At 43.8% G+C, this 72089-nt stretch overlaps 1 protein-coding gene, 1 long non-coding RNA gene and 1 pseudogene across 21 annotated transcripts in view; 1 reads left to right on the top strand and 2 right to left on the bottom strand.

Annotated features, from left to right (window-relative positions):
• The window catches only part of LOC141409279 (uncharacterized), a 15655-nt gene extending 13320 nt beyond the window's left edge, over positions 1 to 2335 (bottom strand). Inside the window, exon 1 of the long non-coding RNA XR_012428937.1 lies at positions 2244 to 2335. This is a non-coding gene — a long non-coding RNA (uncharacterized lncRNA). The remainder of the gene's footprint in view (positions 1 to 2243) is intronic.
• An 11847-nt stretch (positions 2336 to 14182) lies between these two features.
• HEATR3 (HEAT repeat containing 3) lies at positions 14183 to 61366 on the bottom strand. Of its 20 annotated transcripts, none has more exons than XM_074027207.1 (15): positions 61089 to 61366; positions 60374 to 60990; positions 58140 to 58227; positions 56709 to 56821; positions 54277 to 54386; positions 50995 to 51135; positions 47555 to 47832; positions 41932 to 42022; positions 41667 to 41824; positions 41306 to 41388; positions 39615 to 39751; positions 26667 to 26755; positions 20470 to 20613; positions 18127 to 18303; positions 14183 to 16157 (listed from the first exon to the last, which is right to left on the bottom strand). In XM_074027207.1, the coding sequence occupies exons 3-15, from the start codon at positions 58185 to 58187 to the stop codon at positions 16092 to 16094; spliced, it is 1635 nt and encodes a 544-aa protein (XP_073883308.1). In that variant the 5' UTR covers positions 58188 to 58227; positions 60374 to 60990; positions 61089 to 61366; the 3' UTR covers positions 14183 to 16091. The 20 variants fall into 20 exon arrangements, 15 of the variants coding, with proteins under 15 accessions (XP_073883308.1, XP_073883306.1, XP_045237322.1 ...); XM_074027205.1 differs by having other exon boundaries at positions 14183 to 15617; XM_045381387.3 differs by having other exon boundaries at positions 60818 to 60990.
• A 2567-nt stretch (positions 61367 to 63933) lies between these two features.
• Positions 63934 to 70355, top strand: LOC135968755 (actin, cytoplasmic 2-like; annotated as a pseudogene).
• Positions 70356 to 72089: the final 1734 nt, after the last annotated feature.

Here is a 72089-nt window from a genome sequence, read left to right as displayed (position 1 = left end):
CTCCTGAATGCAAAACACCCACCTGCCTCAGTCTCCCAAAGTGCTGGGACTATAGGCAGGAGACACGGCGCCTGGCCCTTTTCTGCTGCTTTGTGATGTAGTCAAAACATAATGTGCTATTGACTCTAAAATTCTTTGTTTTTGGGGGAGACCAAGGCAGGACAGACTCCGCAGGCACTGGGATTACAGGTGTGAGCCACTGCACGTGGCCTGAATTTCGTTTTTACTCTATAAATGTATCACTTACACATCCACCCCCAAAACCAAAAAGCTCCTATGACTTCCAATTTCAAGTAAAATCCCTTCTTCAGCACTTACTCCTTTACTTGGCGCTCTGCCTTCCCCATCCAGGAAACACCCTCGTCTGTTGCACCTGCCCCGTAATCCCCTTCCAGGATGTTTTGTGGTGAGCGCCTTCAACAAAAGAACAGCTACAGAATGAAATGTGTTTGGAACCACATGCACATCGTGCTTTGACTACCTCACACAGGAGCAGAAAGGCAAATTCTGTTTCCAGAAATGTGCAAAGTCAAGCCGTGAGGACCTTCTCCGAGGTAAAATGCAAAATGAAAGGGCCACGCTTTTCCCTTATTGTAATTGTGTAACCAGCCTAACAGACATTTAATCTGAGAAAAAAATTGAATAATAATATGGAGTTACCCTGGAGTTTGGGGATAGTCTAAGAGTAAGCTTTGAAAAATGTGACCAAAATGATTATAATCAGGGTTGGGGGAGCAATTTCTGTATTTATTTGGCTGACATGAAAAAAAAAAAAAACCCAGCTGAAAATCTGCAGGCTGACAAATGGACAGAACCCATTACAGAGCAAGACAAACTGAGTCAGAAAGGATAGGCTAGAGCTCTGGGAGGCCACACACCTTGTGCCAGAAATCGAAGTTGCCAAGCTTATCACTTACAAACCTTGTCATATCATGTTAGTGGAACGGTTTCAAATGGATAACCCCTGATCTGTTTTGAAACTAGCCAATATAGCTGGGTACGATGACTCACACCTGTAACCCCAGCACTTTCGGAGGCCAAGGCGGGTGGATCACTTGAGGTCAGGAGAACGAGACCCGCCTGGACAACATGGTGAAACCCCGTCTCTACTAAAAATACAAAAGTTAGCCAGGTATGGTGGTGGGCACCTATAATCTCAGCTACTTGGGGGGCTGAGGCTGGAGAATTGCTTGAACCTGGGAGGAGGAAGTTGCAGTGAGCCAAGATCGTGTTATTGCATTCCAGCCTGGGCGACAGAGCAAGACTCCATCTCAAAAAATAAATAAATAAATAAATAAATAAATAAATAAATAAATAGAAAAAAGAAAGAAACTAGCCAATATAACCAACTTAAAATATGATGAAAGTCATTTCTCTTAGGGCTAGAGAGAATATGTGAGACACAGTGAGTGGACTGTTCTTGTGATCACATCTTATTTATCTTCGGTAATTAGCAAGGGACTATGACCACAGCAATACAAGATTATTAACCTTGTTCAAAGTTCTAAAACTGGACCTGAAAAACACAACCATAATTAATGTTGAATGATTAATCAACATCTATGTGTTGATGGCTAAAAAACCTTGAGTTATAAGATATTATCTCTGTCTAGCTTTTTAAATCTTAGTTTTGTGTGTATGTGCGTGTCTGTAAGACATTACAATTTTGCCTAGCACAGTGGTGAGTCCCTGTAGTTCCAGCCACTCAGGAGGCTGAGGCGAGAGGGTTGCTTGAGTCCAGGAGTTCAAGACCACCCTGGGAAACATAGTGAAACTCCATCTCAAAAAACAAAGCAGCTATAAAATATTGCAGTTTCTCACAGGTGACACTACAGCCACGTCTGCTTGATTATTCAATCTGTTCAAGCTGGACAAGTTGTCAACGTGGCTACAAGTTCATGGCTTGGGATCCTATGAAGATCAAAAGTCATGCTCAGGCCAGGCATGGTGGCTCACACCTGGTAATCCCAGAGCTTTGGGAGGTCAAGCTGGAAGGATCACCTGAGGCCAGGAGTTAGAGGCTGCAGTGAGCTATTATTGCACCACTGCGTTCCAGTCTGGGTGACATACATAAATAAATAAGGCGGTGCACAGCCTCTGGGCCACAATAACATCCTTTTCAAGAAATATCTGGGTACTTGACTAAATAGTTGTCTTTGCCATTCATTCATTCATCCATTCATTCATTCTACCAATATTTAACACTGGGGTGCAAGGAGGCGTAAGTAAGGACTGTTACTCACAGTCCAGTGGTCCATGGGTTTGTGGGTGCGTCTTCCAGCCAATGTGTCATTGTAGCCAAATCTTTTCTCAACTGGTTGGAGTGCGAGCTCCTGGAGAAGAAACACAGAGGATGGGTAACTCAAGTGGGGAAATTGGTGTTCCTGGAGCAGAGCATCCTGGTGCCATATCCTCAGATTCCCAAGTGAAGAGAAGGAGGAAAGAACGATCAGGAAGAATCTATCTCAACACATTTCTTTCTTCTCTCTCTCTCTCTCTCTTCTTTCTTTTTGAGATGGGTCTCTCTCTGTCACCCAGGTTGGAGTGCAGTGGTGCAATTTTGGCTCACTGCAGCCTCTGCCTCCTGGGCTCAAGCAATTCTTCCTCCTCAGGCTCCCAGGCAGCTGAGACTACAGGCACACGCCACCACATCTGGTTAATTTTTTTGGTTATTTTTTTGTTTCACCATGTTGCCCTGGTGGGTCTTGTACTCCTGGGCTCAGGTGGTCCACCTACCTTGGCCTCCCAAATTGGTGGGGTTACAGATGTGAGCCACCACACCCAGCCCCTATCACGACACATTTCAAAGAGCAAAAATTACATATCCCTCCCATCACTACTTTTATTTTTATTTATTTATTTATTTTTATTTTTTTTATTTTTGAGAGACAGGGTTTCGCTCTGTCACCCAGACTAGAGTGCAGTACCATGATCTCAGCTCACTGCAGCCTTGACCTCCCAGGTTCAAGCGATTCTCTCACCTCATTCTCCAAGTAGCTGAGACTACAGGTACATGCCACCATGCCCGACTAATTTTCTTGATTTTGTTATAGAGACGAGGTCTCACTATGTTGCCCAGGCTGGTCTCAAAGTCCTGACCTCAAGCAGTTGTCCCACCTCAGCTTCCCAATGTGCTGGGATTACAGGCACGGGCTACAGCACCTGGCCCCTTCACTATTTCTTTTCTTTTTCTTTCTTTTTTTTTTTGAGACGGAGTCTCACTCTGTCACCCAGGCTAGAGTGCAATGGTGCATCTCGGCTCATTGCAACTTCCGCCTCCTGGGTGCAAGCAATTCTCCTTCCTTGGCCTCCCAAAGTGCTGGGATTACAGGCATGAGCCACTGCACCCGGCCCTCCTTCTAGCTATTTGAAACTGTAGAATATATTATTGTTAACTGTAGTCATCCTATACAGGTGTAGAACACGAAAACTTATTCCTCTTATCTAGCTGAAATTTTGTATCCTTGACAAATGTCTCCCTATCCCTCCATTCTCCCTACCCTCCCTAGCCCTAGTATCCTCTATTTTACTTTTTACTTTTATGAGATCAAATTTTTTTAGCTTCCACATATGAATATGAACATGCAGGCCGGGTGCAGTGGCTCACACCTATAACCCCAGCAATTTGGGAGGCCAAGGCGGGTGGGTCATTTGAGGTCAGAAGTTTGAGACCAGCCTGACCAACATGGTGAAACCCTGTCTGTACTAAAAATACAAAAAAAAAAAAAAAAAAAAAAAAAATTAGCCGGGTGTGGTGGCACGCACCTGTAGTCCCAGCTACTTGAGAGGCTGAGACATGGGAATCGCTTGAATCTGACAGGCAGAGGTTGCAGTGAGCCGAGATTGCACCACTGCACTCCAGTCTGGGCAGCAAAGTGAGACTCTGTCTCAAAAAAAAAAAAAAAAAAAAAAAGAATGTGAACATGCAGTGTTTATTTAACTTTCTGTTCCCTGCTTATTTCACTTAAAATAATGTCCTCCAGTTTGATCCCTGTTGCCACAAATGACAACGTGGCTGAATGGTATTCTGTTGTGTAAATATACCACATTCTTTTTATCCATTCATCTATTTTTTCCAGATGACTGGAAAAAAGTTGATATCATATCTTGGTTGACTCTATATCCTGACTATTGAGAATAGTGCTGCAATAAACAAGGGGGTGAGATGTCTTTTTTTTTTTTTGCTTTTTTTTTTTTTGAGATGGAGTTTCACTCGTTTCCCAGGCTGGAGTGCAATGGCGCGATCTCGGCTCACTGCAACCTCTGCTTCCTGGCTTCAAGGGATTCTCCTGCCTCAGCCTCCTGAGTAGCTGAGAATACAGGTGCACACCACCACGCCCGGCTAATTTTTGTATTTTTAGTAGAGATGAGATTTCACCATGTTGGCCAGGCCGACCTCAAACTCCTGACCTCAGGTGATCCACTGGCCTCGGCCTCCCAAAGTGGTGGGATTACAGGCATGAGCCACAGCACCCGGCCGAGATGTCTTTTTGGTATATTGATTTCCTTTCCTTTTAATAAATATCCAGTAGTGGGATGGCTGGATCATATGGTAGTTGTAGTTTTCGTTGTTTCAGGAACCTCCCAACTGTTCTCCTTAGTGGCAGTACTGGTTTACATTCCTACTAACACTGCATGAGTTCGCTTTTCTCCAGATCCTCACCAGCATTTATTTATTTATTTATTTAGTCTTTTTGGTAATAGCCATCCTAGCTGGGGTGAGATGACGCCTCATTATGGTTTTGATTTGCATTTCCCTGACGATTAATGATTTTGTTCATTTTTCCCCTGTATTTATTGGCCATTTGAATGTCTTCTTTTGAGATCATTTGTCCTTTTTTTTTCTTTTGAGATGGAGTTTTGCTCTTGTCACCCGAGCTAGAGTGCAATGGTGTGATCTCAGCTCACTGCAACCTCTACCTCCCAGGGTCAAGCAATTCCTCTGCCTCAGCCTCCCAACCAAGTAGCTGGGACTACAGGTGCCCACCACCACGCCAGGCTACTTTTTAGTAGAGATGGGGTTTCACCATGTTGGACAGGCTGGTCTCAAACTCCCGACCTCAGGTGATCTGCCAGCCTTAGCCTCCCAAAGTGCTGGGATTACAGGTATGAGCCTGTAAGCACCTGGCCCTTGTTTGTCCATTTTTTAGATCGGATTTTTTTTTTTTTTTTTTTGCTGTTGAGATGTTTGGGTTTCTTGTATATTCTAGATATTCAGTCTCCTGTATATTCTAGATATTCAGTCTCCTGAATATATATATATACACACACACACACACACACACATATACATATACACATATATATATATATATTTTAGGCAGAGTCTAGATTTTTCTTTCTTTAGACAGAGTCTAGTTTTTTTTAGTTTTTAAAGATGGAGTCTTGCTCTGTTGTTGTTGCCCAGGCTAGAGTGCAGTGATGTGATCTTGGCTCACTGTAACCTCCGCCTCCTGGATTCAAGCGATTCTCATGCCTCAGCCTCCTAAGTAGCTGCGACTGCAGGTACATGCCATCATACCCTGCTAATTTTTTTTTTTTTTTTTTTTGAGATGAAGTCTCACTCCATTACCCAGGCTGGAGAGCAGTGGGGGGATCTCAGCTGACTGCAACCTCCACCTCCCAGGTTCAAGCAATTCTCCTGCCTCAGCCTCCCCAGAAGTTGGGATTACAGGTGCGTACTCCATACCTGGCTAATTTTTGTATTTTTAGTAGAGATGGGGTTTCACCCTGTTGGCCAGGCTGGTCTCGAACTCCTAACCTCAGGTGATCTGCCCGTGTCAGCCTCCCAAAGTGTTGGGATTACAGGCATGAGCCACCACACCTGGCCAGGAGAATTATCTTCTATCCTAAGGCAAGAAATCTAATATAATTGCCCTATACATTGACAAGCACTACTCAAGTGTGACTAATGAATAGAACTCTTAAATACCCAGAATGTAAATTTATGAACTTGCATATCTTAGACAAACACAGAGAGACATTTCCCCCACTTCAAACAACAACTTAAATATAACCTAAAAGCTGGGCATCGTGGCTTACGCCTGTAATTTCGGCATTTTGGGAGGCTGAAGTGGGCGGATCATTTCAGGCTAGGAGTTGTAGACCAGCGGGTGCCTGTAATCCCAGCTACTTGGGAGGCTGAAGCAGAAGAATCGCTTGAACCAGGGAGGCTAAGGTTGCAGTGAGCTGAGTTCGTGCCATTGCATTCCAGCCTGGGCAACAAGAGCGAGACTCATCTCAAACAAACAAACAAACAAAAAAAGAATTCTCTTTTAATATTGTTTTAACTGTTTATAATGCATGGGTATTACCTGTTTTATTAAACACAGTTTTAAGAAAATACAAAGGAACTATACCTTCTTTCAATACAGCAATGGAAAATGTCATCTGAAATTTTCAGAACTTATTTTACCTTATTATTTAAGGTGAAAGTGACAGATCAAAAGTGAACATTTCCATATATTTCATATAGCGTTAAGGCTTTTTTGGTAGTTTATGAGAATATTTTGTCAAATTGTGAAATGCATTAAATTTATGTGCAAATTTTCATGAAAATAGTTGTGCAATATGCAGTTGTCTATTTCATTGGACGGTGTAACGTTTTAAAGATTCGAATGGGCTGGGCGCGGTGGCTCAAGCCTATAATCCCAGCACTTTGGGAGGCCGAGGCGGGCGGATCACGAAGTCAGGAGATCGAGACCAACCTGGCCAACACGGTGAAACCCCATCTCTACTAAAAATACAAAAAAAAAAAGAAATTAGCCGGGCGTGGTGGCGGGCGCCTGTAGTCCCAGCTACTCCGGAGGCTAAGGCGGGAGAATGGCGTGAACCTGGGAAGCGGAGCTTGCAGTGAGCCAAGATCGCGCCACTGCACTCCAGCATGGGCGACAGAGCGAGACTCCGTCTCAAAAAAAAAAAAAAAAAAAAAAAAAAGATTCTAAACTTAATTTCCATTTTTGTACATTCATCTTTGAAAGAAAAAAGGAGACTAGACATGGTGGCTCATGGCTGTAATCCCAGCACTTTGGGAGGCTGAGGCAGGTGGATTGCTTGAGCCCAGGAAATCGAGACCAGTCTGGACAACAAAGGGAGATCCTGTCTCTATACCTTTTTTATTTAAAATTCTTTTTAAAAAGGAAAAAAATATGAAGGTGATTATTTGAAACAGCTTTGTGAAAATCATTTCAGCTCCATGTTCTGTACCTGTTCCATTACATGTAATTTAAAATCTGATGGGCCTAAAAGCAAATCCATTATTCCTTTATTTATCTGTGTATTTTCACTGCAGCCTTGGACTCCCAGGCTTATGCAATCCTCCTATCTTGGCCTCCTGAGCAACTGGAATCACAGGTGCAAGCCACCACGCCTGGCCATTATTCCTTTAATGCAAGAACATTCATTCAAAAATATCTTCATTTCAGGCCAGGTGTGGTGGCTTATGCCTGTACTCCCAGCACTTTGGGAGGCCAAGGTGGGCAGATCACCTGAGGTCAGGAGTTTGAGACCAGCCTGGCCAACATGGAGAAACCCTATCTCTACTAAAAATATAAAAATTATCCAGGTGTGGTAGTGGGCGCCTGTAATCCCAGCTACTTGGGAGGTTGAGGCATGAGAATCACTTGAACCTGGGAAGCAGAGGTTGCAGTGAGCTGAGATTTTCCCGTTGTACACCAGCCTGGGCAACAAGAGTGAAATTCCATCTTAAAACAAAACAGAAAAACGTCATTTCTTATTATTTTACTTGAATAATTATCTTTGTTAAATAAACTTGCAATATTTGTCCCCACAAATGAGAGTAGAAAAGTGTTTTTCCTGGTTTTGCTCTTTTTTTTTTTTTTTTTTTTCTTGAGAGGAGGTCTCACTATGTTGCCCAGGCTGGTGTCAAACTCCTGAGCTCAAGGAACCTGTCTGCCTCAGCCTCCCAAAGTGCTGGGATTAGAGGCGTGACCACTGCATCTGGCCCTGGTTTTACTCTTACTAAATGGAAGTAATTGAAGATAGTAGATTCTTTATTCAAAAAGAATGTGTTATTTTCATGGGCAAGCATACATTGCTGAAAATGTAACAATTTTAGGGCAATTGTGTTCTCACAATTAGGACTCCTATATAAGAGTAGGAGGGATAAAAATACATTTAAGCAAAACTCTTGAAACCACTTGTTTATAATTTCTCACTCTGCATAGAAAAAAATGACTCAAGTTAATTCTGTTCACTAAAAGAAGAAAATGCTCAATTAAGTGGACCAAAATAGTCCCAATTAAAGATATACATTTCTCTGATGAGCAAAAATTGAGAATCTTCCACAATATGAAGACATAACTTTTTTTGTTCTTAGATAAATTAATACGTACTTTTAACTCACAGAAGGGACAAGATAAAAAGAGCATTAGGCCAGGCGCAGTGGCTCACGCCTGTAATCCCAGCACTTTGGGAGGCTGAGGCGGGTGGATCACTTGAGGTCAGGAGTTCGAGACCAGCCTGGCCAACATGGTGAAACCCCATCTCTACTAAAAAATACAAAAATTAGCTGGGTGCGGTGGTGTGTGCCTGTAATCCCAGCTGCTCTGGAGGCTGAGGCAGGAGAATCACTTGGACCCCAGAGGCGGAGGATGTAGTGAGCTGATATCATGCCACAGCACTCCAACCTGGGTGACAGAGTGAGACTCTATCTCAAAAAAAAAAAAAAAAAAAAAAAAAAAAAAAAAAAAGAAAGATAAAAAGAGCATTAAAACTAAGACCTTGTTAGACACAGTGGCTCATGCCTGTACTCCCAGCACTTGGGAGGTGGAGTGGGAGGATCACTTGAGCCCCAGAATTTGAGACCAGCCTGGGCAACATAGTAAGACCCTGTCTCTACAAAAATAAAAAAAATGAGCTGGGTATGGTGTCACGTGCCTGTGGTCCCAGCTACTTGGGAGGCTGATGTCAGAGGATTGCCTGAGTCCAGAAGGTCGAGGCTGCAGTGGTCCATGTTCATGCCACTGCACTCTAGCCTGGACAACAGAACAAGACCGTGTAAGATTTTGAAGCTCTTGATTGTGTGTGTGTGTGTGTGTGTGTGTGTGTGTGTGTAAACCAACAGAAGCAGTAGGCAGTCTTTGAGGTTTGGGAGAAAAGAACCCAAAAACTTCCTTAAAAAGGAAATAAAGATTTTGTAGGAAAATGCTTTCTCACCTCAAACTACAGGAGTGTTCTACCCAACTTACGTCTTTTTCCCATCTCAATAGACCACTATTCAGTCGATTCCCCAAGTGGGAAACCCAAGCATCAGCTTAGCATTTTCCGTTGCTCCATCCTCCAAATCCTCTGCATCACCAGTTCATCCATTTATGCAGGAGGAGGACATTAGCAATTGTGACTCCTTCATTCAGCTGCGGCTGTCTGTTTTCTCCTTCATACATTTCTCTGAAGACTGCTTTGATTTCACCAGCTCCATCTCCTCCCCTCTCACACTCCCCCAACTCCCTCCAACCTGACGTCTGACCTGGTCACCATGGAAATATCCCCTGCTAAGCTCCCCAGTGATATCATGCCTCGAAACCAACAGATATCCCTCATCCCTCCTCGCATCTCTCAACTGCATCCATGCTCATGGCCCCTTCTTCCTTCTGAAGCCGCTCCCTTCTTTTTAAATTTTTTTTTCTTGGGATAGGGTCTCACTCTCTTGCCCAGGCTGGAATGCAATGGCACAATCTCAGCTCATTGCAATCTCTGCCTCCCATGTTCAAGCAATTTTCGTGCCTCAGCCTCCCAAGTAGCTGGGACTGCAGATGTGTGCCACTACACCAGGCTAATTTTTTGTATTTTTGGTAAAGACGGGATTTCACCATGTTGGCCAGACTGGTCTTGAACTTCTAGCCTCAAGTGATCCACTACCATGGCCTCCCAAAGTGCTGGAATTACAGGCCTGAGCCACTGCACCTGGCCACTCCGTTACTTCTTGACTGCACTCTTCTGTTTTTTTTTTTTTTTTCTTTTTTTTCTTTTAGAATGTATAAAATGAGGCCAGGAGCCGTGGCTCACATCTGTAATCCCAGCACTTTGGGAGGCAGAGGCAGGAGGACCACTTGAGGTCGGGAGCTCAAGACCAGCCTGGCAAACATGGTGAAACCCCATCTCTACTAAAAATATAAAAATTAGCCAGGCATGGTGTCATGTGCCTATAGTCCCAGCTACTTTGGAGGCTGAGGCAGGAGAATCGCTTGAACCTGGGAGGCAGAGGTGGCAGTGAGCCGAGATCGTGCCATTGCACTCCAGCCTCGGGGACAAGAGAGAAACTCTGTATCAATCAACCAATTGATCAATCATTCAATCAATCAAATGTATAAAATGTAGAGGCGGGGTCTTGCTTTGTTGCCCAGGCTGGTCTCAAACTCCTGGCTTCAAGTGGTCCTCCTACCTAGGCCTCCCAAAGTGCTAGGGCTACTGGTGTGAGTCACTGTGCTCAGCCTTCTGGTTTCTTCTACGTCTCAGAAGACTCCTTCTGGCCGGGTGCGGTGGCTCAAGCCTGTAATCCCAGCACTTTGGAAGGCCGAGACGGGCAGATCACGAGGTCAGGAGATCAAGACCATCCTGGCTAACATGGTGAAACCCCGTCTCTACTAAAAAATACAAAAAACTAGCCAGGCGAGGTGGCGGGCGCCTGTAGTCCCAGCTACTCGGGAGGCTGAGGCAGGAGAATGGCGTGAACCTGGGAGGCGGAGCTTGCAGTGAGCTGAGATCCGGCCACTGCTCTCCAGCCTGGGCAACAGAGCGAGACTCCGCCTCAAAAAAAAAAAAGAAGACTCCTTCTGTGTTTCTTTTCAGGTTCATTCTCCAACCAGGCCAGCACTTACTAGATTTCTTCACAACTTTGTCTCAATCCTCCTTATTTTCTCTTTCTAGCTCTTTCTAGACCAGTAGTTCTCAAAGTGTGTTCCACGGATCGTTTTCGGGGGGGTTCATGAGGTCAATACTATTTTCACAATACTAAATGTGACTTGCCTTTTTTTGCTATAGTGGCACATTGGGGCTGTGGACACTAAAGTGATGGGATGAAACTGCTGGTGTCTAGTATGAATCAGGGCATGGGCACCAAACTGTACTAATTATCACTGCATTCTCCCCAGTCACGCACTTATAGGAAAAAGCAAGCAAGCTGCACCCAAGACTGTACTTGATGAATTAGTAAAAAAAAAAAATTCATAGTTATTAAATTTTGACCCCAGTATGTATTTTTTCATATAGATATCCGTTATTCTAGCACCATTTATTGAAGACTATTGTTTCTCCATCAAGTTAACTGGGCACCTTAGTGGAAAATCAATTGATCATATAATTATGGGCCTATTTCTGGACTCAATTTTGTTCCATTGATCTGTATGTCTTTACTTATGCTAAAACCATACTGATTTGATTGCTTTAGCTTTATACACAGTAAGTTTAAAATCAGGTCGCATGACGCATATGCACAGCCAAACACACCCAGGCCGGCTCCCATTTTTTTTTTTTTAAGACGGAGTCTCGCTCTATTGCCCAGGCTGGAGTGCAGTGGCGCGATCTCTGCTCACTGCAAGCTCCACCCCTCGGGATTCATGCCATTCTCCTGCCTCATCCTCCAGAGTAGCTGGGACTACAGGCGCCCGCCACCACGCCCAGCTAATTTTTTTGTTTTTAGTAAAGATGGGGTTTCACAGTGTTTGCCAGGATGGTCTCGATCTCCTGACCTCGTGATCCGCCTGCCTCGGCCTCCCAAAGTGCTGGGATTACAGGCATGAGCCACCGCGCCCGCCCCCACCCCTTTTTTTTTTTGAGACAGAGTCTCGCTCTTGCCGCCCAGACTGGAGTGCAGTGGAGCGATCTGAATTTACTGTAACCTCTGCCTCCTGGGTTCAAGCAATTGTCCTGCTTCAGCCTCTGAGCAGCTGGGACTACAGGCGCATGCCACCACGCCTGGCTAATTTTTGTATTTTTAGTAGAGACAGGATTTTGCCGTGTTGGCCAGGCTGGTCTCGAACTCCTGGGCTCTAGTGATCTGCCTATCTTGGCCTTCTAAAGTGCTGAGATTACAAGTGTGAGCTACCGCACCTGCCCCCCTCCCCCCTTTTTTTAAAGAAAGGTTTTGCACTGTTGCTCAGGATGGAATCATGATTCACTACAGCCTCAATCTCCTAGGCTCAAGCCATCCTCCTGCCTCAGCCTCCAAAGTAGCTGAGACTACAGGTGTGCACCACCACACGGCTAAATTTTTTTGTTTTTAGCAGAGACAAAGTTTCCTTATGTTGCCCAGGTTGTCCTCAAACTCCAGAGCTCAAGTGATTCACCTGTCTTGGCTTCCCAAAGTGCTGGGAGTACAGGTGTGAGCCACTATGCCTGAACAGTTGAACAGTGTATCTATATATATTTTTTTGAACAGAGCTCACTCTGTTGTCCAGGCTAAAGTGCAATGGTGCAATCTTGGCTCATTGCAACCTTCGCCTCCTGGGTTCAAGTGATTCTCATGCCTCAGTCTCCTGAGTAGCTGGGATTACAGACATGGGCCACCACACCTGGTTAATTTTTTTCTTTTTTTTTTTTTAGGTGGAGTCTTGCTGTGTTGCCCAGGCTGGAGTGCAGTGGTGCAATCTCGGCTCACTGCAACCTCCGCCTCCCAGGTTCAAGTGATTCTCCTGCCTCAGCCTCCCACATAGCTGGGATTACAGGTGCATGCTACCACACCCAGCTAGTTTTTGTATTTTTGTAGAGATGGGGTTTCTCTATGTTGGCCAGGCTGGTCTCAAGTTCCTCACCATACGTGATCTGCCCACCTCGACCTCCCAAAACGCTGGGCCCCCAGTGTGTATTTCTAACGGGCTATTCTGGGTGATTTTCAAATAAGTGTATTTTAAAGCAGACTTTTTCCCCCTATGGTCATACAGAAAAAGCTCTCCATCATACTGTGCCATGAATAATACTTGCATGCTCTATTGAGCTATTGTGTAAATAGTTAAAACTGTATGCTGTATTTATGAGTTGTTTTCCCTTCCTCTGTGTTGTTAAAGTAAAGCTGAATGGGAGAAATCCAGACCCAATTATCCATGCTTCAGAACCTAAGAGATTTTTAGGATGGCATATCTTCAGTGTCATCTCATCTTCTACTGTGTTTTAAGGATGATTCTGCATTCAGCAGCCACTTTAGAGCTTCCTTAGTAAAACAGAAAATCACACACAAAATGACGAGAAAATCACCCGCATTTATTTACTCAACAAATATTTATCAAGAGTTGACTATATACTAGGTCCTGTGCTAAATATCCTGCAGATTGTTTATAGGTCAGAAACTGTGGGGAAGAACAAACAGAATAAGAAACTTTCTTCTCCTTGAAAATAAGTATATTTTATAAATAATTGAGGCAGAGAAAACGCTAATACTTCCTTTTTGGGAAGAATCGTTCTCCAGGGAGACATGCTTGGGCCAATCATTTAGCTGAAATGATCACTAAACATACAAACATACCTTAAAATTCATGAGCAAGGACCATAATAAAGTGAGGTGTTGTATATGGTATACGATTTCCATTTTCCCACCATATACATCACTAAACGTGCAAACATACCTTAAAATTCATGCGCAAGGACCATAATAAAGTGAGGTGTTGTATATGGTATACGATTTCCGTTTTCCCACCATATATACAATTTGGGTCATTTTACTTGGTGCCATGGGCTAGGAACTCTTAGGGCTGGGAAACAATCTTGGTTTCCCAACCATCTATATCATATAGGTAAAAACTGTAAAACATATCACAGTGCAGATGAAATCTAACACTACTAGCTCATTTTATGCTGCTACGGAAGCAGTGAATTAAAATTAAGTCCTATACTGGGGATTGGGCCTTTTATCAGGGCAACTGAGATCAACTGTAAAGAAATTTTCAAATTTCCCTTCTTATCAGGCAAACGGATGGACAATGAAGCCAGTTCAGAGGCCCAGCCAAGACAATGATGCACAGGGAAGCTCCCTCGAGCTCTAGCTGTCACCTAGTACTTCGAAGACACTGAGAGGTAAATACTGCAAAGTCGTGCTGTCATTTTTTTAATGTCTCACATATATTCCAAGCAATATCCATTAGCAAACAAACATCCAGGAATAGTGTCATCTCATCTTCTACTAATAACCCTTTATTTAGTATCTTAAAAAAGATTTTGTAAGACACAAAACTTTCCATCAAAAAGTTGTTTATTTAAAAATACCTTCTCCCAATTCTGATTCCATATCAAATTAAATCAAGAAGTGATATTACACCAATAAATCATCAAAGTCATGAGTAGGGAGGATGGCAATGACCCCATTAGCTCATTAGTATAATCTAGTAAGTGAAATACAAATTCAACTCATTCACTTCTTCACAAAAGGCAGACATAAGCGGTATACTTCATATAAAAAAACTAGTTTATAAAGCTTGTCTTCATATTTCAGTTTAAGGTTCAGCTGATATAAAATGCCTTAAAAGACCATCCAAGCAATGCTTTGGATTTTCTTGTTTTGCAAAATTCAAGGAAAACATGATTGTTTGAAGTTTCTTCACTGCTGGTGAATTAGTTAAGAGCTACCTGAGATTCCTTTGCACTTCCACTCTTCCACTCTTTGAATTTCCAGTGATTAAAATATGCCAGAGACATAATTTAGAGAGCGCTAGAAACGGCACACAGATCTCAATGCTTAAAAAAGTTTCTGGCCAGGCACAGTGGCTCATGCCTATAATCCCAGCACTTTGGGAGGCCAAGGCGGGCAGATCACTTGAGGTCAGGAATTCAAGACCAGCCTGGCCAACATGGTGAAACCCCATCTCTACTTAAAAACAACAACAACAAAAAAACCCAGGTGTGGTGGTGGGTGCCTGTTACCCCAGCTACTCGGGAGGCTGAGGCAGGAGAATCACTTGAACCTGGAATGGCAGAGGTTTCAGTAAGCCAAGATCGCGGCACTGTAATACAGCCTGGCAGCAGAGTGAGACTCCATCTCAAAACAAACCAACAGCAACAAAAAGAAAAAACCAACAACAACAAAAAAACCAACAGAGTTTCTGACAGGTTTTGCAAGTTTTTTTTTTTTCTTTCTTTCTTTTTTTTTTTTTGGAGACAGAGTCTCCCTCTGTCGCCCAGGCTGGGGTGCAGTAGTGTGATCTCAGCTCACTGCAACCTCCGCCTCCCAGGTTCAACCGATTCTCCTCCCTCAGCCTCCCGAGTAGCTGGGATTACAGGCATTTGCCACCATGCTCATGCATGGAGCTTCACCATGTTGGCCAGGCTGGTCTTGAATTCCTGACCTCAAGTGATCCACCCACCCGGGCCTCCCAAAGTGCTGGGATTACAGGCGTGAGCCACCACGCCCGGCCAGGTTTTGAAGTTTTTACAGAATGTACAGAATGTAAGCATTAACAGATGACTTTCAGAAACATATACATTCAAAGAAAACCTTTTAGTATTCTAAGCATTGAATACTTTGGGGGAAGAACTGTTTCTTTTTGGGATTAAGAAGTCAGTCTTTTCTCAACAGTTTCTTGATAAGCAATAAATCTTCTCAAATTCATTTTCACATTGTCAAGAACACACAGCTGATCTGTGCTATAGTTACCTCTCCCTTCTTTACGTATCTGCAAAAAAACCAAAACAACAACAACAACAACAAAAAACAGATCATATGTGACTTGGTAGATACTATTAATTCATTTATATAAAGTATTTAATCTAGGGTGTATTTAACCATTTGCTGACCGAGATAGCTGCAAGAATTTGGCAAAAACGTTTTTACTTCCAAGGTAAATGGAACTCGGTAAGTAAAGAATAAACTGAGAATGTGCATGTTAAAAATGATAGTTACAAAGGTGACTGAATGGCAGGTGTTGAGTTATATAAACTATAGAAAGGAATTATGTAAACTATGAATTGGGAAAATAACCCCTAACCTCTGAAAGGTCTGCTGTTCAGACTGATTTTCCTAATTAGTATGCATTGCTATGGTAATGATATTTAATTATTTTTCTTCTCTCAAAGGTATAAAGCCTTAATTAAATTCCTTTGTTAGGCTGGGTGCAGACTCATGCCCGTAATCCCAGCAGTTTGGGAGGTCAAGGCGGGTGGATTGCTTGAGTCCAAGAGTTCGAGACCAGCCTGGGCAACACGTGAGTCCCCATCTTAAAAAAAAGAAAAAATTCCTTTGTTAGCCAGAGGTTAGTCTGTAGTGTTGTGGTTTTTTTTGTTTTGGGAACAGGGTCTCTCTCTGTCACCCAGGCCAGAGAGCCATGGTGCAGTCATGGGTCACTGCAGCCTCAACCTCCTGAACGCAAGTGATCCTCCTGCCTCAGCCACCACAATAGCTAGGACTACAAGCGGCGCACTACCATGCTGGAGTAATTTTTAAAAATTTTTAGTAGAGGTGGGGTCTTACTATGTTGCCCAGGCTGGTCTTGAACTCCTGGGCTCAAGCGATCCTACCACCTTGGCCTTTAATAGTGCTGGGATTACTGGTGTGAGCCACCATGCCCAGCACTGGTTTTGTTTGTTTTTAGTAGAGATGGGTCTTGCTTTGTCACCTAGGCTGGAGTACAGTGCTGCAATCTCAGCTCACTGCAGCCTCCAACTCCTAGGCTCAAGCGATCCTTCTGCTCAGCCTCCTGAGTAGCTGGGATGACAGGCATAAGTCACCACTTAATGGCTAACTTTAAAACTTTTTTTGTAGAGACAAGTTCTTGCTATGTTTCCCAGGCTGGTCTTGAAATTCTGGACTCAAGTGATCCTCCTGTCTGGGGCTCCCAAAGTGCTGGGATTACAGGTGTGAGCCACTGCACCTGGCCTGTGGTTTTTTATAACAATTGTATGGAATCTGAGTTTGATCTCACCTCTAGTCTAGAGCAGTGGCTCTCAGGTTTCAGTGTGCAACAGCATCACCTGGAAGGCTTGTTAAAAAACAGACTGGTAGACCCATCCATAGAGTCTGTGACTCAGTAGGTCTGGAGTTGGGGCCAAGGACCTGCATTTTGAACAAGTTACCAGACAGGGCTGATGCTGCTGATACAAGGAGGGCACTTTTGAGAAACACTGCTCAAGAGAAGTTCTTGATTGTACATAAATGCATTTTGTAGCTAAATATACACTGAACAGCCTTTAATACAAATTGTGGCTTCATTTTGCAAAAAAAAGTTTCATATAAATAACTACAGGCTAGCTTCTGGCTAGTAAGAAATCTCATTAGAGCTTTATACCTTTGATAAAAGAAAAACAAATGTTATTACCACAGCAATACATACTGAGTAGGAAAATCAATCAGCACAAAGACCTTTCAGAAGTCGGGGGTTATTTTCCCAGTTCACTGTTTATCTAACCTTTTCTAAGCACCTGCTTCTGCAGAGTTTGATGACTCTTAACTATTAATATATCTGCTTTCCTTAAAGTTGCAGGGAAATAGGGGATATTTTTTCCTTATCTTGCAAGCTCTTTATCCAGAAATTTGAAGGACTGTAACCTTTAAAAACAATATGGTTAGGCATGGAGGCTCACACCTGTAATCCCAGCACTTTGGGAGGCCAAGGTTGGGGAACACCTGAGGTTGGGAGTTCGAGAGCAGCCTGGATGACAAGGCAAAACCCCGTTTCTACTAAAAATACAAAAATTAGTTGGGTGATGTGGTGGACACCTGTAATCCCAGCTACATGGGAGGCTGAGGCCCAAGAATCACTTGAACCGAGGAAGGAGAGGTTGCAGTGAGCCAAGATTGCGCTACTGCACTCCAGCCTGGGCAACAGGGCAAGATTCTGTCTCAAAAACACACAAAAGTAAAATTAAATAAATGCAAAATGTGTATGAAAGTGCTTTACAAAATACAGAGTATAATACTGACATATATGAAGCATTGTCAAAATTACTGAACTGTTAAAAAAAGAAGAACTTGTCAGATACCATTTTGGCTTCAGTTTCAGTGATTCAATAGTCACACTGTTGAGCTATGACTCAGTCAATAAACATTTTACAAAGTACTGGGGATGCTGTGCTACGTATGGGGATTTGTCATGCACATGCTTCTGAATTGCACAGCGGTAACTACACCCACCCTCGTCCCCACAGAATGTTCAGACTTACGCATTTATAAGTTAAATGGCTACAAACCTTCATTTTAAAGACCGGCTGGAATTCTTTCAGAGCAGATAATAATTTAATTTGAATCGAGGCTCTTTCGGCTTCTTTACCATCTGCAAAAACATCAAAGAGGGCATCCAAAGCTTCTCCTGCTACCACAAGGGAAGGATCTTTGGTGGTAACCTCAAGCAGAAAGCACCCAATATTCTGGAAACAACAAAACACATTTAATATGACTAACACCAGTCTCCAAAACAAGTACTAACTTTGAATGTGGCAATAACTCATGCATACTATTTTATATACAAATGCCAGGGAAAAATTAAAACTTTAAGAGATCAGACTTAAATACTTATAAACATACCAAGTATAAGCAAGATAAATTAAACATATTATAGTTTATATTCATAAAGTGAATTAAAAACCATAAATGATGTATGATTTAGGAAATCACTAAACTTTCCTCTCTACCTCTCTCAAAAGGCTTGCTCTATGATGTCAAGATGCATAGAAATCTTATCTGTAACAACGACAACAAAAAATCTGCTTTTAAAAGCATAAGAAAAACACTTTACGGCCGGGCGCGGTGGCTCACGCCTGTAATCCCAGCACTTTGGGAGGCCGAGGCGGGCGGATCACAAGGTCAGGAGATCGAGACCACGGTGAAACCCCGTCTCTACTAAAAATACAAAAAATTAGCCGGGCGCGGTTGTGGGCGCCTGTAGTCCCAGCTACTCGGGAGGCTGAGGCAGGAGAATGGCGTGAACCCGGGAGGCGGAGCTTGCAGTGAGCCGAGATCGCGCCACTGCACTCCAGCCTGGGCGACAGAGCGAGACTCCGTCTCAAAAAAAAAAAAAAAAAGAAAAAAAAGAAAAACACTTTAGGGCCAGTCGCAAGTGGCTCACACTTGTAAGTTCAGCACTTTGTGAGGCCAAGGCAGGAGGATCACTTGAGCCCAGGAGTTCGAGACCAGCCTCAGCAATGGAGCAAGACTTCATCTCTAAAAAATGTAAAATAGGACTGATCTGAATCTTAAACTAGTCTGTAGATCTAACTGTCAGTGTGCAGGACATAAAAGGATAAAACAACAAATTTAACACCACAAGGTAGCAATCAGATAAATCCAGAAGGCTGGACACCATATAGGACAATTGATTCAGGAGCTGAGAATAACCAGGTGGTGCCGGGGAGGAATTGTTCAAGATTAAGAGAGAAAGAGAAGACCCCACAAGAAACATAACATGTGGACTTCATCAATGTAAACAAGCTCTCTGTAAACAGATAATTTTGAGGCAACTGTAAAATTATGAATATGGACCGGAATTAGACACACTAAGAAATAACTGTTGCTGGGTGCAGTGGCTCATGCCTGTAATCCCAGCACTCTGGGAGGCTGAAGGGGGCAGATGGCTTGAGCCCAGGAGTTCAAGACCAGCCTGGCCAACATGGCAATAACCCACCTCTATTAAAAATAGAAAAATTAGTCAGGTGTGGTAGGGGGCACCTGTAATCCCAGCTACTCGGGAGGCTGAGGCAGAAGAATTGCTTGAACCCAGAGGAGGAGGTTGCAGTGAGCCGAGATCGCACTACTGCACTCCAGCCTGGGTGACAGAGTGAGACTCCATCTCGGGGGAAAAAAAAAAGCTTTGCAAGTATCATTTTTCAAAAATAGATTCTTAAAAACATCAGTCATCACTGTAAAGTTCTTAGCAGGTGAAGAGGTACTTTATAATAATGAGTTTACTATCCATTAGTCTCACACTTCAGCAATTATTAGCACACCAAAGGGTAATTTTACTATGACTGTCCTTTTAATTACTAGTGACGCTGTACTCCTAACAGTGCAGTTTGTAAACAACTACGCCAAGTGTTAAGAGTAAATATGTTGAGGGAATTCCTAGTATATTGGCACTACCAGGGTTGCTGCTTAACATTTATGGAGTGGTATTAGAATTAACTGTGTGGTATTTTTCAGAATGCATGTTGCCTGATGTGCAAGGAAAATGGTTTGGATTGTTCCTTCATCAGCAGGAGAATGTAACATGCATACATTGGATACAATAGCAAAGGCAGAAGGCATCTTTTAAAATTCTGAATTTGCCCTTTCACTAAAGAGAGATTTATTTTTTTAAAACAAGTACCTCTGGAATAACATTAAATTGTAAAATCTGGCTCAACTTTTCAAGTACTTACCTAATTAATACACATGGTTAGATCAAGCCAAAGGGTACATTCTAATAATATAACTCAATAAAGCAACTTGATGTGACTTCTCTTCATGTCCACACAAGTTTTAGGAAATCCTACACCAACAGTTCTTCTCCTCCCATTTCTAATTATTTAACATGTTAGGTCAGAAGCAAATTGTTTTACCTTAAGGGTTTCAAGTGTACCATCTTCTTTGGCAAGGACGCTGCCAGTGATTCCTAAAATGCTAACGACATTCACTCTAACCCCGACATTACTACTATGAATGCCTGCTTTGCATAATGTCATTAGCTGATCAGGAGTCATGCACTGTTGAAAGAGAAGAGGAGAGTATTTATAATGTTAAACTCAATCAATTATATCAGCATGCAAAAACTGGACTGACAGGAATCTCCTCTACAGGCTACAGGATTTTAAGAGTGACATAAACTCCTGGCAGGTAAGTTACTATTAATATATACTCCAGTTCTCCCAGACAGAGCTGGTAATTCTGAACTAGGGTGAGCCCTGCTCATGTCGCCATTGTTATCTTAATATCAAAGGGGCTCCAGGTCCTATTCATTTAATTTGATGAAGACTTTCATGCCAGATGTACACAGACTAAAGAGATTCCAATTTCTTTTTAATATTAATGGTAAAAAAAAAAAAAAAAAAAAAAGGGCTTTGAAAATATAAACAGGATTGTGTAGCTTTAAAAAAAACTGGCTGAGTCTATACAAGGCAAGAACTTACTTTGAGATGTTTGTATTATCATAATTAAACATTGTAAAAACCATTACATTATATGGTGCTTCTACCATGTAGTGGATAATTTTCAGTTTAAGGCTGGGCGCAGTGGCTCATGCCTGTAATCTCAGCTACTCGGGAGGCTGAGGCACAAGAAATGCTTGAACCCGGGAGACAGAGGTTATAGTGAGCTGAGATCATGCCACTGAACTCCAGCCTGGGCAACAGAGTGAGACTATCTCCTATAAGCAGCAGCACAGTGTGGTGATGAAAGGCTTGGAATCTGGAGCCAGACACCCTGGGTTCAAATCCTAGCTTCACTACTTAGCACTCACGTGCGCCCCTACACTAGACTAATTTATTTTTAGTTTTTGTAGACATGAAGTCTCACAAAGTTGCCCAGGCTGTTCTTGAACTCTTGGGCTCAAGCAATCCTCCTGCCTCAGCCTCCCAAAGTGTTAGGATTATCAGCATGAACCACTTCACCTGGCCCTGAGCATGGGCTTTGAGTAATTTTCCTTAACCATCACACTGATCCCATAAGCTGCTGCTTACATACCAGGGAAAATCAATAAAAATAATTGATATTCCTATAGGCCCTAGAGTATAAGGTTTTCTGGTCCATCCAACAGCCACATGGCATGCTATGCATCCCATTACCATTCCCATTTCTTAGAAACTGAAGGTCAAATTATGCTCTTCAAAAAAATTCTTAGCTTTGGAAAGCTGAGGCAAGAGGATCACTTGAGGCCAGGAGTTTAAGACCAGCCTGGGCAACATAGCAAGACCTCCTATTAAAAAATTAAAAAATAAAAGTGGCCGGGCGCGGTGGCTCAAGCCTGTAATCCCAGCACTTTGGGAGGCCGAGGCGGGTGGATCACGAGGTCAGGAGATCGAGACTATCCTGGCTAACATGGTGAAACCCCGTCTCTACTAAAAATACAAAAAACTAGCCGGGCGTGGTGGCGGGCGCCTGTAGTCTCAGCTACTTGGGAGGCTGAGGCGGGAGAATGGCGTGAACCCGGGAGGCGGAGCTTGCAGTGAGCCGAGATCACGCCACTGCACTCCAGCCTGGGAGACACAGCGAGACTCCGTCTCAAAAAAAAAAAAAAAAAAAAAAAAAGTATAAAAAAATTTAAAAGCATTAAGAAAGAAAGTATATAAAGAGGCAAAAAGAAATAGTGTTATTGTTAGCAATAACAAGGGCATTGTTATTTTGATACTATTAAGTACATTCTGTAGGATAAAGCAAATAATAGTTTTAAAGTCACTACAATTTTAATGTTACTACAGCAAACAATTTTAGTATTACTGTATAGCAAATAATTTTAATGTCTTTTAAAGTCACTACTACAAAGTACATTCTGTAGGAGAAAGCAAATAATAAAATTTTTGAAAAATCTTTTTCTTTCTTCTTTTCTCTAATTTTAATTTTTAAAATTATGTATCATTATTATTATTATTTTTTGAGATGGAGTCTCGCTCTGTCGCCCAAGCTGGACTGCAGTGGTGCGATCTCGGCTCACTGCAAGCTCCACCTCCCAGATTCACGCCATTCTCCTGCTGCAGCCTCCCAAGTAGCTGGGACCACAGGCACCCGCCACCATGCGCGGCTAATTTTTTTGTATTTTTTAGTAGAGACGGGGTTCCACCGTGTTGGCCAGGATGGTCTCGATCTCCTGACCTTGTGATTCACCCACCTTGGCCTCCCAAAATGCTGGGATTACAGGAGTGAGCCACCGCGCCTGGCCTATTTTCTATTATTTTTTAAGCCAGTCAAACTTAGCATGGGGGGGTTATATACCAACTTTAGTGACACAATGTTAATAAGCTCTGATAACCCACTACCATCAGACCAGTTGCAAGTAAGAATTTTAATGTCACTAATGTATCTTTTTGGGTACAATGTACCTTTTTGGTTACAAATGTATCTTTTTTGGGGGTATAAAAAGATACAAATATAAAATCAAAAATTAAGTAAAAACATTGTACCATTTTTTAATTTAAACTGGAAATTATCAGTATAAACTTACTAGTTTTGCCTCCTAAAAAAATGCTTATTTCCTAGCTATTTCCACTAAAAAGACCTAGAAACAATGACAACATGGTAGCAATAAGCACTCTACAATTCAGTTTCCCGACTAAAGACATCAGAGCTTCTTGGAGAAGTAACTAATTCCAGGGTTTTTTTTTTTTTGTTTTGAGACAGAGTTTCACTCTTGTCACACTCTTGTCACCCAGGCTAGAGCTCAGCGCTATTTCGGCTCACTGCAACCTCCACCTCCTGGCTTCAAGTGATTCTCCTGCCTCAGCCTCCCAAGTAGCTGAGATTACAGGGACATGCCACCACGCCCAGCTAATGTTTGAATTTTCAGTAGAGATGGAGTTTTGCCATGTCACTCAGGCTGGTCTCGAACTCCTGACCTCAAGTGATCTGCCCACCTCAGCCTCCTAAAGTATTGGGATTATAGGCATGAGCCACTGTGCCCAGCCAGATTCCAGGTTTTAAGCAAGAAAATCTTATGCCTGGAAGCAAAAGTGATCAAAAACCTAAAATTCTTGTCAAAGAGACACAGGAGCCAATTTGAAGGGACTCCTACTATCCAAAGATGCGACGAATTTGGCAGCAAAAAGCATGACTGTAATGGAATGAAATACAAATATATTTTAAAAACCCTGAGTTCAAAATGATACTAAAAAGAAAAAAAAAAATCACTGGCCACTTAATAGAGATTGCTAGGATACCTATTCTGGAAAAAACAAAAAACAAAAAACAAAAAAAACATAGCTAATAAATGTAAAAAAACAGACAAAATTAGGATATCTCTATTCTGCAACCCACTAATGACATAATGGAGCCAGGCAACCACAATCACTGGTTATGAAACCATTAACGTGAACTCACTAATTAATCTCAGCTTCACTATTTTATACCACATGATTTGTGATATAAATGTAGGAAATATATATAGCACTATAAATTATTCTTGCCAAAAAATCTGGACCTGTCTAGATTACTTATTATAAATATAAAAAAAAAAACAAAAAATAATCTGGACCTGGATCTAATTAAGGCTCTAGACCTAGCTCCCGGCTCACAGGAAACACAGGGGACAGAGGAATGCTGAATGATACCATCATGATGAGTTGGCCAAATCTGCCAGTGTGGAAAACACTACAGAACAAAATTAGAGTTTCTTCAATGGGTAAGTGTATGGGGAAAGCAGGGGAGTGAGGGAAATGTTATAGATTAAGAGATTTAAGAATCTAAAACCAATGAAATCACTGAATTGTACACTTTAGTTATTTATTTATTTTTGAGACAGAGTCTCCTTCTGTCGCCCAGGCTGGAGTGCAGTGGCGCAATCTCAGCTCACTGCAACCTTTACCTCCCGGTTCAAGCAATTCTCCCTGCCTCAGCCTTCCAAGTAGCTGGGATTACAGGTGCCTGCCACCACGCCCAGCTGATTTTTGTATTTTTTGTAGAGATGGGGTTTCGCCATATTGGCCAGGCTGGTCTTGAACTCCTGACCTTATGTCGTCCACCCGCCTTGGCCTCCCAAAGTGCTGGGATTACAGGCGTAAGCCATGGCAGCCGGCCTGCATTGTATACTTTAAATGGATAAACTGCATGGTATGTGAATCAAATCTCAGTAAAACTTTTTTTTTTTTTAAGAGATAATGGCCGGGCACGGTGGCTCACGCCTGTAATCCCAGCACTTTGGGAGGCTGAGGTGGGTGGATCACGAGGTCAGGAGATCGAGACCATCCTGGCTAACATGGTGAAATCCCGTCTCTATTAAAAATACAAAAAATTAGCCAGGCATGGTGGCGGGCGCCTGTAGTCCCAGCTACTTGGGAGGCTGAGGCAGGAGAATGGCGTGAACCCGGGAGGCAGAACTTGCAGTGAGCCGAGATCGTGCCACTGCAGTCCAGCCTGGGCGACAGAGCGAGACTCTGTCTCAAAAAAAAAAAAAAAAAAGGTTAATAAGAGACCAAAATATCAACCAAAAGCAACACGTGGACCTTGCTTAGATCCGGATTTGAACAAGCCAATTCTTAAAAGACTTTTTTTTTTTTTTGAGACAGAGTCTCGCTGTGTTGCCCAGGCTGGAGTGCAGTGGCATGATCTCGGCTCACTGCAACCTCTGTCTCCCGGGTTCAAGCAATTCTCCTGCCACGGCCTCCCAAGCAGCTGGGATTACAGGAGTGCGCCACCATGCCCAGCTAACTTTTGTATTTTTAGTAGAGATGGGGTTTCACCATGTTGGCCAGGCTGGTCTCGAATTCCTGACCTCGGGTGATCTGCCTGCCTCAGCCTCCCAAAGTGCTGGGATTACAGGTGTGAGCCACCATGCCTGGCCACGTTAAAATACATTTTTAAGGCAATCTGGGAAAACTGAATTCAGACTGCAACCGGGAAAACTGAACTCAGAGTGCAAACCAAAGGATAATAAGAAATATCCATTAATTTGGAGGCTTGGGGTAATGGTACTGGGGTTAAGATTTTTAAACATTTAATTTTCTGTCAGACATGCATACTGAACTACATAATAAAATACTCATGGGTCAAACATGACTTGCTTTAAAATACTCCAGGAAACAAAAATAAGGACCCAGTGAGATGAATGAAACCATGTCACAAGAATGACAGGATGCCAATAACCTGCTGAGGCTTGGTGACAGTGCACGTAGGCTCATAGGGTATTGTATGATCTCTGCTTTGGGCATTGTAGCGCACACCTGTAATCCCAGCTACTTGGGAGGCTGAGGTGGGAGGATTGAACCCAGGAGACTAGCCTGGGCAACACAGTAAGACCCCGTCTCAAAAAACAAAGCAACGGAATTATCTCTGCTTTTAGGAATGTTTGAAAATCTCCTTAGTAAAAAGTTAACAGAAGTGGTAAGGCACCTATGGGAGATGAAGTGCACATGGACTGCTGTGGAGGGTGAGGAGGACATGCTTGCAAAATCTGTAATGAAATGTTAAAAAAAAAAAAAAAAAAAGAGCTGGGTATGGTGGCTCACACCTGTCATCCCAGCACTTTAGGAGGCCAAGGCGGGTGGATCACTTGAGGTCAGGCACTCAAGACCAGCCTGGCCACATGGCAAAACCCCATCTCTACTAAAAAAACAAAAATTAGATGGGTGTGGTGACGCATGCCTGTAATTCCATCTACTTGGGTGGCTGAGGCACGAGAATCATTTGAACCCAGGAGGCAGAGGTTGCAGTGAGCTGAGATCGTGCCACTGCACTCCAGCATGGGCAACAGAGTAAGACTCTGTCTCAAAAAATAAAATAAAATAAAATAAAATAAAAAAAAGACCAATGATAGATAAATTATTTACAACATATTTATCAATTAAGTTGTATTGATTAAAAAGCACTTGTTTAGCTAGTAAGCCTATATATTAAAAAATTTAAAAAATTAAATTAAAAGCACCTGTGTGTTGCTGATGGTGGGGGCAGAAAGATATTACTTTTTATTTTAATCACTTTTGTTTTCTTTTTTACAAAGATAATGTATTACTCTTGTAACAGAAATATGTATTTTTAAAAATAGTGAAGTAATGAATTTTGCCTCCATAATACAGAATCTTTACAAGTTTCATACAAAAAATTTTAGAACTCTTACCTGGGAAATGTTCTTGGAGGCCATTGTTTGCAAAAGGGCCCTCAAAGCACTACTTATGGCTTCTAGAAAGTCAGCGTGTTTAGCAAAATCTAAAACACAAAACTGAAATATAAAATTTGCATTTCTCCAAGATAGGCTATTTTGTAGAAGCAGCAAACGAAACAAAGCATGCTAAATGTGAATAAATGCTATTCTTAATAAAACAAACAAAAAAACCCTCGATATTTAGCCAAAATATTTAGTTAACAGTCCCCTGTACACTCTAAACCTAAGTCTGAAAGATGATTGTGGTTGAAATAATCACAGCAAGGAGGTGTTCTACAGACAGTCCTTGACTTCAGACACTGGGTTTTCATTTGACTCACACGTTAGCACATAATAAACCTGAGCTAGCTTTTGCAGACTGAATTCTGTCATTCATAGATCTCCATCACGGTGCTGGGGAGACCTACCTTTGGTGGAGTCAGAATGCTTCCTTGCCAACCCAAGCTCACGGCCTAGCCACAAACTGTTGCTTGTGCAGAGCCAGGACATGACAGCACCATCATTTTAACTGACCTAACATTCCCTTCCCACTCCTACTCCTTATTCGCACACTTTTCCTATTGTCCCTTCTTCCCACACAGGACAAACAGAACACCAGCAGTAAGCCATTACTCTGGCACAGGCACGGGCAAGGGACAGTGAGGGTCACCCAGGGGAGTTGGCTCCTTAACCCCTTTGATGGGAAGAGATCTGCTTGGTGTGGTAAACTGTATTTTCTAAAAATGGCCACAGCAATATTTCAAGTCCTGTGTAATCTTCAAGAACCTCGCCACTTCCTATAAAGATGTGAAATCTACTTCTCCTTTCCTTAAATCAGGGTAGGACTCTGTGACTTCTTCAACCAACAGAATACAAAGTGATGGTCACAAAAGGCAGTATGACTTCCAGCCCTGACGCATGTGTGCAAGCTCTTTTTTCTCTCAACTTCTGCCCTGGGAACCTAGCCATCCTGTTATGCAGAAGCCCATGTCACATGAAGAGGTCACCGTGGGTGTTCTACCTGACAACCCCTGCACCAACTGCCAGACACGTGAGTGAACAAGACTTCGGATGATTCTGGCCCACACTCTGGAAGTTTTCCAGCAGAGGCCCTAGACTAGTATTTCTCAGCCTCTGCACTACTGACATTTTGGACCAGATAATTCTCCATTTTGTGTGTGTGCAGGGGTCTCCTGGGCACCGCAGGATGTGAAGGAGCATTCCTGGCCTCAACCCTCTAGATACCAGTTGCAATTTCCAAGTTGTAAAACCAAAAATTCCTCCAGATGTTGCCAAATGTCCCCAGGTGGGAGGTGAGAGGGGATAAGTGGCTATGGTTGAGAACCACTGGCCTAGACATTGTGGAGTAGGAACAAGCCATCTCCACTGTACCCTAAATTCTTGACCTAAGGAAACTCTCAGAAATAATAAATGATAGTTGTTGTTTTAAGTCACAGAGTTTTGGGGTAACTTGTTATGCAGCAATAGATACACTCATTTCCTGCCCCACAGTGCCTGGGACTCGATATCATTCCGATCCCCTGCTTTTAGGTTATCCGGGTGGAAGAGAGGCAGCTTCTGTTCAAATTTTAATCCCAGTTGATTTTATTTTTTGGCTCTTTCATTTTCAGATATACAAAATGTACCAAAATAGGGGACTTCCCGTGATGATCACAGAACAAGTAATAGGAGACCTGGGATAGAGTAATTATGTGACTCCTCCCGCCTTCATTTTAGTCTTGGCTCAAACGTTACCTCCTCACAGAGGCCTTTCCACACTAACTGGCCTAGTGTAACGCCTCATATCATTCTGCTTTTATTGTTTTCTTCATAGCTAGTTATCACATAAAACATTTATTTCTACTAGAATGCAAACTCCATGAGCATAGTGACCTGGCTTATCTTGTTCACGCCTGCAACCCTAGCATTTAGAACAGTGTACGACACAAAGCGTTCAATAAATACAAGTTAAAAGAATGAATGACCTTGGGCTGGGTATGGTGGCTCACACCTGTAATCCCAGCACTTTGGGAGGCTGAGACAGGCGGATCACGAGGTCAGGAGATCGAGATCATCCTGGTTAACATGGTGAAACCCCATCTCTACCAAAAATACAACAAATTAGCTGGGTGTGGTGGTGGGCGCCTGTAGTCCCAGCTATTCGGGAGGCTGAGGCAGAAGAATGGCATGAACCCGGGAGGCAGAGCTTGCAGAGAGCCGAGATTGCGCCACTGCACTCCAGCCTGGGCGACAGAGCAAGACTCCGTCTCAGAAAAAGAAAAAAAAGAATGAATGACCTGGAAGAGGTTCCTTAACCTCTCAGCTAAGGTTCCTAAATCTCAGCTTCCTCAGCAGGATGATGAAGTAATAAGGCCTATCTCTTAAAACATGGTACCTAACAGGCACTCAAAAATCAGCGTGAAGTTGTTAATACATTTGAGTTTTTTTTGAGACAGGGTCTTGCTCTGTCACCCAGGCTGGTGTGCAGTGGTGTGATCTAGGCTCACTGCAGCCTGGACCTCCTGGGCTCAAGCAATCCTCCTGCCTCAGCCTCCCGAGTAGCTAGCATCACAGGCACGTGCCACCATGTCCAGCTAATTTTTCTTGTATTTGTAGAGACGGGGTCTCATCATATGTACAGGCTGGTCTCAAACTCTTGAGCTCAAGCAATCCACCCCCCTCAGCCTCCCAAAGTGCTATGATTATAGGTGTGTGCCACCCTGTCCAGCCAATTTGTTGCTATTGAACTTCAAAAAGTTACCACATTGACTGTGAAATGTATATTTGATTAAAGGTCTAAATAAATTTATGAATTGTACACAAAGAGGTGATTCAAAATGTCTTTACTCTTAACAACTTTGAACAGTATTTAAGAATTTGTAGCACGTCTAAATGTAGGTACATAATCAACGCAGGAGTAATTACACTCAGGTGAATTTTTCAGACTGATTTTAATATTTTTCACTCTGTCACTCAGGCTGGAGTATAGTGGCAAGATCTGGGCTCACTGCAACCTCCGCCTTCCAGGTTCAAGCAATTCTCCTGCCTCAGCCTCCCAAGTAGCTGGGATTACAGGTGTGCACCACCACGCCCAGCTAATTTTTGTATCTTTAGTAGATATGGGGTTTCACCATGTTGGCTAGGCTGGTCTTGAACTCCTGACCTCAGGTGACCTGCCCGCCTTGGCCTCCCAAAGTGCTGGGATTATAGCTGTGAACCACCACGCCCAGCCTGAATTTTCTTTTTTTCTTATTTTTAATTAATTAATTATTATTATTTTTTTGAGACGGAGTCTTGCTCTGTCACCCAGGCTGGAGTACACTGATGCGATTTCGGCTCACTGCAATCTTCACCGCCTGGGTTCAAGCAGTTCTCCTGTCTCAGTCTCCCAAGTAGCTGGGACCACAGGTGCACGCCACCATGCCCGGCTAATTTTCATATTTTTAGTGGAGACGGGATTTCACCATATTGGTCAGGCTGGTCTCAAACTCCTGACCTCAGGTGATCCAACTGCCTTGGCCTACCAAAGTGCTGGGATTACAGGCGTGAGCCACCGTGCCCGGACACCCAGTCTGAATTTTCAATATTCTGACGTGGAATGGAAAATATATCCCAGAATGGGATACTACCATTTTAATTATAACTAAAAAAGAATGTTCTGATTCTGAAAATCTGGAAAACAGAATCCTAAATGATTTCAGAACTCATGTAATAGAGCTGAATGACAGACTGACCCAATATGAAATACAACATTCCTAAAAAACACATTGATGTTTTGAAAACCAATAGCTTTTAATGAAGGAGACAAAGATAATAGTGCTTTTGAATGCAAGGACCGGATTGTACTAAAACGTCCTCCTTTTATCTCTGATATCAGACACAAACATAAATGTAGGTATGTACAGAGTATCACAAACATTATAACTACTGTATTCGGAACTGTATTTAGCATTAAAATTAAAACAAGTTAGATAGAGAAGTAGAACCATCATACCTTTAACTCTCAACCATAACACAAAACAGCAGAGATATTTAGCCCCATTCTCCCCACTAAATTCTCCATTTTTTTTTTTTTTTTAATTGAGACAGAGTCTCACTCTGTTGCCCGGGCTGGAGTACAACAGCACAATCATAGCTCATTGCAGCCTTGACCTCCTGGGCTCAGGCAATCCTCCCACTTTAGCTTCCACAGGCGCAAGCAAGCTACCACTCCTGGCTAATTAAAAAACCTTTTTTGGTGGGGACAGTGTATCACTATGTTGCCCAGGCTGGTCTTAAACTCTTGGGCTCATGTGATCCTCCCAATTCAGCTCCCAAAGTGCTGGGACTTCAGGTGTGAGCCACCGTGGCCAGCCTCCACTAAATTATCTTGTAACAGTTCCCACTATCCATATAGAACCCACAGGATTACATTATTAATAAATCTCAAATGCTTAGAAGGACTGTATTAGAATATCATCTCTAGGACAAGCACAGTAGCTCATGCCTACAATCCCAGCACTTTGGGAGGTCAAGGTGGGTGGATAATAAGGTCAGGAGTTCAAGACCAGCCTGGCCAACATGGTGAAACCCGTTTCTATTAAAAATACAAAAATTAGCCAGGCGCTTATTCACCAAAGCTGAAATGAAGGAAAAAATGTTAAGGCCAGAGAGAAAGGTCGGGTTACCAACAAAGGGAAGCCCATCAGACTAACAGCAGATCTCTTGGCAGAAACTCTACAAGCCAGAAAAGAGTGGGGCATTCAACATTCTTAAAGAAAAGAATTTTCAACCCAGAATTTCATATCCAGCCAAACTAAGCTTCATAAGTGAAGGAGAAATAAAATCCTTTACAGACAAGCAAATGCTGAGAGATTCTGTCACCACTAGGCCTGCCCTACAAGAGCTCCTGAAGGAAGCACTAAACATGGAAAGGAAAACCGGTACCAGCCACTGCAAAAACATTCCAAATTGTAAAGACCATCGATGCTAGGAAGAAACTGCATCCACTAACAAGCAAAATAACCAGCTAACATCATAATGACAGGATCGAACTCACACATAACAATATTAACCTTAAATGTAAATGGGCTAAATGCTCCAATTAAAAGATACAGACTGGCAAACTGGGTAAAGGGTCAAGACCCATCACTGTGCTGTATTCAAGAGACCCATCTCACATGCAGAGACACACATAGGTTCAGAATAAAGGGATGGAGGAAGATCTACCAAGCAAATGGAAAACAAAAAAAGGCAGGGGTTGCAATCCTAGTCTCTGATAAAACAGATTTTAACCAACAAAGATAAAAAGAGACAAAGAAGGCCATTACATAATGGTAAAGGGATCAATTCAACAAGAAGAGCTAACTATCCTAAATATATATGCACCCAATACAGGAGCACCCAGATTCATAAAGCAAGTCCTTAGAGACCTACAAAGAGACTTAGATTCCCACACAATGGGAAGTGGGAGACTTTAACGCCCCACTGTCAACATTAGAAAGATCAACGAGACAGAAAATTAACAAGGATATCCAGGAATTGAACTCAGCTCTGCACCAAGCAGACCTAACAGACATCTACAGAACCCTTCACCCCAAATCAACAGAATATACATTCTTCTCAGCACCACATCACACTTATTCCAAAACTGACCACATAGTTGGAAGTAGAGCACTCCTCAGCAAACGTAAAGAACAGAAATTATAATGAACTGTCTCAGGCCACAGTGCAATCAAACTAGAACTCAGGATTAAGAAACTCACTCAAAACTGCTCAACTACATGGAAACTGAACACCCTGCTCCTGTATGACTACTGGGTACATAATGAAATGAAGGCAGAAATAAAGATGTTCTTTGAAACCAATGAGAACAAAGACACAACATACCAGAATCTCTGGGACACATTTAAAGCAGTGTGTAGAGGGAAATTTATAGCACTAAATGCCCACAAGAGAAAGCAGGAAAGATCTAAAATTGACATCCCAACATGACAATTAAAAGAACTAGAGAAGCAAGAGCAAACACATTCAAAAGCTAGCAGAAGGCAAGAGATAACTAAGATCAGAGCAGAACTGAAGGAGATAGAGACACAAAAAACCCTTCACATAATCAATGAATCCAGGAGCTGTTTTTTTGAAAAGATCAACAAAATTGATAGAACGCTAGCAAGACTAATATAGAAAAGAGAAAAGAATCAAATATATGCAATAAAAAATGATAAAGGGGATAGCACCACTGATCCCACAGAAATACAAACTACCATCAGAGAATACTATAAACAGCTCTACGCAAATAAACTAGAAAATCTAGAAGAAATGGATAAATTCCTGGACACATACACCCTCCCAAGACTAAACGAGAAGAAGTTGAATCCCTCAATAGACCAATAACAGGCCCTGAAATTGAGGCAATAATTAATAGCCTACCAACCAAAAAAAGTCCAGGACCAGACAGATTCACAGCCAAATTCTACCAGAGGTACAAGGAGGAGCTGGTACCATTCCTTCTGAAACTATTACAATCAATAGAAAAAGAGGGAGTCCTCCCTAACTCATTCTATGAGGCCAGCATCATCCTGATACCAAAGCCTGGCAGAGACACAGCAAAAAAAGAGAATTTTAGACCATCGATGAACATCGATGTAAAAATCCTCAATAAAATACTGGCAAACCGAATCCAGCAGCACATCAAAAAGCTTATCTACCATGATCAAGTCAGCTTCATCCCTGAGATGCAAGGCTGGTTCAACACACGCAAATCAATAAACATAATCCATCATAAAAACAGAACCAAAGACAAAAACCACATGATTATCTCAAGAGATGCAGAAAAAGCCTTCAACAAAATTCAACAGCCCTTCATGCTAAAAACTCTCAATACATTAAGTATTGCTGAAAAGTATCTCAAAATAATAAGAGCTATTTATGACAAACCCACAGCCAATATCATACTGAATGGGCAAAAACTGGAAGCATTCCCTTTGAAAACTGGCACAAGGCCGGGCGTGGTGGCTCAAGCCTGTAATCCCAGCACTTTGGGAGGCTGAGACAAGCGGATCACGAGGTCAGGTGATCGAGACCATCCTGGCGAACACGGTGAAACCCCGTCTCTACTAAAAAAAATACAAAAAACCAGCCAGGCGAGGTGGCGGGTGCTTGTAGTCCCAGCTACTCAGGAGGCTGAGGTAGGAGAATGGCGTAAACCCGGGAGGCGGAGCTTGTAGTGAGCTGAGATCCAGCCACTGCACTCCAGCCTGGGCAACGGAGCGAGACTCCATCTCAAAAAAAAAAAAAAAAGGCCGGGCGCGGTGGCTCACGCCTGTAATCCCAGCACTTTGGGAGGCCGAGGCGGGCGGATCACAAGGTCAGGAGATCGAGACCACGGTGAAACCCCGTCTCTACTAAAAATACAAAAAATTAGCCGGGCGCGGTTGTGGGCGCCTGTAGTCCCAGCTACTCGGGAGGCTGAGGCAGGAGAATGGCGTGAACCCGGGAGGCGGAGCTTGCAGTGGGCTGAGATCGCGCCACTGCACTCCAGCCTGGGCGACAGAGCGAGACTCCGTCTCAAAAAAAAAAAAAAAAAAAAGAAAACTGGCACAAGACAGGGATGCCCTCTCTCACCACTTCTATTCAACATACTGTTGGAAGTTCTGGCCAGGGCAATCAGGCAGGAGAAAGAAATAAAGGGTATTCAAGTAGGAAAAGAGGAAGTCAAATTGTCCCTGTTTATAGATTACATGATTGTATATTTAGAAAACCGCATCGTCTCAGCCCAAAATCTCCTTAAGCTGATAAGCAACTTCAGCAAACTCTCAGGATACAAAATCAATGTGGCAAAAATCACAAGCAATCTTATACACCAATAACAGACAAACAGAGAGCCAAATCATGAGTGAATTACCATTCACAATTGCTTCAAAGAGAATAAAATACCTAGGAATCCAAATTACAAGGGATGTGAAGGACCTCTTCAAGGAGAACTACAAACCACTGCTCAACGAAATAAAAGAGGACACAAACAAATGGAAGAACATTCCATGCTCATGGATAGGAAGAATCAATATGGTGAAAATGACCATAATGCCCAAGGTAATTTATAGATTCAATGCCATCCCCATCAAGCTACCAGTGACTTTCTTCAAAGAATTGGAATAAACTACTTTAAAGTTCATATGGAACCAAAAAAGAGCCCGCATTGCCAAGACAATCCTAAGCCAAAAGAACAAAACTGGAGGCATCACGCTACCTGACTTCAAACTATAGCACAAAGCTACAGTAACCAAAACAGCATGGTACTGGCACCAAAACAGAGAGATAGACCAATGGAACAGAACAGAGCCCTCAGAAATAACACCACACATCTACAGCCATATGATCTTTTACAAACCTGACAAAAACAAGAAATGGGGAAAGGGTTCCCTATTTAATAAATGGTGCTGGGAAAACTGGCTAACCATATGTAGAAAGCTGAAACTGGATCCCTTCCTTACACCTTATACAAAAATTAATTCAAGATGGATTAAAGACTTAAATGTTAGACCTAAAACCATAAAAACCCTAGAAGAAAACCTAGGCAATACCATTCAGGACACAGGCAAGGGCAAGGACTTCACGTCTAAAACACCAAAAGCAATGGCAACAAAAGCCAAAGTTGACAAATGGGATCTAATTAAACTAAAGAGCTTCTGCACAGCAAAAGAAACTACCATCAGAGTGAACAGGCAACCTACAGAATGGGAGAAAATTTTTGCAATCTACTCATCTGACAAATGGCTAATATCCAGAATCTACAAAGAACTCAAACAAATTTACAAGAAAAAAACAAACGATCCCACCAAAAAGTGGGCAAAGGATATGAACAGACACTTCTCAAAAGAAGACATTTATGCAGCTAACAGACACATGAAAAAATGCTCATCATCACTGGCCATCAGAGAAATGCAAATCAAAACCATAATGAGATGCCATCTCACACTAGTTAGAAAGGCGATCATTAAAAAGTCAGGAAACAACAGGTGCTGGAGAGGATGTGGAGAAATAGGAACATTTTTACACTGTTGGTGGGACTGTAAACTAGTTCAACCACTGTGGCACATATACACCATGGAATACTATGCAGCCACAAAAAATGATGAGTTCACGTCCTTTGTAGGGACATGGATGAAGCTAGAAACCATCGTTCTCAGCAAACTATCGCAAGGACAAAAAACCAAACACCGCATGTTCTCACTCATAAGTAGGAATTGAACAATGAGAACACTTGGACACAGGAAGGGGAACATCATACACTGGGGCCTGTCATGGGGTGGGGGGAGGGGTGAGGGATAGCATTAGGAAATACACCTAATATAAATGATGAGTTAATGGGTGCAGCACACCAAATGGCACATGTATACATATGTAACAAACCTGCACGTTGTACACATGTACCCTAGAACTTAAAGTATTAAAAAAAAAAAATTTAGCCAGGCACGGTGGCTGGTACCTGTAATCCCAGCTACTCAGGAGACTGAGGCAGGAGAATTGCTTGAACTTAGGGGGCGGAAATAGAAGTGAGCCAAAATTGCGCCACTGTACTCCAGCCTGGGCAACAGAGTGAGACTCTATCTCAAATGAGAGAAAAAAAAAAATCACCTGCAAATATAAGCAATTATCCTTTATCAAATTCATTCTGATAAGAAAATATTCTGTTACTCCAAAATAAATAACAATGATACTACTTTTCGAGTCATTTTCATTCTCCATTTCTCCAAATGCCAGTGTCAGGTGATACGAAGGCCATAGATGGGATATGAGTATGGGCCCCAAGCAAGCTGGATAGCCCAGAGGTATTGTAATGGCCCTCTTCCCCCAGCAGTAACCATCCAAACCCATTACACAGGCAAGGCCAATTCAGACTACCAATCCCTGGAAGTAACTGAGCCCATGTCGTTAGGTGAATACATTTTCAAAATCACTGTTGTGACAGTAATGTGTGGTAGGTGATTTCTACATAAATAACATCATGGCCCTCAGGATACACAAAAGCATTCTTAACCTAGCAGCATGTCACATTCCTGAACCTTAAAAAAAAAAAGATGATGTCAAGAATAGACATGAAATAGGAATTTATTTAAAATCGAAGTGCTTAGTTATATTTTCCCACAATTCAGAAACGTTCCATTATTTCTCCAGGACTCAGCTTGGGATGGTTTTCCTGTGATCTTTGCAGTTAATAAATGTGCTGGCCTCAGTGACCACAAATAACCATCAGAACCAGGAGAAACATATCTGAGTGCTTTCACTATAGCACAGGCACACAGGGAGTTTGTTTCAAGTGAAATAAACTTTGCATGCTGCCTGGGGATGGGACCTGGGGTACCTGGACCAGACTCTCACTGAGAAATGGCCCAGAGCTGAGAGATGGCAGCTTGTGGAACCAGGGCTGCCAGGGTTACCTAGAGCTTAGGCAGGGCTTGGAAGCAGTGAGAGACTTGGGGTCCTGCTCACTTGGGACTCTGGCTGTGGTCTCCCTGCCTGGCTCTGCCCCTTGCCTCTACCCAGGGGAATTGGTGGGGGTGGGCATGAGCAACAGCAGCCCTCTCACTCCCACCCCACAGGACATCTTGCTGGGCTGATGGGAGCCAGAATGCTTGCAAAAGTGGGGGAAAGTTCCCTCCCCGTTTATCATCCAGATCTCTTCCAGGTTTAGAAGGAGGTTGCGAGACAAATACAAAGCTACAGCCATCATCTGGTCTGCTCACACTGACGAGCCTTTGTACTCCAGTGCTTGTCCCGTCCTGCCTTGGAATGGGAATGGGACTAGCACTGCCCATATCCTGACTATATCCTGTCCTGGGCATGGCTGGGCACAGCTTTCATGGGATCATTCCAGCCAATGAATGCACAGTCAGGGAGTACTTGAAAGCTACACCTGTTAACTGATCAATGTTGAAAGGGCGGCAGAGACAGCTCAGTAACCATTTATGGGTTTCTGAACATTTAATTACTTAATTTTTAAAGATTAATTTAGAACTTGAAAAACATGTACCATTAAACACACAGCACCTCTTAGGAACTTGATGGAATGTAAAACAAATGTCTAAAGAACTGGGGACCAACATTTGAATGGATGTTGACACAAAAACTTGTATTAGTAAAAAGTGACTCTCTTTTGATTTTTTTTTTTTTTTGAAATGGAGTTTCACTGTTGTTGCCCAGGCTGGAGTGCAATGGCGCGATCTTGGCTCACCGCAACCTCCGCCTCCAGGGTTCAAGTGATTCTCTTGCCTCAGCCTCCCGAGTGGCTGGGATTACAGGCGCCTGCCACCACGCCCAGCTAATTTTTGTATTTTTAGTAGAGACAGGGTTTTGCCATGTTGGCCAGGCTGGTCTCGAACTCCCGACCTCAGGTGATCCACCTGCCTTGGCCTCCCAAAGTGCTGGGATTACAGGTGTGAGCCACCGCGCCTGGCCTGATCTTTTAAGAGTTCAGTTCTTGGACTTAATGTTGTGTCTAAAAAGGAGGATAAAATATATGAAGAATACACTGCATGTAACACAATGGAATTATCTTATTTGTCAGCGTAGGAAGCAAATATCTTCACATTTACCCCCCAAAAGTCCTGAGAGACACCTGGAACCTCAGCAGCTGAGAGAGAGGGGCAGAATCCCACCTCCCAGGCTACCCTCACTCCAGCAATGGATGCTGGGTGGAGTAACGTGGAGAGTTTTCCTTTAGTATACAACACACCACTTGTTCTTCTCTCTCAGTCTCTATTGTTTTTGTTTGTTTGGTTTGAGCTCCTATAGTTTAATGTAGTCAAGTTAAGTAAGATTTTACTATGAGGAACTATGAAAATCTGTTAGAAGAATATGCATCGGACTTTGTACAGCTAGTTTTTTTTTTTTTTTCCTCCAAGTGAAACTCACAGCTAGGTCATTTAAAAGAATATTTAACTCCGGTATCTCTATAGATCTTTGTGTGCATATGAAATTAATCCATATCAGAGACCTGTTAACTTAGAGATTCAGCTCCTACCATGCAAATGTGTTTGAAGAAATATATATATTAGATGATGGCAAGGTGTAGAATTGTGTGGATGGTATTCTACCATTTGCCTTACACACACGCATGCATGCCCACATACACATGCTTTCTTACATATGGAGAATCTCTCTGGAAGGATACACAAGTAACTGGTGTAACTGTAACTTGACTCTGAGAGAGGAACTGGGTGTGGAAGAAAGGAGCGAGGCTTCCAGTTTCTGTCCTCTAATAAACTTTTGAATTCTGTACTATATACATATATGAATCAAATTTAAATGCTTATAACTGGGAAGAAAATAATAGAAAATTACTCAATTATTATTATTATTATTTGGAGATGGAGTTTTGCTCTTGCTGCCCAGGCTGGAGTGCAGTGGCATGACCTCAGATCACTGCAATCCCCGCCTCCTGGGTTCAAGCCATTCTCCCGCCTCAGCCTCCCGAGTAGCTGGGATTACAGGCATCCGCCACTACGCTCAGCTAAATTTTTGTATTTTAGTAGAGGGGTTTCATCATGTTGGCCAGGCTGGTCTCCAACTCCTGACCTCAGGTGATCCTCCCGCCTCAGCCTCCCAAAGTGCTGGGACTACAGGCATGAGCCACCGCACCTGGTCAAGAATTACCCAAATACCTTAATGAGGCCTTTATGATGTTTATGATTCAGCCTTGATTGGCCTGATAAAACTAGATGCAAACAATTTTAATAAAAAAGAAAACTATAAGCCCAGGAGCTGCCTGCATACCTCGTTTTGACTCTGTACCCCCGGGCAACTATAAATATGTGATTTCTGTGTCTGGGAAAGGTTTCTGCAGATTGGATGACAAACAATACACATTTACAAAATCCAAGTTCCTGCCCCTTCAAAATTCTGTTTTGTCTGCGTAGTCTTTCACAATAAAGCCTAAATATTTACCTGGTTGAGAAAAAAGCAGCTGTGACAGATGCTGTGCAAGTGTCTGAAGGGCTGCGGCTCCTCCCAGGTGCTCCACATCCAGGAGGGACACAAGACTCTGGAGACAGAAGAGGGCTCTGCACTGAATAGTGTTCATTCTGGAAAGGAAGTGAAACAATGCTGTCTGTTTCTCCAGAAGTTGCCCATCAGAATTCAGTATTAACTTTTAGTCTAAGCTTCAGGTTCTGACTGGAAATATCTATAAATACAAGGCGATCTATGGCAGTTAGCAAAGAATCACAAGGTGAACTGTTTTTTGTGTTTTCTAAAATGTATTATCATTTTTCAGACGGGGTCTTGCTCTATTGCCCAGGCTGGAGTGCAGTGGTGTGATCACAGCTCGCTGCAGCCTCAACCTCCTGAGCACAAGTGATCCTCCTGCCTCAGCCTCCTAAGGAGCAGGATTACATGTGCACGCAACCACACCTGGCTGAGTTTTTTATTTTTTGTAGATAGGGGTCTTGCTATGTTGCCTAGGCTGGTCTGGAACTCTTGGCCTCAAACAATCCTCCTGCCTGGATAAGTGTTAGAATTGTAAAGTAACCGTTAATCTGCCAAATCAAACTGCTTGAGTATTCACGCCCTCTGATATACAACTCATTAATGAGTCATGAGGAATCTGTTTTAGAAAAATTTCTATGTAGGGTAGCATCCTTAAAATTATAATTTTCTTCAGATAGGAAGAATTCTTATTCTGTTTCCCAGGCTGGAGTACAGTGTCACCATCATAGCTCACGAAAGCCTTGGACTGCTGAGTTCAAGCAATCCTCACACTTCAGCCTCCTGAGTAGCTAGGACTACAGCTGAGTGCCACTATGCCAGGCTAGTTTTTGTAATGTTTTTTTTTTCTTTGTAGAGATGGGGTCTTGCTATGCTGCGCAGGCTGCTTTCAAACTCCTGGCCTCAAGTGATCCTCCCAGCTCGGCCTCCCAGTGTCCTGGGATTATAGGTGTGAGCCACCACGCCAGCCTAAAATTATTTTTAATTGTGAAATGTGACAAATATATGGTTAAGTACACAACATATATAGAGAGCTTAACAAATAGTCTATGAAGCCAACACCCATGCACCTGGGAAAGAAAGAAACACTGCCGGACCCTGAAAGCCTGTCTCTCTTCCTTATAACATCCCACCTCCCTGACACCTACAGGTAACCACCACACAGACTTTTACGGTAAACATTTCCTTGCCCTTTTTTTTTTTTTTTTTAATAGGCTTATCACCAAGGTATGCATCCCTGAACAAAATAGTTCAATGTTGCCTGTTTCTCAACTTTGTAAAAACTGAATCACAGTGTGTGTATTCTTTCATGTCTTGCTTTTTTGGTTCAACAATGTAAGCTCCATCCAAGTTGTGAGTAGTTCTAATTCAAATCCCTTTTACTGCTGCATGTATTGCACTGAGTGATTTTGCCAAAATATATTTACCATTCTAACTCTGATGGACAACAAATTTGTTTACGGGTTGGGGCAACTGTGACATACACTGCTATGAACATGTATTCTAGGGCACATGGGCAGTATTTTTCTGGTATATATACCCAGGAACAAAACTTCTGGGTCTGAGGGGGAGTCAGCACCTTCTATTTAATGGCCCATCATTTCATAAAATAAAATAATGACAAATGTTCTTGAAAGTAGAAAAGTTCTTACTTTCTAATCAAAGGTTTCCAAGTAGGGTTCCTAGAACATAGGTCAACTGCAATGCTGTTTGGAAAGGCAGTTTTCTCAAAAATCTAGATTTAAAAGAGGCAGTAAAGCAAAAGTTAAAGAGTAGTCATTTAACACATGATTCCCTTATATAATTCCAAAATATTACTCCTAAGTGAAATGATTAGGCTTCATATAGAATGACCTTTTCACCTACTTCCAGTACTATTAGCTCAGCTTTGTCTCAGATCTTACCACCATCTACAACCTGAAAGTGTGAGCTTGCTTCTTTTGTACACAGAATGAATACCTTGCTTAAGCCTTTCCCACGCTCCACGGTAAGCCTAGAATGAAAACGGATTACCTTCTTTGGGATGAGGTAGTTGGTGAGAGCAGTGTGAACCTCATGGGAGAGGCAGAGGGGAGAGAACAGCTGTCCCCCGCACTCACTGAAGGAATTCTCCATAAATGCATCACTTTCATCACTGCTAGAAAGTTCTTCCCATTCGTCATCAGAGGGATCTGGGAAGCGGGCAAACCACGCAGAACTGGAATAGTTAAGAAAATCTCCACGGGAGTTTCCCTCTTGGCCCAGGGGGAAAATGTCTAAATGTAAACTGTTAACAAACCTTCATTGCAGCACATGTTGACGATAATTTCCAGAGCAGTCTGTTGAGCTGTCAGCAATGCTATAGTCTCTCTCAGCTCCTTGTCAGTGGGCTTTAAAAAAAAAAAAAAAAAAAGTAAATGACCAACTCTCAATGGTTGGGAAAATGTTTTTGGGGAATTTCCTTAGTGAAAGCCTGCTAGATTTTTGTACTTGGAATAGAGCACATGGAGAATGGGGTAGGTAAAAGAAAAGTCATGAAGTGCCAGAAGTACAAACGAGCATTATAATTCCTCTTGGTACGGTGGAGCATGCCCCCATTAACTGGGTTCCCATCCATCTGCATGGCTATTCCCCAAGCGTCGCTTAGTTAGCTGGAGAGAACAGACAAATATCCAGGAATTCTGAACGGAATTCACCCTGAAACTTAATCTACTATGTCAAGAAGTAGCTGGGCATACTAAGATTTAAACAAGAGTTCATTTCAGACACCAGGCACTTACAAACAAACCTGCTTTTAGATGCTCAGCTTAGATGTCTTTCTTGCAATGGCTGCGTTAACAAACACTACTAAGGAGCCCTTATATGACCTGTAGAACTTGCTATGGAGCAGACGGACTTGCTTCCTGCCTTTCTTTAAAGACTATAATAAAGCATTTCTCTAAGACTAAAGAAAGCAGGAAGCTTTTTTTTTTTCCTCTGAAAATATATAACGCCAACTTAAACTTAACGTATCAACTAATATTTCTTAAAATGGGTAATATAAATTTATATAACCTTTATTCTCAAATTGTCTATGAAAAGTGAAATAACCACACTGATATTCCAAAACAGTACATGGGCTAAAAATAATGTATATTTTACTATTTGAATATTTCCCAACTTTAGTTTTCAACTGTTTTTTTTTCCCCTGCTTAGAGACAGAGAGAGACAGAGTCTCACTCTGTTTCCTAGGCTGGAGTGCAGTGGCACGTTCATAGCTCACTGCAACCTCAAATTCCTGAGCTCAAGCAATCCTCTTGCTGCAGCCTCTGAGTAGCTAGGACTACAGGTGCACGCCACCATGGATGGCTAATTTTTTACTTTTTTGTAGAGACAAGGTCTTAGCCAGGCATGGTGGCACATGCCTGTAATCTCACCTACTTGGGAGGCTCAGGCAGGATAATCCCTTGAACCTAGGAGGCAGAGGTTGCAGTGAGCCGAGATTGCACCACTGCACTCCAGCCTGGGCGACAGTGACACTCCGTCTCAAAAATAAATAAATAAATAAATTTACCTGCTTTTTTTTGAGAGATGGGGTCTCAGTATATTGCCCAGGCTGATCTTGAAATCCTGACCTCAAGTAATCCTCCCACCTCAGCCTCCCAAAGTGTTGAGATTATAGGCGTGACCACCATGTCCAGCCCCAGTGACTTCTTTGTGCAACAATTTAACTATAACTTTTAATCATATTATGTAAAAAAAAAAAAAAAAGAAAGAAAAGCAAATTGCTAATTTAATAGATGTAGCTCAGGGATCCCTAAATTTGAATTCTACTTATTGGTAGCAAGAATGTATATAAAAATAATTTTTTTTTTTCTTTTTTTTTTGAGACGGAGTCTTGCTCTGTCACCCAGGCTGGAGTGCAGTGGCCGGATCTCAGCTCACTGCAAGCTCCACCTCCCGGGTTTACGCCGTTCTCCTGCCTCAGCCTCCCGAGTAGCTGGGACTACAGGCGCCCGCCACCTCGCCCGGCTAGTTTTTTTGTATTTTTTAGTAGAGACGGGGTTTCACCGTGTTAGCCGGGATCGTCTCTCAATCTCCTGGCCTCGTGATCCGCCCGTCTCGGCCTCCCAAAGTGCTGGGATTACAGGCTTGAGCCACCGCGCCCGGCCTATAAAAAAAATTTCTATTTGCTTTGTGTGTGTGCTAATTCAACTAAATATACATTTATTAGAGAAGATTCAAAGCTAAACAAGACATGTTGCTGCTGGGCTGTCATCCACTTAAAATATATGAAGATCTGGCTTATTCTTTTTTATTCTTTTTTTTTTTTTTTTGGAGACAGAGTCTTGCTCTGTCACCCAGGCTGGAGTGCAGTGGCATGATCTTGGCTCACTGCAATCTCCGCCTCCTGGGTTCAAGCCATTCTCATGCCCCAACCTCCCGAGTAGCTGGGACTACAGGTATGCACCACCATGCTCGGCTAATTTTTTGCATTTTTAGTAGAGACAGGGTTTCACCATATTGGCCAGGCAGGTCTTGAACTCCTGGCCTCAAGTGATCCACCCACCCTGGCCTCCCCAAGTGCTGGGATTACAGGCGTGAGCCACCATGCCCAGCCAAAGATGTGGCTTAAAAGGAACTCTGAAATTAAACTCCACCTCTTTATGTAACTCTCTTGCTCAGAACTTTTCTCTGCTTCTCACTGCTATCGAGCTGACATAAAGAACCAATTTAGATGAAATGTTATGACATCTGAGATTTGCTTCAAAATAATCAGTAGAGAAAAGACAGTGTGAGGGGAACTAGATGAAATCAAATAGAAGAGAATTTGAAAATTGGTAACTGTGGAAGCTAAGCAGAGAGTACTTTACTTTTGCATGTGCCCCCACAAAAAAACGGGTTGAACTGCTCTTCCTTTGTATCTCTGTGGTTATACCTTCTTAAGTTAAATGATGCAGTTTTGATTTTTTTTTTTTTTTTTTTTGAGACGGAGTCTCGCTGTGTCTCCCAGGCTGGAGTGCAGTGGCGTGATCTCGGCTCACTGCAAGCTCCGCCTCTCGGGTTCACGCCATTCTCCCGCCTCAGCCTCCCAAGTAGCTGGGACTACAGGCGCCCGCCACCACGCCCGGCTAGTTTTTTGTATTTTTAGTAGAGACGGGGTTTCACCATGTTAGCCAGGATAGTCTCGATCTCCTGACCTCATGATCCACCCTCCTCGGCCTCCCAAAGTGCTGGGATTACAGGCTTGAGCCACCGCGCCCGGCCGCAGTTTTGATTCTGAAGGAGTGCTGCAGAAGACACTGGATAGTGTGGAAGACCACAGCTGAATATAACTTGTGTTCCTGGCACCCTAGTGGCACTTAAACACCGGCTGGCTGACCAACTAGCATGTTAATCATCCAGTCGAGTCAGTTAAGAACACTTTATTTTCCTTTTCTTTTTTTTTTTCTCCTCTATCCCACCACCCCACCACCGCCCATTACTACAATCTTAAGGAAGGCTTTATTTCTATTTTCATTTAGTTTTGTTTTTCTGAAACAGAGTCTCCCTCAGTTGCCAGGCTGGAGTGCAGTGGCGTGATCTTGACTCACTGCAACCTCCACCTCCCAGGTTCAAGTGATTCTTGGGCCTCAGCCTTCCAAGTTGAGTGGCTGGGACTACAGACACATGCCACCACACCTAATTTTTGTGTTTTTAGTAGAGATGGGGTTTTACCATGTTGGTCAGGCTGGTCTTGAACTCCTGGACTCAGGAAATTTGCCCACCTCAGCCTCCCAAAGTGCTAGGATTACAGGCGTCAGCCACCACACCTGGCCAGAAGACTTTAAAAAGCCAGTTTTTACTGTAAAAAAACACTGCATTTTTATAAGCACCAAAATAAAAGTAATAAGAAAATAAATCTCTACGTAACAGTTAAGTATCAATAGTTTTTCAACAGTGGCACGCCTATCTAAACCTTGTTAGACTTGGGTCTCACCCCCAACCTTACTCCCTGGAGAAGGTCCTTGGAAGCAAGGCTGGAGGTGGGGACAATCACACAAGAATGCCATTCTCTCATTCCCAGCAAGGGATTTCAGATCCTTCAAACAGAGTATACCTGCATCAGATAGGATCAACAGAAACCTGAGTACCATGGTGCCCACAGCTGAAAATGACCCCATAAGCCCTGATTTATCACATCCCCTCTTTCCACAAACAGGTATGAAACAGGTTGGGTACCACGGTGCACGCCTACGATCCCAGCACTTTGGGAGGCCAAGGTGGGAGGATCGCTTGAGACCAGGCAGCATAGGAAGATCTCGTCTCAAAATAAACCAATAATGATAAAATAAAAAGATCTAGGCTGGGCACGTGGCTTACACCTGTAATCCTAGCACTTTGGGAGGCTGAGGCGGGCAGGTCACCTGAGGTTGGGAGTTTGAGACCAGCCTGACCAACATGCGGAAACCCCATCTCTACTAAAAATGCCAAGTTAGCCAGGTGTGGTGGCACATGCCTGTAGAGGCCGAGGCAGGAGAATTGCTCGAACCTGGGAGGCAGAGGTTGCAGTGAGCCGAAATCACACCACTGCACTGCAATTTGGGCAACAAAAGCAAAACTCTGTCTCCAAAAAAAAAAAAAAAAAAAAATCTGTGAGCAACTCAAGGACAGCGTGGCCTTCCCATTTTTGTTATTTGTGCCAGCACTTAACACAGTGCTTTGCACCCACAGGTTGCTCATATGAGGGGAAAAGTGGTTCTATCTACATTTTGATTTCTTTGAAACACCATCAATTTATGCTTCCTGAGACATCATGAACACAGGTAAGCATGAGAGGACATGATTGCCTCCTCCCAACTCAGCCTTCGTTGTCCTTTGGCAGCCTCCTGACTGGTCCTCCTGCTGCCAGGCCCCTTGTGCTCTTCCTTCCTCCAGCTGCCTGAGTGCGCTCTCCAAACACTAACCTGCTTTTTCTTACCCCCTCCTTTATGTCGCCCCAGATGTTGTGTCCAAAAGGCTCTCTCTGGCAGCCTCTTCCTTAGCTCTCCCATAAAGGCTGAGTCACAAGGGCCTACTCTACAGATACCATTCCCTTAGAAATCTATGCAGGGCCACAGCACTGTTCTCGGCACAGGCCTTAGAGCCATGGTTTTATGTGTCTGTCTTCCCAACACGGAGGAAGTTCCTGAAGGCTGGAAATTACATCTTAATCATCTTTTTATGACCAGTGTCTAGCACAGTGCCTGGCATACATTAGGAGCACAGTAAATGTGAACCTGAATGAATAAAGCCTCAGTCACTGTGTTCCCTGTTTTCCTATTTGCTCTCCTCCTTAACAAAGTGTTCTCCCCAAATACGGCTCTCTCTGCAGACTGTCAGCTGAAATGCTTCCTGCACCCCAGATTGCTCCCCTTTACTGCAGTATCACACCACCAGCACAACTATGCCACCATCACCCACTCCAAGAAAACTACAAACCATCATTCATCTCACAGTTACCCAACCTCTGCGGATCAGTAGTGGATAAATGAAGATTTGGTTTGCCACCTTGATAAGGCTAAATACTAAAATAAGAGGCAAGAATGCAAGGGACAATTCAGGCAAAGTACAAATTCCTTTAGTCTGAAGACAGTCTGGCAGACAGTATGTAACACAAGTGTGGAGATGCAAGAGTTACAAAGATGATCATCTATTTCTAAAGTGTTCCAAAAGGATAGGTTTATCCCATCTCTGAAATCTTCTCCTGTGTATAAAACTATCACGTTAGATAAAAGACTTTTCCCCCTTTAGGAGATTTTTAATGACATAAAAAGAATCAACAGGAAAATACGACTCATTTTTGCCGAAACGCCCTTTATAGCTAACTTTGCTATAATATTTTTCTGCAAAGCCAAGGATAACTGCTGGAAAAAAAAAAACAGCTGTATTAATCCATATTTGAGAACATCAACCTGACTTACCGGAAGTAAATCTGAAACGAAAGTTTTCCTTCTGACTTTTCTCTTATGAGAAATTCCTTCCATTTCATCATCTTCAATCAAATCATCCCCATTAGTGTTCTCTAATATTTCCTCAGCCTCTGCAGCAGTTTTTAACCTTTGCGTTTCAGTCTCTTTCATTTGAATAACTGTTTCACCAGCATCCATTCCCAAAACTTCAGATAAGATCTTTAGTAAGGCATTTATGATTTCTGCTTGACTCTTGCATGGAATAATGTCCTTTAGATTCCAAATTGTGCCTGGGAAAAAATAAGCATAAGGAGAAGAAATGCCTGTGAAATATTTTATTAAGTTTAAATTTTCACAAGACTTTTAAGGCCAGTGTAATTTCAAAAAATCTCAGCCCCACTGCCTTTGTTCATTATTTATTAAATGTCAATGAGTTCTGCACTGAGGCAGTGCCCTTAGTTATAACCCTGCACAATCATCTTCCTTTCTTGGCACACAATGCTTTTCTCTGATACACTGCGTTATCAGCAGACCCAGAGAATATCAAGTTTCTTTTAAAATGACAAAGTGAGTGGCTTCACTTTCTCTCGTTGTAACCTAAGCTGCTCTCCTCAGCAGCTTCTTATATTCCATGAGTGGAATGGAATGTACTAAAATTCCAATGTCGGTCTCACATACAAACATGAGAGCAGGTTCTTAGTTTTTTGGTTATCAAAAAAGAACAGGAGCTATCATTAAGTAGTCAGAGTAATTTTTTTTTAAGTTACTACAAAAATAAAAACACCTCCTGGCTATCCACCCAAAAGAACTGAAAGCAGGGACTTGAACAGATTACATCCATTTTTGCGAGGTGCGGTGACTCACCCTGTAATCCCAATACTTTGGGAGGACAAGGTGGGAGGATCATTTGAGGTCAGGAGTTCGAGACAAGTCTAGCCAACATGGTGAGACTCCATCTCTACTAAAAATACAAAAATCAGCCAGGCATGGTGGTGGGCGCTTGTAATCCCAGCTACTTGGGTGGCTGAGGCACAAGAATCACTTGAACCCAGGAGGCAGAGGTTGCAGTGAGCCGAGATCTTGCCACTGCACTCCAGCCTGGTTAACACAGCGAGACTCTGTCTCAAAAAAAAAAAAAAAAGAAAAAAAAAAAAATTACATCCACTTTCACAATAGCTGTATTCACAATAGCCAAGTTAAAAGTAACCCAAGTGTCTATCAACAGATGAACAGATCAACAAAATGTGGTATTATACCTACAAGGCAATATTATTCAGCATTAAAAAGGAAGGAATTTCTGACACATGCTACAACATGGATGAACCTTGAGGCCACTACGCAAAAAGAAATAAGCCAATCACAGAAAGACAAATTCTGTATAATTCCACTTCTATGAGGTATCTAGAGTAGTCAAGGAATGGTGGCTGACAGCAGCTGGGGGAAGGGGAAATGGGAAAAATTGTGTCTAAAGGGTACAGTTTCAGTTTTGCAAGATGAAAAAAAGTTCCGGATTTTTATTGCACAACAATATGAATGTATTTTACACCACTAAATTATACATTTAAAAACAATTAAAGGCTAGGTGCAGTGGCTCACGCCTGTAATTCCAGCGCTTTGGGAGGTCAAGGTGGGCATTATTATAAGAGCTCAGGAGTTTGACACCAGCGTAGGCAACATGGTGAGATGTCATCTCTAAAAAAAAATACAAAGAATTAACTGTGGCTGGGCACTGTGGCTCATGCCTGTAATCCCAGCACAGGGAGGTCGAGACGGGCCAATCACTTTAGGTCAGGAGTTTGAGACCAGCCTGGTCAACATGGTGAAACCCCATCTCTATTAAAAAATAAAAAAATTAGGCCGGGCGTGGTGGCTCACGCCTGTGATCCCAGCACTTTGGGAGGCCGAGGCGGGCGGATCATGAGGTCAGGAGATCGAGACCATCCTGGCAAACAAGGTGAAACCCCGTCTCTACTAAAAAAATACAAAAAATTAGCCAGGCGTGGTGGCAGGCGCCTGTAGTCCCAGCTACTCAGGAGGCTGAGGCAGGAGAATTGCTTGAACTCAGGAGGCAGAGACTGCAGTAAGCTGAGCTTGCACCAACGCGTTCCATCCTGGGTGACAGAGTGAGAGATCGTCTCAAAAAAAAAAAAAAAAGGCCGGGCGCGGTGGCTCAAGCCTGTAATCCCAGCACTTTGGGAGGCCGAGACGGGCAGATCACGAGGTCAGGAGATCGAGACCATCCTGGCTAACACAATGAAACCCCGTCTCCACTAAAAATACAAAAAAAAATTAGCTGGGCGTGGTGGCGGCGCCTGTAGTCCCAGCTACTCGGGAGGCTGAGGCAGGAGAATGGCGGGAACCCGGGAGGCGGAGCTTGCAGTGAGCCGAGATCGCGCCACTGCACTCCAGCCTGGGCGACAGAGCGAGACTCCACCTCAAAAAAAAAAAAAAAAAAAATTAAATGGGCCTGGTGGCATGCACCTGTAGTCCCAGCTGCTTGGGAGGCTGAGATGGGAAGATCACTTGAGCCCAGGAGGTGGAGGCTGCAGTGAGCCAAGATCGCACCACAGCACTCCTGCCTGGGCAACAGAGGAGGACTCTGTCTCAAGAAAACCCAAAATGATTAAGACGGTAAATTTCATGTGCATTTACCACTATTAAAATAAAAAAAACAGGCCAGGCACAGTGGCTCATACCTGTAATCCCAGCACTTTAAGAGGTCAAGGTGGGCAAATCACCTGAGGTCCCGATCTCAAGACCAGCCTGGCCAACATGGTAAAACCCTGTCTCTACCAAAAATACAGAAATAAGCTGGGCATGGTGGCGCATGCTTGTAATCCCAGCTACTCGGGAGGCTGAGGCATGAGAATCACTTGAAACTCGGAGGTGAGGTTGCAGAGCCAGCCACTGCACTCCAGCCTGGGTGAGAGAGCCAGACTCCATCTCAAAACAATAAAAAATTTAAAACAACAACAACAAAAAATAAAAACCTCTCAATATAAATTATCTCTGTAAGGCCAAAGGGCAAGAAGAAAATAGATACAGAAACTAAATAAAGTACATACTAAACAGACCTTCAGATAATTTCTTACTTCTGTATTCAGAGATTCTGGAGAGAAAAGAGTTGGTGAAAAAAAAAAAAAAAAACTTACGGAAAACTAAGTGGTCAATTTCTGAAATCACTGGTTCATAAATAAGTGGGGATCCTGACAACAGTGTCTCTTTATCAGGTTAACAGTAGTTTGTTAAATTCAAAACAAATCTATTCCACAAGGCTTTACAACTATAGACAACTGCTTGAAGTAAGGGTCTCTTCTCAAATATTAAAATTTTCAGAACAGATAAAAGCACAGAAGGCCCGATGTGTTGAAATGAATGACTAAATTTTGCCGCCACACATCCATATCAAAAGCTACTAAAACAATATACTATGCCATAAGGCTAAATTTTACCTGCTACCAATGTCTTCAATAGAAGGGATTCCATGGAACTAACAGGAGAAAGCAGTGCTGATTCCAGCACGTTCAATGCTGTAGCACTGAAAGACTTCAGCAGCTCTGGGTTATCCTCAGTCACTGTCTGCAAACAATATGCTATAAGGCAAAACATAAATATTTAGAAACAAATGAATTCTGCTTTGGATAATTTATACCAGCATAATTCATCAATAAAACGTTGTATTGTTACTTCATTAGATACATGTAGCTTTTGTAGAATATATATGCTTTATCTCAGGGTGATATGCACAAATGAGGCTTCCCAACCTATCAGTGCTGGAAAAGACGTTTCTTTTTAAATTTCTAATGCTGAACAGATGTATACTTTTTTTTTTTTTTTGAGACAGTCTTGCTCTGTCACCCAGGCTGGAGTGTAGTGGCGCATCTCAGCTTACTGCAACCTCCGCCTCCCAGGTTCAAACAATTCCTGTGCCTCAGCTTCTCAGGTAACTGGGATTAAAGGTGTGCGCCACAATGCCTGGCTAATTTCTATATTTTTAGTAGAGACGATTTCACCATCAAGGCCAGGCTGGTCTGGAACTCCTGGTCTCAAGTGGTGTCCATTTTGGCCCCTCAAAATGCTGAGATTACAGGCATGAGCCACCACGTTCAGCCAGATCTACACTTTTTTTTTACAAAATACAATTACAAAGACTCTTTTTTTTTTTTTTTTTTTTGAGACCGAGTCTCGCTCTGTCGCCTAGGCTGGAGTGCAGTGGCACAACCTCGGCTCGCTGAAAGCTCTGCCTCCTGGGTTCACACCATTCTCCTGCCTCAGCCTCCTGAGTAGCTGGGACTACAGATGCCTGCCACCATGCCCAGCTAATTTTTTGTATTTTTACTAGAGACGTGGTTTCATCTTGTTAGCCAGGATGGTCTCAATCTCCTGACCTCGTGATCCGCCCGCCTTGGCCTCCCAAAGCGTTGGGATTACAGGTGGGAGCCACCATGCCCGGCCTAAAAAGACTCTTAAATGTGGCAATGTCGTTACTATAAATGTTTATAAAAGCTTATCCTCAGGCCGGGCGTGGTAGCTCATGCCCGTAATCCTAGCACTTTGGGAGGCCGAGGCAGGAGGATCACCTGAGGTCAGGAGTTGCAGACCAGCTTGGCTAACATGGCAAAACCCCATCTCTACTAAAAATACAAAAATTAGCTAGGCATGGTGATGCACGCCTGAAATCCCAGCTACTTGGGAGGCTGAGGCAAGAGGATAGCTTGAACCCTGGAGGTGGAGGTTGCAGTAAGTCAAGATTGTGCCACTGCACTCCAGCCTGGGTGACAGATCTGAGACTCCATCTCAAAAAAAAGGCCAGGCATGATGGCTCATGCCTGTAATCCCAGCACTTTGGGAGGTCGAGGCAGGCGGATCACAAAGTCAGGAGATCGAGACCAGCCTGGCTAACACAGTGAAACCCCGTCTCTACTGAAAATACAAAAAATTAGCCAGGCATGGTGGCGGGCGCCTGTAGTCCCAGCTACTTGGGAGGCTGAGGCAGGAGAATGGCGTGAACCCGGGAGGCAGAGCTTGCAGTGAGCCGAGATCGCACTGGTGCGCTCCAGCCTGGGCGACAGAGCGAGACTCCATCACAGAAAAAAAAAAAAAAAAAAAAAAATTTACCCTCAATTTATGTACTTATCAAGGACCAGTAGCAAACAGTCCTAGGTTTTGGGATGTCTGGCTTCCTTTAAATTTATCATGACCTTCAAAGTTAGGGTTATTTCTGGTGGAGCAATAATTCTTTAAGAAAAAAAGTAGTTTATATAAAAGTATGAGCAAATTAAGACCTGTAAAATATTAAATCACGCCCATCAAAATTACTTAAAATGCATGTTACTGCTGTGATCGACAATATATTTACATAGAAATCCATATATATGCATTTCTGTACATATATTCAAATGTAGTATCTTTGTCATTAAGAAACTAATTTACTTTAGCTAACAGCCATGATTGCTACCATACAAGTTCAAAAAAAGTTATATGAATACATGGGACGGAATCTTGTAGTTCATTTTACTATATGTAAGCATTGCTTGACTTTAGAAGTAAAAGTAATAATGTATTTTAAAAATCATTAATCTAGCTACATGCAGAAGGAAAACACTATTATGCAATGCAAAATGACTTTATTCTAATCCATTTCAAAAATGCTCATTAAGGGGAAGAAAAGCTAAAAACAGAAATAAATCTGTAAGACTAAAGGCAGAAAAATAGAAGTGGTTTTTCTTTTAAAACATATGAACTAACTTTCCTGAAATTCTCTTATTGTAACAAAAACTGTCCTCTGAGATTAAGTCACCTATCAAATTCCTAAAAATGGCTGAATTGTTTTTAAAATCCCCATTTACTCACAGCTCCCCAAACCCACCAAGATTCCATTTGGAGAAATGATTTTTAAAATTTTCTCAGTAGTATTTATTCTACTATTTTCCCCCAATTCTGTTCTCTTAAAAATATCCATTAGAGTCAAGAGAAATAGCAGTCAGGGGAATACACTTCTTCCTCCCCAGAAGAAGTGCAGTTCCACAAAGGGACAGCTGGACACCTGCCGTAATGATGGGGAGAAAAGAAATGCTCTCCCTCAATTGTTTCTCCACTCCCACCCAGCATTCTGCTGAGCTGCCCATGCTCTGGTTTCTGCCTGCTGCCATTGAGCTGAAGGTCCCCAGTGGCTCCTCAATCCAATAAAGAGAAGGCAAGGCAGCCAAGGACACTGAAGTTGCTGGACTTTGCCTTCCCTGTCTCACGGAAGGCACGCAGGCCTAAGTGGAATTTCAATCACTTCTTTTTCTCTTTCTCTCTCAACAAAACTCAGGCCGTCAGTTTTCTGCCAGAAGTATGAGATAGTAGCATAACACATTTAAGTAAGTTTAGATTCCAATTAACTGGCTTAAAGACCTGGTAGTTGTGGGTTACTGTTTCTTAGTAAATGGAGATGAAAACTTTAAGAATTAATAAAGGCTGCTAAGAATGAAAACAGGCCAGAAACCACATATCTTCACATAATTACCTTTCTCCCTTTCAGAGCCAAAAGCAGAAAAATTGAATGAGCAGGTAAAGAATTAATATTAATCACAGATTTAAGAAGACCCAGAAAAAACAGGTGCTGAGCTACACATTCACATACAATGAGAAAAAAAATCACTCCAGTGGAATAAACACACTAAAGCTGCATGAAAATTTTTGAACAAGGCTACACATTCTTAATAAGTCATCACCTTTTCTTCACTTACCTACTGAAATAGCCAGGTCAACATTGGTAGGAAACCTACTTAAATACTTTAACACAATCTCCAAACACCCTTCTTTGTTGAATATAGACACTGCTCTACTACTGCATTCACTAAATTGAAGGGGGAAAAAAAAGTTTTACTATTCACATTTTAACAGTAGGAAATCAACCATAGCAATCCATAAAAAAACAAATCAGGCTTTATAAACCAAGGAGTTGGAATCAAACACCCACCATTTTTATCGATGAAGGAACTAACACCCATTCATATTCACTATACATGAGAACTGGCTATCTATATTTTATCCCTATCACAGTGGGACCTTTTCATCAATCTCTTTGCTATGATGCCAGTTTCCTTATAGAAGGTTAAAGCTGGAAGAGATCTTGTAAATCGTTTAATTCAACTCCCCATTTTATAAATGCAAAGACCCAGGACCCAAGCGGTAATGTGGCCCATCAGAGAGCAAATATTTTGTCAGCAGTAAAGCCAGGCCCAGTACCTAGGTTCCCTGTGTCCAGCCTACTGTTTTTTCTTCCCTCTATACCACAATGATAACAAGTTAAAGGAGGATAAAAGGCCTTTATATTTATCACACAAAAACACAAATTTATATTTTTTTAACCTACTATATTTTAGAACATTAACAAAAACACAAATTTAAAGGAAAATAAAATTATATTTTATTCAAGCCTTTTAGAGTGCAATCATAATTTCATCAAGCAGAATTTGCAGTCTACAATAGAGAAATTACAGTAAGTATTTTTAAAATTATACTACCTTTTAATAAAAGACTCAGACAGCTATCAGTGTTATGAATAAGCAAACACATTAAATAAGAGTAAACAAGGCTAATTATAATAATTGTATCCATGTTTCCAGAGGAAATATCCATGTTGTATGTTTCCTCCATACATACAACATACACACGTGACATGCTAACAGCTAACAGAGCTGACTAAATTATTAAACTAAATCTGTTATGTGATGAAAAATATTTCATATCTTCTATCTACCTACCTACCTACCTACCTACCTACCTACCTAGTTATGGTAGCATGAAGGAGACCACTGTCTAGTCAGGAAGATAAGCCATATGTGTGTAAAGATAATTTGAAATATGAATTATGAAACAAGAATGTTAAAAGTAACTCAGTGATACATACAGGGCTCACAGGTATTCAGAAAAGAGAAATCACCTTGGAGATATATTCAGACTCTTTTCAAGGAAATTTTTAAAAAATTTCCAAATGCAACGATTTCTGACTCAAAGTTATCTGGTGCACAGAAAAACAGCACCCATCAGTTTTTGCTCAAATGCCATTTCCTCAGATCTGATCTCTCTAATATTTCTGGTGGAATGCATTCAGTAAAATGAAATCACAGGCAAGGTCAGATTGCTACATAGGCATTTCAGGATCCAACTTAATCTTGTATTCTAAGAAACATCTGTGCTTTCAGGTCAGCCACTGTAATTGCTGCTGACTGAAGATAAGAAACTGTGACAGAGTCTTGCTAGAAATGTGGGACATAAAATGGGGCAGAAAAAAGTAAATCCAGGTTGGGTTTCTAGCCATTTCCATTCCTAGTAGCAAGTCCATTCCACCCTCACCACTGCTACAATCACAGAATGGAGAGTGGCCTTCTTCCTCCAGGGGCCAAGGGAGCTCTTCTTAGGCATCCACTTCCCACTCAGACGGTAACCGCCAGGGGAGAGGAAGAAAAGCACCAGCCAAGGTCTGTGGTCCCCATCTTAGTCTAGAGCCAAACCAAAGCTGCACCTGCATCTGGGCCTGACCAGCTTAAAGACAAATTTTTCTCAGGGTGCGCAGGAAGTCATGGGAAAGGAGGAGCCACAGGTGCTAGTGGTCATGAGTCCTCCTATTTTTTGTCAGGTGCAATGACTGGAAAGGAAAGCCGTAAAACAAAAGATGCAGTGATGCAATGAGGAAAGGGATTGGGGAGGAAGGTCGATCTTAGGTCACCTGATCCTACCTCCTACCAAGTCTTTTTTTTTTTTTTTTTTTTTTGAGATGGAGTTTTGCTCTGTCACCCAGGCTGGAGTGCAGTGGCATGATCTTGGCTCACTGCAAGCTCTGCCTCCAGGGTTCAAGCGATTCTCCTGCCTCAGCCTTCCGAGTAGCTGGGATTACGGGCATGTGCCACCACACTCGGCTAATTTTTTTATAGTTTTGGTAGAGACGGGGTTTCACAGTGTTGGCCTCAAACTCCTGACCTCAAGTGATCCTCCCGCCTCGGCCTCCCAAAGTGCTGGGATTATAGGCATGAGCCACCACGTCCGGCTCCTACCAAGTCTTAACATCCCAGATTAACAGGCCTACTAAGGGGAACAGAGATTCCCACACAGTATAACAGAGAATAGCAGCCTGGGTACTGCTATAGCAGGAGGCTGTGTTTGGAAGGCATCTTACCATATATTCCACAGCACGTTCACAGCCTCATTGGCTATGTTCTCAACAGAATTTCTGTTCTGATCTTTTTTCTCCTGCAGGGACATCTCATTTGAATCCAGTCCAGCACTACACTGTAACCAAATATCATGATTAGCACCCTGGTTCCAAAGAAGAATTAAACAAATAGGGTAATGATGGTGATGAAACACAAAGGCTAGACATCAGAAATTACCGTGGTTAACAAGTCAATCGAATCCTTACAAGCAGTACAAAATCAATACAAAGTATTTTACCTAATAAATGTAATAAAAGACAGTAAGAAGGCAACGAAAGATGAAATAAGAGCTTCTACCTAGCGCCTTCCGTTTTTTTTTATTACATAGCACCTTCTAAGGTACTATTCTAAGCTTTTTACATGTATCAAATCATTTAATCCAAACAATAAACCTATGAGGTAGGATGACTATTATTATCGCCAATCTCCAGCTGCAAATGGGAAAGTGAGGTACAGGGAGGCTGCTGAAGGTGTTAGATTAGCATGTGGTGAAGCTGGGATTCAGGCCCCAGCATTTGGTTCCAAAGCTGGTGCTCTTAAGCCCCTCTAGTACAGACCAGGAGACACTCTAAAGCAAGGTTTCTCAATCCAGGTACTACTGAAATTCTCCACCAGAAAATTCTTTGTTGGGGAAGGAAGGGCTATCATGTTCATTTGGGGATGTTTAGCAGCATCCCTGGCCTCTACCCACTGGATGCCAGTAGCAACTTTTACCCCACAAGCTCTGTAACAACCAATGTCTCCAGACATTGCCAGTTGTGCCCTGTGAAGCAAGATCATACCCAGTTGAGAATCATTACTCTAAAACGACTGATGCCTCTCATCAAAACTGGATATCCTTTATGTAGCCTTAACTGAAAATTACCTATCAATACAGAATAGCGGACCAGAAGCACTCCAGAGAGAAAGCTCCTTAACCTCTTAACTATGTCATGCAATAAGACTAAAATGAGATCAAACATGAGAACTTACTGTAATCTTCACAAGTTCCTAATGTCTGTGCCTTGGCTTTGTCATCTGTAAAATGGGAATAATACCTGCCTCATAGGATACTGTGAGGATTAAATTATATAATATCCAAAACATGAAAATAATACCTGGCACATAAATAAGCAATGACTAAATACTAATTATTTTTATTGTAAGAAGTTTAACATCTAAAGGAGTGAGTCTGTACAGTTTTAGGCAGGTCTTTTCTAACTATCATAAAAATAAAGCTACAAAATAATAGAGATTAGTATCAATTAAGAGAGTAGATTGGTGTTTCCAGGAAAAGGAATGAAATTTCCACAGGATGTTTGCATAGAAGACAAAGTCACTAACACCAAAGTAATACCAAAACTCTAAGTTTGCATCCCAAAAGCTACCATCAAGATATTGTAAAAACTGCATACCTCTTTTAGCAGCACAACCAGAGGGGTCATGATATCCTTAGTCACCATGTCATCACAAACTTCAAAACCTCCACAAGCACTGAGATTTCTACACAAGAAATTTCAAACATGTTTTACTTCCACATCGCATGTCACAGAACACTTCTACCCTCTCACATTTCTATTTTTAGCCATATTTAAGGTTTCCCAGAGGAAATAGCTTATTGTTTCTGTCATATGCTGCAGAACCAATCCAGAGATTTCCACCTGTTCTGTTCTTTTTTTTTTTTTTTTTTTTTTTTGAGACGGAGTCTCGCTCTGTAGCCCAGGCTGGAGTGCAGTGGCCGGATCTCAGCTCACTGCAAGCTCCGCCTCCCGGGTTCACGCCATTCTCCGGCCTCAGCCTCCCGAGTAGCTGGGACTACAGGCGCTGCCACCTCGCCCGGCTATTTTTTGTATTTCTTAGTAGAGACGAGGTTTCACCGTGTTAGCCAGGATGGTCTCGATCTCCTGACCTCGTGATCCGCCCATCTCGGCCTCCCAAAGTGCTGGGATTACAGGCTTGAGCCACCGCGCCCGGCCCCACCTGTTCTGTTCTGATCTTTGTTCTACAAGATATAAACAGATGACGCTGTCATATAACAACTTAGTTCTGAGGTTTGAGACAGTATACAGGTACATGGCTACAAGAAGGGAAGTGGGGAGACTTTTCCCATGTGAATAAATCACATCATGTATGAAGGGACCTTTTCTTGGAATCAAGACTACAAGGGCAAGGCTAGGTGCTGTAGCTCACACCTGTAATCCCAGCACTTTGGGAGGCCTAGGTGGGAGGATTACTTGAGCTCAGGAGTTCAAGACCAGCCTGGGCAACACAGGGAGACCCTGCTTCTAAAACAAGAAAAAAAAAAAAAAAAAGAAAAAGTGAACTGCAAGGGCAGCAAGGTGGGGCTACTGAGAATGATACCCCCTAAAGCAGCCCTGGGTAAATTTAATTGGAAAGACATGACTTCCGAGTACACAGCACTGTGCTAGTACCTAAGGATATAGAGATAGTCAGAAGATGCCCTCACAATCCGCCAGGATCCCCTAGCCTGTGTATGCTGTGGGAGGAAGGGAAGGGCTTTCCACATGCTGTTTCCTCCCTAGAGGAAGAAGAGGGTCTATCTTCCCTCCATCAGCTGGTGAATGCCCATTCATCCCTCAGAGCTCACCTCCAGCACCACTCACTCAGAGTCTTCTTCCCTGAACCCTTTGTTTGTACCCTCCTGTAGCATCCTTTGTCACTATCATTCATTGTAATTATACACTTATGTAACTGTTTGGTTAATGCTTATCTCCCTCAATAACTTTAAGATTTCTTAAGGAGAGACATTGCCTTGCTCATTACCCCATGCCCACAGCCTAGCTCAGTGTCTAGCACACAGGCACTTTATACATATTTGCTATATCAGTGAATGAAATATAAATAACAAGTAGAGACAGAGCTACAAGAACTACAAATACTAACTTCTACTCTTGCCCCCTCTGCAGTCCATTCTCTGCACAGCCAGCAGAGTGGCCTTCTCAAAAGGTGAGTTACAGCATGTCTCTTCCCTGCTTAGATTAAGTCCTCAGCCCTACACCAATCGTACAGCTCATCTCTCTCTCCAGCCTCACCTCCTGTAATTACCCACCCCTGCTCTTTTCTGCCACCTACCTACCCGCTCTGCTCTTTAACCACATCAAGCCGCCTGCTGCTTCGCTTCTTTGCTGCTGCTGCTCCCTTTGTGGGAAATGCTCTTCCCCCTATTTTCCCATGTCTCCTGGCTCTCTCACCCTGCAGATCTCCGTTCACAAGCCATCTAAAGAGCACCTTTTTTTTTTTTTTTTTTTTTTTTTTTGACACAGGGTCTTGCTCTATCACCCAGGCTGGAGTGCAGTGGTGTGATCATGCCTCACTGCAGCCTCGAACTCCTGGGCTGAAGCGATACTCCCACCCCAGTCTCCTGAGTAGCTGGGATAAAGGGCACCCACCACCATGCCTGACTAATTGTTTAAAATTGTTCTAGAGACGGGGTCTTGCTATGTTGCCCAGACTGGCCTTGGACTCCTGGCCTCCAGTGATCCTCCTTCCTTGGCCTCCCAAAGCAATGGGATTACAGGCGTGAGCCACCGCGCCCGGCCCAAGAGCACCCAATTCAAACTTCCCACCCCCAACTCATCATCATCTCGTTTTCCCACAGCAATTCTCACTATGCAATATTATGTTTTACCTTTTTACTAGCTTCCTGTCTGTCTCCCCATCAACATGACTTGTGCCAAGACAGGGGATCTTGGCTGTCAACAGATCTCGCTCAACAGTCTTGGCTGCTCAAAATTCCCTGCATCTAGAACGAATCCTGACACATGAATTGAAGAGTTCATCCAAGCAAGGGACCCTAAGGAGGGCTTTTGGAGAGGGTAAAACGTGCGCAGGCGTGACGCTTGAGCAGGTGGACGCTGCAGGTGAAGCAGCCAGGTGGACAGATGAGATGCGTGTGGTTCGGGGATACTGGGGTTCTCTGGAGCCTGGAGACTGGCTTCAAATCTCTGCAAACGGGAGAACGGGCCAGGGCCTGGTGGCACACAGAAGGCGCTGGCTGACCGCTGCGACCGCCCGCAGCCCAGGCGCGGGGGAGGCTAGAAGTGGGCACCGCCCCGGACCCTTCCCGGCTCACCTCAGCGCGCCGGCTGCAGTCTCCCTGACGGCCAGGCTAGGGTCCAGCAGCAGCGGCCCGAGGCGGCGCACGGCGTCTCGGCGCGCCAGGCCCGGGAGTGCCGGCCGCTGCTGCACCAGCCGGGCCAGCCCCGCGCAGGCGCACTCGCGGACCTCGGCGCTCGGGTGCTGGAGCTGGGGAGGAGAGCGAGGAGGGTCAGAAGGAGAGCAGTGCGCACGCGCGCGGGGCAACCTCGTCTCGCTCTCCCGGCCCGGCGGAGCCCTCGCCTCACCTTTTCCAGCAGCTCCGCCGCTGGCCCGTCGTCCTCCTCGCCTCCGGTCCCATTCGCCGCCGCAGCCGCCTCGGCCTGACAGTCGCCCGTAGGGGAGAACTGAGGTCGCTTGAAGCGCTTCGTCCGGCTCTTACCCATGCCGACGTGCGCTGTGCTGACAGACCACCGAGAGAGGAGGGCAACAGCAGGCGGTGGAGGCTGCCGCGCCGGTGACAAGCAACGTCCGTGGCTGCTGCTCAGCTGGGCCTGCTGACTGCTGGAGAACACATGGGGAAACCGTGCGCAGGCGCGCGGCGCGTCGTCTGCTGGGTCGGGGTCGGGGGGGGGGGTGGGGCGCAGGCGTGGAAGAGGGCATGGGCGGGGCCAGCTTCTGCAAAGGGGCGGAGTCTTGTGGGTTTACCGGGAAAGTAGGAGGCTGGACTAGAATAGTAACGCCGACCCAGGCGGGAGGATCACTTGAGGCCAGAAGTTCGAGACCATCTTGGGCAACATAGGAAAACACTCCACCCCCCCGACCCTTCCCCCGCAAAAAATTAAAAATTAGCTGGGCACAGTGGCGTGTGTGCGTAGTCCCAGCTACTCAGGAGGTTAAAGCGGGAAGATCACTTGACCCCAGGAGTTTGAGGCTACAGTGAGCCGTGATCCTGCTACTGCACTCCATCCTGGGCGATAGAGCGAGACCCTGTCTCAATCAATCAACCAAGCAAGCAATCAGTAAGTAACACTGAGTACAAATAATCAAATGTGATTAAGGATATTGTAAGTTCTGTAAAGTTCATAAAGTTCTATAAAGTGCCTAACACCAAGCCTGACATATAGTAGGTACTCAAAAAGTATTAACCACGATTTTATTTTGTGTCCCCAGCACCTCCCATAGCTCCTGTCATAGACAGAGACCAGTTAATGTTTTGGAACAAATGTGTGTCTATATTTGATAAAACAGAATCGCTTAAGAACCTAATCTCCCTGCCTTAGTTTCCTCATCAGTGAAGTGGGGACATTGACAGTATATACCTCATGGAGTTGTTACGAAAACTAAATGTGTTCATATGTTTAAGGTGCTAAGAACAGAGACTGGCAGATAATAAGCACTATGGAAATGTTTGGAAACTTGTATTTAACAAAGATTCTTTTGCAAATATTTGTTGAGTACTAGGTACAGTGCTGGGCATTGGAATAAAACAATAATCAAGACAATTTGGTTCCTGTCCTCTCTCCCCGTCCTTATGGAGTTTACAGTCCAGGGAGAGATCTGTTGAATATATAATCATATTAATAACTTTGTGGTAAATTGTGGTAAATACTAAGCAGAGGGAAAAGTACAGGAGAATCTTAGGTGGTCTTTACAATTAGACATGTAACGAGTGAGTACTCAATATATGCATAGCTTTGGGTCAACTTTCTTTTTTTTTTCTTTTTGTTTTTGAAACAGAGTCTCTTTGGGAGGCCGAGACGGGCGGATCACGAGGTCAGGAGATCGAGACCATCCTGGCGAACATGGTGAAACCCCGTCTCTACTAAAAAATACAAAAAAACTATCCGGGCGAGGTGGCGGCGCCTGTAGTCCCAGCTACTCGGGAGGCTGAGGCAGGAGAATGGCGTGAACCCGGGAGGCGGAGCTTGCAGTGAGCTGAGATCCGGCCACTGCACTCCAGCCTGGGTGACAGAGCAAGACTCTGTCTCAAAAAAAAAAAAAAAAAAAAAAGACACAGTCTCACTCTGTTGTCCAGGCTGGAGTGCAATGGTGCCATCTGGGCTTATTGTAACCTCTGCCTCTGAGTTCAAGCAATCCTCCTGCCTTAGCCTCCTAAGTAGCTGAGATTACAGGCATGTGCCACCATGCCCAGCTATTTTTTTTTTTTTTTTTTCAGTAGAGACGGGGTTTTACCATGTTGGTCAGACTGGTCTCGAACTCTTGATCTCAAATGATCTGCCCGCCTCAGCCTCCCAAAGTGCTAGTATTACAGGTATGAGCCACCGCGCCCGGGCTCAGGTCAACATTCTACTGGAGAAAAGTTCCATTCCATGGCAACCCTACCGTCAAAGAGTTGACTGTCCAGTAAAGGAAATAACATTAATTACTATGGCAAATTTTAGAGAGTAACAGAAGTGTAGCTCGTGTTGCATTTGGGCCTATCAAAGATCAGTCTTGGGCTGGGCACTGTGGCTCACACCTGTTAAACCCACCACTTTGGGAGGCCAAGGTGAGTGGATCACCTGAGGTCAGGAGTTCAAGACCAGCCTGACCAATATGATGAAACCCCGTCTCTACTAAAAATACAAAAATTAGCCAGGCGTGGTGGCATGTGCCTGTAGTCTCAGCTACTTGGAGGCTGAGGCAGGAGAATCTCTTTTTTTTTTTTTTTTTTTTTTTTGAGACGGAGTCTCGCTCTGTCGCCCAGGCTGGAGTGCAGTGGCTGGATCTCAGCTCACTGCAAGCCCTGCCTCCCGGGTTTACGCTATTGTCCTGCCTCAGCCTCCGGAGTAGCTGGGACTACAGGCACCCGCCACCTCGCCCGGCTAGTTTTTTGTATTTTTTTAGTAGAGACAGGGTTTCACCATGTTAGCCAGGATGGTCTCTGTCTCCTGACCTCATGATCTGCCCGTCTCGGCCTCCCAAAGTGCTGGGATTACAGGCTTGAGCCACCGCGCCCGGCAGGAGAATCTCTTGAACCTGGGAGGCAAAGGTTGCAGTGAGCCGAGATCGCACCACTGCACTCCAGCTTGGGTGACAGAGCAAGACTCCGTCTCAAAAAAATAAATAAATAAAATAAATAAATAAAAATAAATAAAAAATCAACCTTGGAGCCACTAAATACATGTTGGTGGGTTTTTTATCGGGCCATCCATCTGCCTGCCACCTACCTAGTCCAGGCAACCGTCTTTATTTTTTGAGATGGAGTCTCTTTCTTATTGCTCAGGCTGGAGTGCAATGGCATGATCTTGGCTCACTGAAACCTCTGCCTCTTGGGTTCAAGTGGTTTTCCTGCCTCAGCCTCCTGAGTAGCTGGGATTACAGGTGCGTGCCACCACACCCAGCTAAATTTTGTATTTTTAGTAGAGATGGGGTTTCACCATGTTGGCCAGACCGGTTTCAAACTCCTAACCTCAGGTGATCCACCTGTCTCAGCCTCCCAAAGTGCTGGGATTACAGGCGTGATCCACCATGCCCAGCCTAGGCTACTTTCTTTTATCTTGAGCACGTGGCTTTCTGGTCTCTCCATTTCCACCCTGCCCGTCCCCCATCCATTGAGCAGCTAGCGTGATCTCAAAATATCCCTCCACCTTTCTCCTTATATTGTATTCACTTCCTCACTTAAAACTTTTCAGTGGCTGCTGGGCATGATGGCTCACCCCTGTAATCCCAGCGTTTTGGGAGGCCCAGGTGGGTGGATCACTGAGGTCATGAGTTCAAGACTGGCCTGGCCAAAGTGGTGAAACCCCGTCTCTACTAAAAATACAAAACTTAGCTGGGTGTGGTGGCGCCAGCCTGTAATCCCAGCTACTCAGGAGGCTGAGGCAGGAGAATCACTGCAACCTGGGAGGCGGAGGTTGCAGTGAGCCCACATCGCACCACTGGTCTCCAGCCTGGGTGACAAAGCAAGCCTCTGTCTCAAAAAAAAAAAAAAAAAACCAACAACTTTTCAGTGGCTTCCCTTTCTCTTTGGATAAAGATCAAAATCTTACCAGGGTTGCAGGATTGCAGGGTTTCACCCCAGCCCCCAGCGTCACCTCTTCATTTTGCTCTTTTAGCCAACATCTATGGGGCCTCAGGGCTTTGCACAAACCCCAGCCCCTACCCTATGAACTAGTGAACACAGTCTCCATAGGCAGGGACAGGGACTTCATAGTGAGAGACAGGTCTCCCTTGAGACCTGCATGTACCTCGTTTCTTTGCTTCAAAGCACATATCAAAATTACAGTTGTAATTTTCAGTTTCTTTTTTTTTTTTTCTTTTTTTTTTTTTTTTTTTGAGACGGAGTCTCGCTGTGTCTCCCAGGCTGGAGTGCAGTGGCGTGATCTCAGCTCACTGCAAGCTCCGCCTCCCGGGTTCACGCCATTCTCCCGCCTCAGCCTCCCAAGTAGCTGAGACTACAGGCGCCCGCCACCACGCCCGGCTAGTTTTTTGTATTTTTAGTAGAGACGGGGTTTCACCATGTTAGCCAGGATAGTCTTGATCTCCTGACCTCGTGATCCACCCGCCTCGGCCTCCCAAAGTGCTGGGATTACAGGCTTGAGCCACCGCGCCCGGCCAATTTTCAGTTTCTTTATGAACAGTTATACAATTGCCTTTCTCCCCAACTGAACACTACACACCTATAAAGACAAGACAGTGCCCATTTTCACACATCACGGTATCCCCAACACTAGCCTAGAGCCTGGCACAAGATAGTCATGCAATTTCTTGAATGAATGGAGAGACCACATAGGAAAGAGTAGGGCATGCAATTTAGATGGAATAAGATGATAAGAATTTAGATAAGATAGAAACAGATTCCTCCTGTTTCTCTCACTGTGGCGATAAACAACAAAAAAGTGGTTCAAAACCCAGGCTAGGCGCGGTGGCTCATGCCTGTAATCCCAGCACTTTGGGAGGCTGAGGCGGGCAGATCACCTGAGGTCAGGAGTTCCAGACCAGCCTGGCCAACATGGTGAAACCCCGTCTCTACAAAAAATACAAACATTAGCCAAGCGTGGTGGTACATGCCTGTAGTCCCAGCTACTTGGGAGGCTGAGGCAGGAGAACCACTTGAACCTTGGAGGTGGAGGTTGCAGTGAGCTGAGATCGTGCCACTGCACTCCAGCCTGGGCGACAGAACGAGACTCTGTCTCAAAAACAAAACAAAACAAAACAAAAACCTTAACTAGATGAGCACAGAGGAATTTTAGGGCAGTGAAAATACTCTATATGATATAACGGTGGATACATGTCATTGTACATTTTTCCAGACGTCTAGAATGTATAACACCCAGAGCAAACCCTAATGTAAACTACAGATTTGGGGTGATAATGACGTGTCAATGTAGGTTCATGGTTGTAACAAATGCATCACGGTGTAAGATGTTATCATGGGGGAGGCTGTGCATATGTTAGGGCTGGGAGTATGTGGGAAATCTCTGTACTTCCCTCTCAATTTTGCCATGAACCTGAAACTATTCTAAAAAATAAAGTCTTTGGCCAGGTTCAGTGGCTGTAACCTGTAATCCCAGCACTTTGGGAGGCCGTGGCTGCTGGATCGCTTGAGCCCAGGATTTCAAGACCAGCATGGGCAACATAATGCGACCCCATCTCTACAAAAAATTAAAAAATTAGCTGAGTGTGGTGGTGTGTGCCTGTAGTCCCAGCTACTTGGGAGGCTGAGGTGGGAGGATCACTTGAGTGTGAGAGGTGAAGGCTTCAGTGAACCGAGATCACACCACTGCACTCTAGCCTAGGTGATAGAGTGAGACCCTGTCTCAAAAAATAAAAATAAAGTCTTTAAAAAACATAAATAAATATAAATACCATAGCTAGAGCAGAACTTTGTGGTCTGTTATTGTTAGTTACTCTTTCCAGTGATAAATTACCATTGCTGCTAAAATGAATAATTAGCTTTATTTAATAAGCTTAAGAGCTCTTCTGGGAGCCGCCCTCAGTCGATTGTCAGTCTTGGAAGGAGCCCAGTGATCTTTAACCAGTCTAATCTTCCTTCACCAGTCATTTTTTAAAATGCAGCGAAGTAATGATTAGCTAATCATCCCTTTTTCCTGCAAATTATCTTTTCAAGAGGGAGTTTTTGAATTAGACTGCTTAGAAGCCTCTTCCCTTGAGACAAGTTGGAAATAAGCTTGTCATCAATTATTGGTCTGACAAAGTAAAAAAAAAAAAAAAAAGGAATTAGGCTGGGTGCAGTGGCTCACCTGTATTCCCAGAACTTTGGGAGGCCAAGGTGGGAGAATCACCTGACCGCAGGAGTTTGAGACCAGCCTGGACAACATCAAGAGACCATATCTCTACAAAAAGTTTAGAAATTAGCCAAGCACAGTGGTGTTTGCCTGTAGTCCCAGCTATTTAGGAGACTAAGGTGGGAAGATCACTTGAGCCCAGGAGTTCGAGACTGCAGTGAACTATGATTGCACCACTACACTCCAGCCTGGGCCATAAAGTGATACCCTGTCTGGAAAAAAAAAAAAAAGAGCTGCTCTACCAGACTCCTGTTTCTCCCCCTTCGAATTTTTATAATGTAATCTTCCTACAACACACTCAGATCAATATTTTCTAGAACATTTAGACAGTCCCATTGTCCTATACAGTCAGGTTCAGCCCTTTACATAACATACAAGATGTGGCCACAGCCCTCTGCCATGTGCCTCCAACACCACATTTCCAGCCCTGGGAGCCTCCTTAGTCTTCCCAGAAACTCCGTGGGACTTTGCTTTCCTTAGGCCTGGAGGACTGTAGAGCTGGGCAAGCTTCCATAGCTCACGCTGGTGTTAATCATCGCCATTCTCCTAGTACACAATCTCTGATCCACTTAAGTTCCTGTGAGCTTTAGGGACTCATTGTGGGAAGAATGAGAAATACAAACCCAAAAGATGGCCAACCCCTGGGGCCTGGCCTATTGTCCTCCATTTCCTGCTGCCCCAGCAGATGCTGCACCCTGGGCCAGCCATGCGCTTTATGTGCCCTATACCTCTCTCAGAAGTTTTCATGAAGCCAGGTGTGGTGGTGCACGCCTGTAGTCCCAGCTACTCATCAGGCTGAGGCAGGAGGATCGCTTGAGCCCAGAAGTTGGAGGCTGTAGCAAGCTACAGTCATACCACTGCACTCCAGCCTGGGTGACAGAGCGAGACCCTGTCCCTAAAAAAAAAAAAAAAAAGTAATTGTCCATGAGTTGTCATCAAAGGTGACATGTGAGGCCAGGCACGGTGACTCACGCCTGTAGTCCCAGCACTTTGGGAAGCCAAGGTGGGCAGATTGCTTGAGGCCAGTAGTTCAAGACCAGCCTGGACGTTGTGGCAAATCCTGTCTCTACAAAGAATACAAAAAATTATCCAGGCATTGTGGCACAAGCCTGTGGTCCCAGCTACTCCAGAGGCTGAAGTGGGAGGATCACTTGAGTCCAGGAGTTTAAGGCTGCAGAGAGCTGTGATTGCACCGCTGCGCTCCAGCCTGGGTGATGGAGTGAGACCCTGTTTCAAAAACAAAAAAATATATATATACACATGAGCTGCCCACACTAGCCTCTGAATTAGCAGTGCCTGGCACTTCGCTGAATTAATGTCCCTGGAATGTCTACTCCCTCTTTACGGTTACTGTCCTCTTCTCAGCTGACCCTACATAGAGTGACTCAGTAGTCACCAACAAGGAATGTCACTGCTGGCAAAGTCATCTGCAAGGTGATTAGACACTGGGTCTATAGTTGCAGTTCTGCCACTAACGGGCTGTATGTACAAGGGAAGTTTTTTTTATTTACATAGACTTGGTAAGGGTTTTTGAAATATTAGAGGGCTGGGAACCATTTTGATGATTTCAGGAAAGGAAGGAAAAATCGCCTGTTGGGTGCCTCCTGAGCGGGTGTCAGAACCTGGGATAGGCACTGTTGCTGGTCGTCCCCCACTTGGTCCTCAGAACTTGCTGAGATAGGTGTGACAATTGCATAACTGCTGACAGCCAACCCAAGGAAGTCACTGCAAAGGGACCTGCTACCCACTTAATTTCACACCATTCATTCATTTATTCATTCACTTAGTAGATATTGGTTATTGAGTGCTTGCCAGGTATCAGTCCCTGCAGCAGGTGCTAGCGATAATGAGAGAACTAAGTCCCAGTCCATGACGTCGTGGCGTTTACAGTCTATCTAGCCTTGCGGCTTTATGCTGCCTTTAACAAAGGTCCTGTAGAAGAAATTATTGCTCACTGGCCACCACTAACCCGCACACCGCGTCCTCCTGCTGCTCAGCCACCCGCTTCTCCACGATGGCGATGGAAGAAGAGATCATCATGCTTATCATTGACAATGGGTCTGGCAGGTGCAAAGCTGGCTTTGCTAGGGATGATGCCCCCCGAACCATGTTCCCCTCCATTGTCGGGTGCCCCAGGCACCAGATCATGATGGTGGACATGGATGGGCCAGAAGGACTCCTATGTGGGTGACGAGGCCCAGAGCAAGTGCAGCATCCTGACCCTGAAGTATCCCATCGAGCAGGGCATAGTCACCAACCGGGATGACATGGAGAAGATCTGGCCCCACACCTTCTACAACGAGCTGCGTGTGGCCCCAAGGACCACTCAGTGCTGCTGACTAAGGCCCCCCGAACCCCAAGACCAGCAGAGAGAAGACGACTTGGATCATGCTTGAGACCTTCAACACCCTGGCCATGTGTGTGGCCATCCACGCTGTGCTGTCCCTCTAGTCCTCTGGGCACACCAGTGGCATTGTCACGGACTCTGAAGATGGGGTCGCCCACATGATGCCCATCTCCCCTAACCAACTACCTCATGAAGATCCTCACCAAGTGTGGCTACAGCTTCACCCCCATGGCCGAGTGGGAGATAGTGCGTGACATCAAGGAGAAGCTGTGCTACGTTACCCTGGACTTCAAGCAGGAGCTGGCCACCACCGTGTTCTCCTCGTTCCTGGAGAAGAGCTATGAGCCACCTGACGGCCAGGTCGTCACCATCTGCAACGAGTGGGTCTGGTGTCCAGAGGCAGTGTTCCAGCTTTCTTTCCTGGACATGGAAGCCGCGGCATCCATGAGACCACCTTCAGTTCCATCATAAAGTGTGACGTGGACATCCACAAATACCTGTAGGCCGAGATGGTGCTGTCCTGCGGCACCACCATGTACCTGTACATTGCAGGCAGGATGCAGGAGATCACCAGCCTGGCGCCCAGCACCATGAAGATCACATCATCGAGTACCCTGAGCGCAAGTACACGGTGTGGATCGGTGGCTCCATCCTGGCCTCCCTGTCTGCCTTCCAGCAGATGTGGATTAGCAAGCAGGAGTATGAGGAGTCGGGCCCCTCCATCATCCAGCGCAAATGCTTCTAAATGGACTGCGAGCAGATGCCTAGCATTTGCTGCATGGGTTAATTCAGAAGAATAAATTTGCTCCTGGCAAATGCATACACCCCATGCTAGCCTCATGAAACTGGAATAAGCCTTCGAAAAGAAATCTGTCCTTGAAGTTTGTATCCAATATCAGCACTGGATTGTAGAACTTGTTGCTGATTTTTACCTTGTATGCAAGTTAACTGTTCCCTTGCTATCTGTTAAGTACCCTGTACATATCTTGGATCTCAGCCCTTAGTATATGTGGCTTGGTCACTTTGTGGCTGAGGTAAGAACGTGCTTGTGGAAGACAAGTCCATGGCTCGGTGGGTCTGCGTGGCCAGCAGTCTCCCACCAGTGCAGGGTGTTAATGTGTTAGGGTTGAGTGTTCTGGGGTTTCTCTAGAGGCTGGCAAGGGCTCCTGAACCACTTGTGTCTGTCCTGCTGGTCTGTCAGGATTGGAAAGTCTAAGCCATAGGACCCAGTTTCCTTTCTTAGCTGATGTTTTCCTCCCAGAACACCATGGCTGTTACTTGCCTTGAGTTAGAAATGGTTTGCATTAGGCCGGGCGCGGTGGCTCAAGCCTGTAATCCCAGTACTTTGGGAGGCTGAGGCGGGTGGATCACGAAGTCAGGAGATCGAGACCATCCTGGCTAACATGGTGAAACCCCGTCTCTACTAAAAATACAAAAAACTAGCCGGGCGTGGTGGCGGGCGCCTGTAGTCCCAGCTACTCGGAGGCTGAGGCAGGAGAATGGCGTAAACCCGGGAGGCGGAGCTTGCAGTGAGCCGAGATCGCGCCACTGCACTCCAGCCTGGGTGACACAGCGAGACTCCATCTCAAAAAAAAAAAAAAAAAAAAAAAGAAATGGTTTGCATTTATACCTGTAAATGTATTCATCCTTTTAATTTACATAAGGTTTGTGTGTGTGTGTGTGTATACAATTCTCAGTTCTTCAAGAGATGACAAAAAATTTTGGTTTCTTACAGTTATGTGAGAGCATTAGGCCCCAACAACACGTGAGTGTGTAAGGAAAAATAAAAGTGCTGGTGAAAAAAAAAAGAAAAATTATCCAAAACTTGGAAATAAAGAAAAAGGATAGCCACACATTTTTTCTTTTTCTTTTCTTTATATATATTTTTAAAGTCTTTTTTGAGACAGGGTCTTGCTCTCGTGCACAGGCTGGAGTGCAGTGGTGTGGTCTCGGCTCACTGCAACCTTCACCCTTCACCTCCTGGGCTCTAGCCATCCTCCCACCTCAGCCTCCTGAGTAGCTGGGACTACAGGTGCCCACCACTGTGCCCGGTGATTTTTGTATTTTTTTTTTTTTTTTTTGTAGAGACGGGGTTTCACCATGTTGCCTAGACTGGTCTCAAACTCCTGAGTTCAACTGATCTGCATGCCTCAGCCTCCCAAAGTCCTGGGATTAAAGGCCTGAGCCACTGCGCCTGGCCTGCATATTTTTTCAATATTACATTGTCCCAATGTCTAACAGACCCGTGAAATGATTATTTATCTGAGGCAGTGCCATCAAGCAGAATTTTCCACAAAGAGGAAAATGTTCTCTGCCTGTCCTGCCCACTAGAGTAGCTGCTAGCCAAACATGGCTATTTTGTTGTTGTTTTTTATTTTTTTATTTTCTTTTTTTTGTAGAGATGGGGTCTCTCGCCCTGTTGCCCAAGCTGGTCTTAAACTTTTGCCCTCATGCAATCCTCCTGACTTGACCTACCAAAGTGCTGGGATTACAGGAATGAGCCACTGCACTTGGCCCACAATTGGTTACTGAACACTTGAAGTAAACTAAATTTTCAATTTGGCCTGATTGTAAACATTTTGTTGTTGCCTGCCCAATTTTCCAACAAGCCAGATGTCCACAGAACTGAAGCTTGAGAAATGTACATTTCTTCTGTGGGATGCCCCTGCTGCCTGTTGACCAACTCCTCTTCCTTGCTGCTCCTGTTA

Source organism: Macaca fascicularis, chromosome 20 (assembly GCF_037993035.2).
Source record: "Macaca fascicularis isolate 582-1 chromosome 20, T2T-MFA8v1.1".
Lineage (NCBI taxonomy): Eukaryota > Metazoa > Chordata > Mammalia > Primates > Cercopithecidae > Macaca > Macaca fascicularis.
The sequence above is the reverse complement of the archived record's forward strand: the minus strand, read 5'-3'. Positions and strand labels throughout refer to the sequence as shown.

Coding starts and splice junctions, on each gene's coding strand:
- HEATR3 (XM_005591882.4), bottom strand. CDS start 61,226: ATGGGTAAGAGCCGGACGAAGCGCTTCAAGCGACCTCAGTTCTCCCCT. Junction 47,833..50,994: donor ATTGAAGACATTGGTAGCAG/GTAAAATTTAGC, acceptor ATTTTTTCCCAG/GCACAATTTGGAATCTAAAG. Junction 18,304..20,469: donor GTACACTTGAAACCCTTAAG/GTAAAACAATTT, acceptor TGTTGTTTCCAG/AATATTGGGTGCTTTCTGCT.